Source organism: Lolium rigidum, chromosome 1, assembly GCF_022539505.1.
Source record: "Lolium rigidum isolate FL_2022 chromosome 1, APGP_CSIRO_Lrig_0.1, whole genome shotgun sequence".
Classification (NCBI taxonomy): Eukaryota; Viridiplantae; Streptophyta; class Magnoliopsida; order Poales; family Poaceae; genus Lolium; species Lolium rigidum.
In genome coordinates, this window is record NC_061508.1 from 359,341,711 (window position 1) to 359,413,799 (window position 72,089).

Here is a 72,089-nt window from a genome sequence, read left to right on the forward strand (position 1 = left end):
AAGCAATTTACTTTGGAATGGCGGAAAATACCATGTAGTAGGTAGGTATGGTGGACTGATACGTCTCCGACGTATCGATAATTTCTTATGTTCCATGCCACATTATTGATGTTATCTACATGTTTTATGCACACTTTATGTCATATTCGTGCATTTTCTGGAACTAACCTATTAACAAGATGCCGAAGTGCCGCTGTCTGTTTTCTCGCTGTTTTTGGTTTCAGAAATCCTAGTAAGGAAATATTCTCGAATTGGACGAAATCAAAGCCCAGGGGCCTATTTTCTCACGAAGCTTCCAGAAGTCCGAAGGAGAGACGAAGAGGGGCCACGGAGGGGCCACACTATAGGGCGGCGCGGCCCCCCCCCCTGGCCGCGCGGCCCTGTGGTGTGGGGCCCCCGTGCCGCCTCTTGACCTACCCTTTCGCCTATAAAAAGTCTCCGTGACGAAAACCCCAGGACCGAGAACCACGATACGGAAAACCTTCCAGAGACGCCGCCGCCGCCGATCCCATCTCGGGGGATCCAGGAGATCGCCTCCCGCACCCTGCCGGAGAGGGGAATCATCTCCCGGAGGACTCTACGCCGCCATGGTCGCCTCCGGTGTGATGTGTGAGTAGTCTACCCCTGGACTATGGGTCCATAGCAGTAGCTAGATGGTTGTCTTCTCCCCATTGTGCTATCATTGTCGGATCTTGTGAGCTGCCTAACATGATCAAGATCATCTATCTCGTAATTCTATATGTTGCGTTTGTTGGGATCCGATGAATAGAGAATACTTGTTATGTTGATTATCAAAGCTATGCTTATGTGTTGTTTATGATCTTGCATGCTCTCCGTTATTAGTAGATGCTCTGGCCAAGTTGATGCTAGTAACTCCAAGAGGGAGTATTTATGCTCGATAGTGGGTTCATGCCTCTCGTGAATCTGGAGGAGTGACAAGAACCACTAAGGTTATGGATGTGCTGTTGCCACTAGGGATAAAACATTAGTGCTATGTTCAAGGATGTAGTCACTAGTTACATTACGCGCAATACTTAATGCAATTGTCTCGTTGTTAGCAACTTAATACTCGGAGGGGTTCGGATGATAACCCTGAAGGTGGACTTTTTAGGCATAGATGCAGTTGGATGACGGTCTATGTACTTTGTCGTAATGCCCAATTAAATCTCACTATACTCATCATGATATGTATGTGCATGGTCATGCTCTCTTTATTTGTCAATTGCCCAACCGTAATTTGTTCACCCAACATGCCGTTCGTCTTATGGGAGAGACACCTCTAGTGAACTGTGGACCCCGGTCCAATTCTCTTTACTGAAATACAATCTACTGCAATACTGTTCTACTGTTTTCTCGCAAACAATCATCTTCCACACAATACGGTTAATCCTTTGTTACAGCAAGCCGGTGAGATTGACAACCTCACTGTTTCGTTGGGGCAAAGTACTTTGGTTGTGTTGTGCAGGTTCCACGTTGGCGCCGGAATCTCTCGGTGTTGCACCGCACTACATCCCGCCGCCATCAACCTTCAACGTGCTTCTTGGCTCCTCCTGGTTCGATAAACCTTGGTTTCTTTCCGAGGGAAAACTTGCTGCCGTGCGCATCATACCTTCCTCTTGGGGTTGCCCAACGAACGTGTGAAATACACGCCATCAAGCATATTTTCCGGCGCCGTTGCCGGGAGATCAAGACACGCTGCAAGGGGAGTCTCCACTTCTCAATCTCTTTACTTTGTTTTTGTCTTGCTTAGTTTTATTTACTACTTTGTTTGCTGCACTAAATCAAAACACAAAAAAAAATAGTTGCTAGTTTTACTTTATTTGCTATCTTGTTTGCTATATCAAAAACACAAAAAATTAGTTACTTGTTTTACTTTACTTAATATCATGCATGTTTTTATTTCACTAGTTAAGCATAATGGAAAACAACAAAAATATGAGAGATCTTTATGAACTTTATCTTGAATTAGGACATGATGTGTTTGAAGAGAGAATTAAAAAACCCATGGAACTTTATATGCATGCTAATGGGAATGTTATTACTATGAATGCTTTGAACACCATTGTTGCTAATGCTATGGAAAATTCTAAGCTTGGGGAAGCTGGCTTTGATGAGCATGACCTTTTTAGTCCCCCAAGCATTGAGGAGAAAATTTTCTTTTATGATTACAATATGCCTCCTATATATGATGATAGCCACTTTGTTGAATTTGCTCCCACTACAACTAATAAAATTGATTATGCTTATGTGGAGAGTAATAATTTTATGCATGAGACTCATGATAAGAATGCTTTATGTGATAGTTATATTGTTGAGTTTGCTCATGATGCTACTGAAAGTTATTATGAGAGAGGAAAATATGGTTGTAGAAATTTTCATGTTACTAAAACACCTCTCTATGTGCTGAAATTTTTGAAGCTACACTTGTTTTATCTTTCTATGCTTGCTGCATTATGCTTCATGAACTTGTTTATTTACAAGATTCCTCTTCATAGGAAGCATGTTAGACTTAAATGTGTTTTGAATTTGCCTCTTGAAGCTCTCTTTTGCTTCAAATACTATTTCTTGCGAGTGCGTCATCAAAACTGCTGAGCCCATCTTAATGGCTATAAAGAAAGAACTTCTTGGGAGATAACCCATGTGTTATTTTGCTACAGTACTTTGTTTTTATTTTGTGTCTTGGAAGTTGTTTACTACTGTAGCAACCTCTCCTTATCTTAGTTTTGTGTTTTGTTGTGCCAAGTTAAGCCGTTGATAGAAAAGTAAGTACTAGATTTGGATTACTGCACAGTTCCAGATTTCTTTGCTGTCACGAATCTGGGTCCACCTCCCTGTAGGTAACTCAGAAAATTAAGCCAATTTACGTGCATGATCCTCAGATATGTACGCAACTTTCATTCAATTTGAGCATTTTCATTTGAGCAAGTCTGGTGCCATTTTAAAATTCGTCAATACGAACTGTTCTGTTTTGACAGATTCTGCCTTTTATTTCGCATTGCCTCTTTCGCTAAGTTGGATGAATTTCTTTGATCCACTAATGTCCAGTAGCATTATGCAATGTCCAGAAGTGTTAAGAATGATTGTGTCACCTCTGAATATGTCAATTTATAATGTGCACTAACCCTCTAATGAGTTGTTTCGAGTTTGGTGTGGAGGAAGTTTTCAAGGATCAAGAGAGGAGTATGATGCAACATGATCAAGGAGAGTGAAAGCTCTAAGCTTGGGGATGCACCCGGTGGTTCACCCCTGCATATATCAAGAAGACTCAAGCGTCTAAGCTTGGGGATGCCCAAGGCATCCCCTTCTTCATCGACAACATTATCAGGTTCCTCCCCTGAAACTATATTTTTATTCCATCACATCTTATGTGCTTTTTCTTGGAGCGTCAGTTTGTTTTTTATTTTGTTTGAATAAAATGGATCCTAGCATTCACTTTATGGGAGAGAGACACGCTCCGCTGTAGCATATGGACAAGTATGTCCTTGGTTTCTACTCATAGTATTCATGGCGAAGTTTCTCCTTCGTTAAATTGTTATATGGTTGGAATTGGAAAATGATACATGTAGTAATTGCTATAAATGTCTTGGGTAATGTGATACTTGGCAATTGTTGTGCTCATGTTTAAGCTCTTGCATCATATGCTTTGCACCCATTAATGAAGAAATACATAGAGCATGCTAAAATTTGGTTTGCATATTTGGTTTCTCTAAGGTCTAGATAATTTCTAGTATTGAGTTTGAACAACAAGAAAGACGGTGTAGAGTCTTATAATGTTTTCAATATGTCTTTTATGTGAGTTTTGCTGCACCGGTTCATCCTTGTGTTTGTTTCAAATAAGCCTTGCTAGCCTAAACCTTGTATCGAGAGGGAATACTTCTCATGCATCCAAAATACTTGAGCCAACTACTATGCCATTTGTGTCCATGATGGCGTGTATTTCACACGTTCGTTGGGCAACCCCAAGAGGAAGGTATGATGAGCACAGCAGCAAGTTTTCCCTCAGAAAGAAACCAAGGTTTATCGAACCAGGAGGAGCCAAGAAGCACGTTGAAGGTTGATGGCGGCGGGATGTAGTGCGGCGCAACACCAGAGATTCCGGCGCCAACGTGGAACCTGCACAACACAACCAAAGTACTTTGGAGGGTTCATGCCTCTGTGAATCTGGAGGAGTGACAAGAACCACTAAGGTTATGGATGTGCTGTTGCCACTAGGGATAAAACATTAGTGCTATGTTCAAGGATGTAGTCACTAGTTACATTACGCACCATACTTAATGCAATTGTCTGTTGCTTTGCAACTTAATACTGGAGGGGGTTCGGATGATAACCTGAAGGTGGACTTTTTAGGCATAGATGCAGTTGGATGGCGGTCTATGTACTTTGTCGTAATGCCCAATTAAATCTCACTATACTCATCATGATATGTATGTGCATGGTCATGCTCTCTTTATTTGTCAATTGCCCAACTGTAATTTGTTCACCCAACATGCTGTTTATCTTATGGGAGAGACACCTCTAGTGAACTGTGGACCCCGGTCCAATTCTCTATACTGAAATACAATCTATCGCAACACTTGTTCTACTGTTTTCTCGCAAACAATCATCTTCCACACAATACGGTTAATCCTTTGTTACAGCAAGCCGGTGAGATTGACAACCTCACTCGTTTCGTTGGGGCAAAGTACTTTGGTTGTGTTGTGCGAGTTCCACGTTGGCGCCGGAATCTTGGTGTTGCGCCGCACTACATCCCGCCGCCATCAACCTTCAACGTGCTTCTTGGCTCCTCCTGGTTCGATAAACCTTGGTTTCTTTCTGAGGGAAAACTTGCTGCTGTGCGCATCATACCTTCCTCTTGGGGTTGCCCAACGAACGTGTGAAATACACGCCATCATGGACACAAATGGCATAGTGGTTGGCTCAAGTATTTTGGATGCATGAGAAGTATTCCCTCTCGATACAAGGTTTAGGCTAGCAAGGCTTATTTGAAACAAACACAAGGATGAACCGGTGCAGCAAAACTCACATAAAAGACATATTGTAAACATTATAAGACTCTACACCGTCTTCCTTGTTGTTCAAACTCAATACTAGAAATTATCTAGACCTTAGAGAAACCAAATATGCAAACCAAATTTTAGCATGCTCTATGTATTTCTTCATTAATGGGTGCAAAGCATATGATGCAAGAGCTTAAACATGAGCACAACAATTGCCAAGTATCACATTACCCAAAACATTATAGCAATTATTACATGTATCATTTTCCAATTCCAACCATATAATAATTTAACGAAGAAGAAACTTCGCCATGAATATTATGAGTAGAGCCTAAGGACATACTTGTCCATATGCTACAGCGGAGCGTGTCTCTCTCCCATAAAGTGAATGCTAGGATCCATTTTATTCAAACAAAACAAAAAACAAAAACAAACCGACGCTCCAAGCAAAGCACATAAGATGTGATGGAATAAAAATATAGTTTCAGGGGAGGAATCTGATAATGTTGTCGATGAAGAAGGGGATGCCTTGGGCATCCCCAAGCTTAGACGCTTGAGTCTTCTTAGAATATGCAGGGGTGAACCACCGGGGCATCCCCAAGCTTAGAGCTTTCACTCTCCTTGATCATGTTGCATCATACTCCTCTCTTGATCCTTGAAAACTTCCTCCACACCAAACTTAGAACAACTCATTAGAGGGTTAGCGACAATAAAAATTAACATATTCAGAGGTGATACAATAATTCTTAACACTTCTGGACATTGCATAAAGCTACTGGACATTAATGGATCAAAGAAATTCATCCAACATAGCAAAAGAGGCAATGCGAAATAAAAGGCAGAATCTGTCAAAACAGAACAGTTCGTATTGACGAATTTTATCGAGGCACCAGACTTGCTCAAATGAAAATGCTCAAATTGAATGAAAGTTGCGTACATATCTGAGGATCACTCACGTAAATTGGCATAAGTTTCTGAGTTACCTACAGAGAATTTTGCCCAGATTCGTGACAGCAAAGAAATCTGTTTCTGCGCAGTAATCCAAATCTAGTATGAACTTTTCTATCAACGACTTTACTTGGCACAACAAAACACTAAACTAAGATAAGGAGAGGTTGCTACAGTAGTAAACAACTTCCAAGACACAAAATAAAAACAAAGTACTGTAGGTAAAAACATGGGTTGTCTCCCATAAGCGCTTTTCTTTAACGCCTTTCAGCTAGGCGCAGAAAGTGTGTATCAAGTATTATCGAAGGGTGGTGCATTCTCGGCGGGGTGTGGAGTTTTCTCAACTATGCATACTATCTTTTCTATGTGAGTTTCAGAGGCTCCCTTTTCATTAGTCTTGGGCTTGCTACTCTCATCAAACAAATCTTCGGGAACAATCCAATCAAAATTCTTTTCTAGTGCCTCACACATTCCCAAGAGCTTGCAAGGTATTGATGTTTTAATATCCCCCTCATAATTAACTTCATTAGTGTACTTTTGTCTATCCTTTTCCATCTTCTCAAGGGTACTGGCAAAGTTGGTGTAAGAGCCTAGCATATTATATTTAGTGAAGACTTTTCTAGCTTCTCTCGCTATTCCCGCAAATTCTTTAAGAAGGGTTTCTAATACAAAATCTTTCTTTTCTCCTTCTTCCATATCACTGAGTGTAAGAAACATATGTTGAATCATAGGATTAAGATTAACAAATCTAGCTTCTAACGCGTGTACTAAAGAAGCAACAGCAATTTCATAAGTGGGAGCAAGTTCTACCAAGTGTCTATCTTCAAAATCTTCGACCGTACTAATATGAGTGAAAAATCTTCTATATTGTCTTTCCCAAGGTGTTGATCGCCAAAACCCACCGGCGGGCAGCAGCCTGTCAACACGGTAGAGCCGGGAAGAGCCTAGAGCTGCGGCTGGCTGAGACCCCCCCGAGCGACGGCCCGCAATGCTCTTCTGGTCACACGCGGCGATGCGAAGTGCAAGGGCGTGCCACCCGACCTATACCTGGTCAGGAAGGTGATGGGGATGCCTCGCTTAGTTCTCCGCGGGGCATACACGTAAACATTAAATACGAGCCTCGATCGGCTCCCGAGTTATCCCGTGAATCGGCTCAAAGAGCCGATTCACCCATGATTCGTACGGGGTGCACGAATACTTGGTGATCCTGCTTGATCAAGATGAAGCTAATTAGATCTACGACGATTTAGGGTTTTCACCGCATAATCGGATCATCCTACTCCAGGTTGGGCCTCGCGGCCACGCACGGTGCTCATAAGCCGATCCTAAACAAGGCCAAAGAACCAACAATGAAGTTGATCCGCGGAACATCCTGTTTAGGACTTGCGAACGCCACCCTACGTGCCACTGGATCCTCCCCCCCTTTGTAAGGCCTAACTATTGCAGATATTAAACTAATCCTTGCATAACAAGGAGCAATCGTAACGGATCAGATCTACTAGATGAAGAACAAGCAGGGTGCCGCCCCCACGCCTGAGATAGGCGTGAGGGCGGCTAGACATGCAAGGGTTGCACTACGTAAGCATGTTTATACGAAGAGCCATGCTAACCCTAACACATCTATGATAACTACGTTGCGCGCCATCAAAGACGCTTCAGGTACGCGCAACGCATGAACAACGTGGAGCTTGTGCTGCCTAGATCGCAAGATGCGATCTAGGCAGCATGTCGCTACCCGATTGAAACCCTCGAGTCGAAGGAGTTGGCGATGCGCCGAGATTGGTTTGTTTTGGGGTGAACGTTGTGTTGTTGTTTATTCCATAAACCCTAGATACATATTTATAGTCCAGACGGACTTTCTAACGTGGGAATATCCCACCGTGTGCGATGCAAACTCTAAATCTTGATCTAAGATATAACCTACTACAATTAAAGATACACGGGCAAACTAGCCCAAATTCTCCGTGCAAGGCCGCTTCAGTAGATCTTCCACGTGTAGTCTTCTAAGCCCATCTCTCTTACGGCCCACCTCTGGATTTGTCCAAAATCTGGTGATAACACATGCCCCCCTGGTTTTGGAAATAATTTTTCCAAAATCATTAAGCGTTCCTCCGTCGGGTCATGTCGTGGCAGAGCAGAGCTGTTGCAGTATCCGTTATCATTATGCCTTGTCAGCTATTCTGGAAAACTCGAAGTTCTGCATCATTTCCTTGGAAACTGTAATGGCGTTAAATTTCCGCCAAGCTCCCCATTATTCAACCGTGCCAATCGATCAACCCTCTTCATCCTCTGATCTGGCTATTGACCTTTCCTTCCAATCTATTCCTCCAAGTGAGCCAACGTTGGAGTCCGAGTGGGCTTTTAGCGAGGACGATGACGATGACGCAGAGGAAGAAAACTCCAGTCGAGGGCTAGAGCAGCGGTGGCGAGGCACTCTCTGGAAACAGCGCCGGTGACAGCTATGATGCCAACGACGAAGGCAGCGAAGACTAGGGACATAGCACCAGCAAAATGCGAACATATCGGCTCTTCTTCTGTTCCTCTTTGAACCATCGGCTCTTCATTGCAACAAACCCTCCTCTGTATGAAGAAGTATTCTCCAGTCCATTGTTTTGCCGATGGTCAAAGTCAGGCAGTCTCCAAAGAGAGCCGATGGCATTGCATCGGTCTCCATTATAAAAATACGAGGAAAGTCGACCTAGCCGCCCTTCCAAACGGTAACCTGCGACCTCCATCTGAAAAGGTGAACTCAGATCCCCAAATCGCCGCCTGAGCAGCTCCAACCCACAACCATCTACACAGATCTCGGCCACGCCGCCTCCGGCTCCTTCAACGCATCCCATGGCGGAATCATCCAACACCGATATCACAGCTTCCGGACTGAAGGTAATCTTCAACCCCCTCGCGCTGTTCGACTTGACATGAGATTAATGGCAAACACCTGAATTAATGTTTCGCTCCGCTACTAATTTAGGCTTCAGATATCCTTCTGCCACACCCTTCTCTTGCAAATTCGATGTGCCTTGGTCCTCGCTCTTCTGAGAGTCCTGCCCTGTTAATTTCGTGCGAAGCTAACAGAATCCCCTTTGTGAGCCAAAACCTAGATCTAACTTCCTGGGCCGACTGCCTACGAGCCTGGCCTAATCCTCCTGAAGGTTGGGTGGCATGGTACAACAGAGTATCAAAATCCCACTATGCCACTTGGGAAACCATAGGGATAGCCGATGCCCTGTCATTATCATTATCTCCTCTTGAGAAGAACGAGAACATCTTGAAAACCATCGGCTACTTCGGTCCGATGCACTCGAACTGCTTTATGTTTGGTCATGGCCCTATGACACCAACCTTACTGGATGTGGCCATGATCACGGGGCTGGACATTGCATCCCCCAGCCCTTCTGCATTCAAACTGCCAAAAGTCCCTTTCACCCTTTCCTCCAAAAAAGAGTGTACCAGCTGGGGTGCCTACCTTAATCGTTACATGAAAAACAAAGGCCCCGTGACAGAGAGGGAGCACACAGCCTTTCTGAATTTCTGGCGGAGCACTTCATATTCCGTGGCCCATCACTTGCTCCTACCAAGAATTACCTCTCCCTGGCTTATGAACTTGCTAAAGGCACCCAACTCGGCCTAGGCAAACTATTCCTTGGAGAGATTTATCGATCCCTTCAACTGATGTCTGTCAAACTGTTCCATCGAAAGACGATCCAAAGCCGGCGGCCCTCGGTGGTTCATTCGGTTGTGGGCACAACTATACTTCCAAAACCAAATACCGGACTTCCCACCACCGACCACCCGCACCTTTCCGGATGTGAATGGAAAGGAAATCCGATGCACCAGCTACGGCCAAGCCCTATATGGTCTCCCGGGCAGCAGGCTGATCCCCAAGGAAGCAGCAGGGTGGTTCAAGATTTTCTTCCAAGGTCTGGACAACCCCCTGTTTGATCCTTATACTGAATCGGCAAACTTTGAAAACCCCGTTTCTTTCCGATTGAACGACCTTGCCGGTGATGCCGGCTGACATAGGCATGCCAAATGGGCCTGCCGAAGATAGTACCCGGGGTTTACTGGAGGCCCAATACTCGAAGAATAAGAAGATTCGGGAGCCCAAGATTTACTAAGGAAAGATAGTTGTAATAGGAAATGTTGTTTGTAATCTGGCGGGATGAGTTAGAAACCGTCCCGGACTCTGTAAATTTGTATAGCACGAATCCCTCGGCTCCACCTCCTATATAAAGGGGGAGTCGAGGGACGAAGAATCAATCGAATCATTGTCGGCAAACCCTAGTTTTCATAGTCGTCGAGTACTTTTCGGCTGAAACCTTCGAGATCTACTTGCCCTCTACTTCTAACTAAACCCTAGCCTACAATCCATAGGCATTGACAAGTTAATCCCTTGTCAATTGGCGCCGTCTCGTGGGAATTAGAGGCGTAAGGAGCTGATCTCGATGGCACGCTCAAGATCTTCGACATCGTCAACCGCAAGCAACACAATGGATCGAGGTAAACAAATCGCTATCGGTCTTGTCGATTTTGTTCCTCACCCACCCTCCCGTTTGGATGCATATGCGTATCTGGCGGAGCCCATGGAGATGACGTTCGGAAGGTTTCACTTTCGCGTCGAGAAGGAAGGATCGTATCGTGTCGAAATTCCGATTTCGTCGGGATCATCAGTGGCCGATTCCGATCTTTCAAGCTATGCATCGTCAAACGAGTCAGGAGAAGAAGAAACCTCGGCGACACGCTACGTCAGTATCAGGGCAAGAGAGAAACTCGCCAAGATCTTCAACGACATATCGTTTGAGTCATCTCGCGGACTCGTATATAAGCGATGGCTCAAGCGATGTCGACAGATCATGACTTCATCGACAAATCTCTCACGATGGGCAAGGTCTTCATCAATCTCAACGATGATGTCACCAAACCCAACGTAGATCCGAGTACAAAGTATCATCGCATTTACGCCATTGAAGAACAAGAAGAGACATCCGAGGCTTTCGACGGTTTGGGAAATCCATACGTCGATCCCTCCAATCTGCGACAAGGCTTGGGCAACAAATACGTCGGGCCGCAGCCGCGAGATAGAGTTCAACTTTCACAAGCAGCGTGGGACGGAGCTGCGAGAGCTATGAACGGCACAGAACCAATGGCTACCACAGCCACACCAGAAGAATTGCAAGCATATCAATATAGGCTCGCACGAGCTGCCAGGGAATTGGAAAAACAGACGTACTGAGTTGAACGAGAGAAAGGAGGCAGCTTCGCATCCGAGCGGGAGAAGGGCAGATCTAAGTCGACAATCTAGAACTACGGGTGATAGCCATCGGGAGGCGCGGAACGGAGCAAGATCAAGGCTGCAACACATACCCGAGGCGTAAAGAGAACACTTGGTTCAAAACCTCGACATGTCCTTTATGTCGATAGATACAAGAGGAAACATCATCCCTAAGACACCAGAGGCTGGGTATATGGCGACACATGCTTTTATCCTTGCATCTAAACCACCTCCGGGTGACCCAAGGGAAACACTCGTACAATATGGCGGTAGCAGGAGTTGGAGCTATGGGGACAGCGTTTATATCAACGCCTCCCGAAGGAGTGGCAAGGCAAAATAGTCCGCGACCCGCAAGCGAGCAACGGCGGCAGCACTCGAAGGGCCAAGTGGAGCAAGAGACACAAGCAGCACAAGCAAGAGTCGACAGAGCGCGGCAAAGCAGAAGGGATCATCGGCAATCCCCAGAACTTAACGACGAAGATATGTGCGGCTTACCATGCTTCACGAGGAGAGTCCGAAAAACGCGAGTCCCCTCAGGATTCAAGTTACCCGATAATTTCAAGAAATTCGACGGCCTTCAAGATCCAGAGGATTGGCTAGTCGACTATCTGGAGACGGTGAAGCTGACAGGAGGAACTAGGGCAACAGCCATGCAAAGCATACAGGTGCACCTGAGTGGTGCCGCACGATCATGGATAAAGAAACTCGCTCCGGGATCCATCGACGAGCTGGGAAAGTTTCGAGGACGTGTTCGTCAAGAACTTCGGATCCACGTGCAAAAAACCCGCATCGTTAGAGGAGTTGAGAGCGTGTCGACAAAAGCCGGATGAGCCAATGAGAAAGTACATCCAGAGGTGGAATATCATCAAAAACTCGGCAGAAAACATATCCGACGAGAGAGCAATAGATGCGTTTGTCGCAGGAGTCGGGCGTGGAGACTTTGTCGAGGATTTGGGAAGGACCAATCCAAGGACGAGTATCCGCGTTGATGGAGATAGCAAATAAATGGGCAGATGGAGAAGACGCTGTCCACAACAAACGACACAGGTCGCCCGAGGAGGACCGTGGTCGAAACTATCAACCGAGGCGAAGATTTCCTCGGACGTACCAAAACTACGACGCTCCAGGACAAATTTCGGCAGGTTTTCGGACAAATACAGGAGGCAACAGAGATGATTACCAGAGAAGCAGTGAACAGCGAGGTGATAATAGGGATGATTCACGCAACAGGCAAAATAGTGGGCCGAGGTTTCCAAGACCTTTCGTGTCCCCCGAGGAAATGCTGAACGGACCGTGCCAGATGCACTTCTTCCTCGACAGCAACGGGAAAAGACAGTCAGGGCACCTGCAGAAAGACTGTCGAAATTTTCGGGCAATGTTCGGATACGCGTAAAATGCTCACGCTCGAGCAGGCACGAGAGAAACCCTCGGGAGCCTAGGAGCGAGGTTCATCTACCGCCACCTCCCGCGATTACAGAGGACAATCGACACCAGCTAAGAATAGCGGCAGCACTCGCACCACCACCCTATGTTGATCCTAACTCCAACGGAGCGGTGTTGATGATTCGAAGGGAAGGCCGTCCAATAGAGCTCAAAAAGTAATCTCACGACAGGTGTTTATGGCAGAGAAAATGCCTCCACCAACAGCTTGAGTACCTTAATTGGTCGGGACAAGATATCGGCTTCACAATAGCGGATCATCCGCGAGCAAGTTCCTCGACCAGGGCAGTCAGCACTTATTCTGCCAGCAGTTATCGCAGGATTTGATGTCTCTCGAGTGTTCATAGATGGCGGCAGCAGCTTGAACCTCATGTATGCAGATACATTGAGAAAGATGAACATATCCTTAGCAAACTTGAAACCAACAGACACAAGGTTCCACGGCATCACACCAGAGAAACCAAGTTATCCATTGGGAAAAATCAATCTCGATGTGCAATTTGGGACCCGAGAAAATTATAGAATCGAGAAGCTCGAATTTGAAGTCGTGGATTTTCCATCACAATACCACGCTCTGTTGGGACGACCAGCATATGCTAGATTTATGGCAGTACCACACTATACATACCTGTTGTGGAGGTTGCCCGGACCAAGAGGACCAATCACAGATCAAGGGAAGCTTTGCCTTAGCCGATAAGTGCGACAAGGATTTTCACGAGGTTGGCGTAAACTTTCGGGATGCAAGCCGAGTACTTGGCGTCAAAAAGCATGACTGATTACGACGTACTGCCAGACGTTGGAAGGCCAAATAAAGAATCAACTTTCAACACAGAGAAAAATTCTAAGGAGGTGCAGATTCACCCGACAGATCCAAAAAAGACGACATCTATCGCAAACGATATGGATATCGCATAGGAAAGTGCGCTCGTCAAGTTCCTCCGTGAGAACTGGAAAATCTTTGCATGGTGTCCAGCTGACATGCCAGGAGTACCCAGGGAACTTGCCGAGCATCATCTAAATTTGGATCCAACAGCGAAACCAATCAGACAACCTTTGCGGCGTTTTTCGGAACCAAACCGCAAAGCCATGCTTTCAGAAATAAATCGACTCGAAGAAGCTGGTTTTATCAGAGAAATATCTACAGAAGCCACATGGGTAGCTAACCCGAGTGATGGTGCCGAAGAAAAACACGACAGTCCTTCGCATGTGCGTCGACTTTACGTGTCTCAATAAACATTGTCCTAAGGATCACTTTCCCCTCCCAAGGATCGATCAAATTATCGACTCCACGGCAGGTTGCGAACGTCTTTCCTTCTTGGATGCATACTCTGGTTATAACCAGATCAGATTAAAAGAAGATGATGAAGCCAAGACAGCGTTTATTACACCTTACGGCGTGTTTTGCTACAAGACAATGCCCTTTGGTCTAAAAAATGCGGGAGCAACATATCGAAGGATGATGCAGAAGTGTTTAGCAACACAGATCGGGAAAAACGTGCAAGTATACATCGATGATGTCGTCATAACATCAAAAAAGGGGACAACGCTGATCGAGGATCTCAAAGAAACTTTTGACAACCTCGACAAATTCTGCCTCAAACTGAACCCGACGAAGTGTTCTTTTGGCGTCCCGACAGGAGAACTTCGGGGTTTCTAGTTTCGGCAAGAGGGATTGAAGCAAATCCCGACAAAATACAAGCCATAGTAACAATGAGAAAGCCAACAAAGTTGAAAGAAATACAACGAGCTAACCGGGCGAGTCGCGAGCTTTGAGCAGGTTCGTCGCCGGGTTAGGAGAAAAAGCGTTACCATTTTATGCGCTGATAAAACAAGGAGATAAATTCCGAGTGGAACGAAGAGGCCGACGAGCTTTCGAGGATCTGAAGCGAAAAATCTCGACACCACCAATCCTGGTGGCTCCAAAGGAAAAGGAACCTCTCCTGCTATATATTGCAGCCACGCCCCAAGTGGTTAGCACGGTATTAGTTGTCGAAAGAGAAGAAGAAGGGAAAATCCATGGAGTGCAGCGGCCAGTATACTTCGTGAGCGAAGTCTTGTCACCTTCAAAACAAAGGTACCCGCAGTACCAAAAACTAGCATATGGAGTATTCACGACAGCACGAAAATTGCGCCACTATTTTTCGGCACACCCGATCATAGTGGTCAATGAAGCTCCCTTATCAAATATACTGAATAACCCAGAAGCTACGGGTCGTGTCTCCCTTTGGGGAATAGAACTTTCCCCTCGGGACATCACGTATGAAAAAGAAAAGCAATAAAGTCGCAAATACGCCGGACTTCATCGCGGAATGGATGGAGTTGCAAAATACAGGACCTCCAGATTTATCGAGAACTTGGACCATGAACTTTGATGGGTCCAAGAGACTAGAAGGAGCTGGCGCAGGAGTAGTACTCATATCACCTGAAGGCGACAAATTGAAGTACATCCTCCGGATGACGTTCCTTAACGCATCTAACAATGAAGCAGAATATGAGGCTCTCATACACGGGATGAAGATGGCGAAAGCCTGCGGAGCAACTCGATTAAAAATCTTTGGCGACTCACAGTTGGTGGCTCAGCAAGTTATGAACCAATGTGATGCAATCAACGATAGCATGATGGCATACAAGGAGGTGTACAACGAGCTTGAGAAGTTATTCGATGGATGCGAAGTAAATCATATTAGCAGGTTGAGCAATGACGAAGCCGACGTTCTTGCAAACATCGGGTCACAGTGCCTCCCGATCCCGCCGGTGTATTCCGGGAAGAGATAACGAGAGAGATCCACTAAGCCAACAAAGTCAAAAAAGAAGGAGAAGAAACCCTCGGGGCTGCCAAGGAAAAGCAAGAGGACGAAGAAGAGGATCAGGACTTGGTCATGGTGATACGGATACCGTGGATGCAGCCGTACATATCATACATCATGAGGAAAGAAATACCCGATGATCCAGGTTGAAGCAAGGCGAGTAATTCGACGCTCCAAAGCTTTTACGGTGGTCAAGGGAGAATTGTATAAGCGAAGTATTTCGGGCGTTTTGCAAAGGTGCGTTACACCCGAAGAAGGAAGAATAATCCCGAAGGATGTACACGAAGGAATATGTGGCCACCACGCAAGTAGTCGAGCTATCGCAGCCAAGGTTTTTCGGGCAGGATTCTACTCGGTTGACAAGCAATCGAGGACGCCAAGGACATAGTAAGAACTTGCGACGCATGTCAAAGGTTCGCCGCAAAACCTCACTCTCCAAGCAGCAGAGCTAGCACCAATACCATTGTCTTGGCCCTTTGCTCAATGGGGACTTGATATGGTGGGTAAGTTACACAAATCCTGGCCGGGAGGAAAGGAGTACATGCTAGTAGCCGTCGATAAGTTTACAAAGTGGATAGAAGCGAAGCCGATAAATTCACCGGATGGAGCATCCGCAATAAAATTCGTAAAAGGCCTCGTCTTCGATTTGGAGTGCCCCACAGCATCGTCACAGACAACGGTAGCAACTTCACATCCCATGAATTCAAAGATTATTGCGAAGAGGTGGGTATTAAGCTGAACTTTGCGTCAGTTGCACATCCTCAAACCAATGGGCAAGTCGAGAAAGCCAATGGCATCATCTGCAATGGTATCAAGAAGCGCTTGTTAGGACCACTCGGAAAAAGCTCGACATACCCGGCCGGAAGAACTACCAAGCGTGTTGTGGAGCATCCGAACAACACCAAACACAGCAACGCAGGAAACTCCGTTTTTCCTGGTTCATGGAGCAGAGGCAGTACTACCAATCGAGATAGAGCACAACTCTCCACGTGTCTCTGAATATGATGAAGAAACGTCGAGAAGAGCGCTAGAAGATGACGTCGATGCACTTGATGAAGCTCGAGATGAAGTATTATCTCGGGTAACCAAATACCAACAGGACTTGAAGAATTACCACAGTCGACGTTTGCGGCCAAGATCTTTTCAGGTGGGAGACCTAGTTCTTCGGCTCACGCAAAAAAGTCATGAAAAACTCGAGTCACCATGGCTTGGCCCTTACATTGTCACGGAAGTAATTGGAGGAGGAGCATACAGAATAAAGGACAAGAAGACAGGGGTGGAGGAGCCAAACCCCCGGAACGTGGCGCAACTTAGGCGTTTTTACGCCTAGAGTCAAAATATAGTCTTTGTAAAGCTTCAATGTACTGAAACGCCCGCGAGTTTTCGGACGCACTCTTTTCCTTTTTCGGGGCACCGAGTGGGGCCGGAGAAGGTTTTTAATGAGGCGGGCTCGCGGTGCTGCAATATAATAAAGATAGTGACAATATAACTTTTCTTCTTTATCGACATGACCAAAGTCTTCGCTCCGACGAATTTCAATATAGTTCATCGACAAAAGGAAAAACTTGCCTTGGTATTCAAATACCTCGTGAGTCAACAAAAATACAAAATAGTGCTCAATAAAAAGCTTGGGGGCTCATATTCACCTTAAATATATAAATGCCTTGGTTCAAAACCTCGCAAGTATACAAATATAGTAAAGAGTCACCGAAACACTCGGGGGCTAAAAAATATAATGATTGCTTTACAATATAGTGATGGATTACAAAGAAGAAATATCTACAAGAAGAAACTAACTAGTCTTGATTCAATATGTCATCAAGAGTAACCCTGTTTTCCTCAGGAGCAGCACCAAGAAAATCGGCATAATGGCCATCGGCAAAAAAGTCGGCATCCATCCGAAGTAGGTCCTCAATCATTTCTTCGGCTATAGGCGTAACCTTCGTGTTAATCCTGTCAACACCAACTCTCCGCCGTTTTACTTTTTGGTGAACCTTCTCGACAACCTGGGTAAGGTCAAGCTTCGAGTGGCAGATTTGGAGCATGATAAGAGCAAATCTGGCGCCAGCTACTAGTTGAGCCTTGACAAAATCATGGATACTGCGAGCATCCTTGAACCTTTCCATCAATTCAGGAAGAGTTTTTGGTTGGACGTTCCGAGGAAACATGGAGTTGTAAACCATGGACAAGGTCTTGGTACAGAAGTCGAGGAAATCGCGAGTTTGAGAGGCGCGATCTTGAAATCTGACAATTTGGCGGGTCCTTTCCGGGGTAGCCCAAAACAAAGAACCATGGTCCAGGGAGAGATTAACAAGAAGGGTTGTCCTAGCATTCACCCTCTCTTCCTCGGCAGCAGCATCAGTAAAGGCACCTATCAAAACAAAGAAGTGGAAACCTTCAAGAAACAATAGTATGCAGATAAAGGATATCAGCGGATGAAACAGGCATACCCGACATATCTGCACTGGCTTCATTCATTAATTCGAGCATGAAATTTTCTCGAATAGTCGCCTTTTCAGCCTCGGAAGCAGCAATTTCCTTAGCAGCCACGGCCTCGCGAGCTTGTTGAAGAGCAATTTTTTCGGCTTCAGATGACTTACGAGATTGCTCCATCATCACAAGTGTTTGCTTCTTCGCATATCGAAGTTGTTGCCGAAGTTCATCCAGTTCTTGCGACAAGGTATCGTCGACAGGAGCGGTATCACCAAAAGCTCTCCTCGCGCGGGAAGAAGAAGGCGAAACATTGGAAGGAGCAGAAGATGGAGTATAGTTATCAAATATCAACTGAAAAATAAACAAGACAACATCAAACAACAAGCAAAGATAGAAGTTTTCATTAATCTCTTGGAATAATTACAAGGGCATTTCAGTGGAGCTAAGGAAGTACGTGTCGCCAAATGACTACTTTGGCGACAGAAGCAAAAGAAACAGAAAGAAAAACAGAGGCATGCAACTAGACCTCCGGCCTCGAGGAGCTAGGAGTCGAAGCTGGCTTGATCCCCAGATACGCCAAGATCTTCTTCGTGTTGGGCTTGGCCGCCTTGATCAGCGACCTCCATCTCGACTGCTCTATCTGACTGGTGTCGCCAACCTTCATCCAATCAAGCGTCTGTTGGCTGTCAGCAACCAGGGCAACAGTACTCTCGACAGCAACCTTCATATTCTCTCGACGCATCTTCAATCCCAGGTCTTCCGACGAATTGAAAAGCTTGGCAAGGGCAAGGAAAGTCGAAGGTTCCTCTTTCTTCGGGAAGAAGTAGGGGAACAACGCCGACAAACTTGCACTGGCATTGGCCACGCCTTCACGAATTTCGCGCCCATGGAATTCCGAAGAGAAAGTGCATCAAGGAGAGGGTCATTGACGGGATTCTCCAGATCAAAATCTTGGTTTGTTTGGGCTGCCACACGAGACAAACCATTAGTCAAAAACCAAGAAACAGGAAGTACAATAGAAGGGGTTGATGATATTACTCAGCGTACGTCGACTTTGCGACTTCAAACGCTTGATGATCTCTTGTTCACGCACAGTTTGTGCAGTTTTCTGCTCATCTAAGGCAGATTCGGCATCTTTGAGCCTTCTCTGCAGCTCCTCGATACTAGCAGCTTTCACCTTGGCTTCATCAACCTCGGCCTTGGCTTTGCTAGCAGCAAGTTCAGCTTTCTTGCGAGCCGCCTCACTTTGCTCGAGTTTTTGAGCAAGTGCGTCGACACGTTCGTTGGCCTCTGAAAGTTTTTCTGTCGAGATATGAAAAAGAAAGAAAAGAAAGATCAAAAAATAGCGACAAGCAACAGGAATAGAAAGTCAAAGAAAAATAGCAAGTATAAAAGTCGTTACCTTCGGCTCTGGCGGCATATTCACGGTACCCAACAAATTGGGACCCGATCCGAAGAAGCTCTTTGATCATTGGCTGTTCAAAGGTAAGTACATCAAAAGAAACATCGGCATGAAAAAGAGAAAAGGTGTGAAAAAACAAAATAAGGAAAATATAGATGTCGACAAACTTACATCATCTAAGAGCAGAGTCGACGAACTGCCCAACTGAGGGGTAGGATTAACAATCTTTTCAACCCGTGCCCTTTTTGGTGAAGGGGCACGGGGGCTCGAAGGAGGAGTAGATGTATCAACATTTTGTTGAGGAGGCGACGATTCCTCCACTTCAACTGGGTTTTTCGAAATAACTAAAGTATGTGACGTGCTCGTTCGAGCAGCCACATCTAAAGTTGGTGTTTCTTCATCATCACTGTGACAAAATAGTGGTAGCATAAAAAGCAAGGCAAAATAAAATTCTTCAAATAGAAAAGGAAAAGAGCAAGGAACCTACGAGCTGATGATACTCTCAAGGTATGGATCATAAGCTGCTTTTTGAGGTGAAGGAGCAGTTTCTTCGGGTTTCGAGGTCCCGGAATCTTCGGCATTGCTCTTTTTCCTTTTGCTCTTCGGAGAAACAGCAGGAGGAGGAGATTGCGCTGATGTTGTATCTTCAGAGGCAGCATCCTTCTCAGTAGATCCCGCAGATTTTCGAGAATCTGCGGGTTCATTCACAAAAGAGGGGGTCTCCTGGCTGACATCATCGACAACGGCTCTTTCTTCGACCTCTCCATCCTCAGGAAGAGGAGGAAGGGAAGCCATAGTAGGATGATTCTACAAGGAAATAGTGACAAAAGAGAATAAGTGAGATACCACTGCAATAAGATACGAGGAACAGTTCAGAACAAGATAGAACTTCGAGAAGAGAAATTACCTCGGGAAGAGGATTGGAAGCACTATATGGTTCCACTCGACAGGAGGAGGGAATAGGATCCTTCTTGCCTAGTCGAGAAATTCTTCGAACCAATTTTTCCAAGTCCTTTACAGAAAGATCACTAGAAATTCTGTTGGCGTCATTTTCACCAGAATACGTCCAAAGGGGATTTTTGCGAGCCTGAAGAGGCTGCACTCTAATCCTAAGGAAGTAGGCAGTAATTTGAACACCAGATAGCTCTTTGCCTCGAGTGTTTTGAAGATGACGGATACGAGCCATGAGCGCCTCTGTCGCCTTTTTCTCTTCTTCAGAAGCTTCGGCATCCCAGGAACGGCGACGCTGAATCCTGGCACTTCCGTCAAAAGGAACTATGTTGTGTTCAACGGAGTTGGCGCTTTCTTCGTGAATGTAGAGCCATCTCTTGCGCCATCCTTGGACAGAGTCAGGAAACTTGACGTCGAAATAATCGACATCAGTCCGAACACAGATAACAACGCCACCTATGTTATAAGTGACGTTGTGGGAGCCATTACGGCGGAGGCAGAAAATGCGCTTCCACAGAACCCAATTGGGAGGGATTCCGAGGAAGCATTCGCAAAGTGTGATAAAAATAGAAATGTGAAGGATGGAATTGGGAGTCAACTGGTGCAGTTGAATCCCATAAACGAAAAGAAGGCCGCGGAGGAAATCGTGGATTGGGGTTGAAAGGCCGCGGATCAGGTGATCAACAAAACTAACCCGATACTCCATTGGAGGCTTGGGGTAGCTTTCTTCGCTAGGAAAGCGGATGGCGTCCTCCTTCGTCATGAGGCCGAGCCTCTTCGGCGTGTTGATGTCTTGATTGGAGATTTTGGATCTCTCCCACTCAAGATCCTCGGCGGCCATCTTGGATTCCGGCGTGCTTGTGGCGAGTCGAGTCGCGTGCGCGGTGGCATCAACGGCAGTGGACAGAGCAATGTATGTGCGTACGGAAGATTGGAGAGAGTTGGGCGCAGGGGAAGTTTTGCGAAGAGGAACAGGTGAGCGGCGCAAGCGAGAGGATGAACGGAGGTTGAAGAAGGGTTTATATAAGAATCGGGTGAAGCAGTGTGCCGTTGGATGAAGAAATCGTGTGGTGAGAATGGATCTTCTAGACACAAGGGTAAAACAGTATTTTTACTGAGATAGGCGTTACCGTACGTGCACCAGGAAAAGCGGAGGACGTGTGTCCCCCACTTGCACGACGTGTCAACGTGGTCGAAGCAATGGACCCACAGGGCAGAGAACTCACGACTATTCGAGAAGGATGAAGTAAATTTGATTAAGGGAAGTATGTCGACAAGAAAAATAAAAGAAAAGTGGCGACAGAAAGAATTATTCAATACTTCGGGAGCCTTTGATCAAATACAAGTTTTTGCCCAAATGCTCGGGGCTACTTCGAAAAAAAGTAAATTTTCGAGTATGACAAATATAGAAATTGCGGGAGCCTACAACCAAGCACAAGTCCTTGGCCGTAGCCTCGGGGGCTACTCCCATCGGGAGCGCCGTTCGCGCACCCGAGAGATAAAAAAAGAGAGAAGAAGAAAGAGATCATATTGGGAAGTAATGAAAATATAGCGACAAGGTGGACTAAAATGTTGAGCCTACAACCAAGCACAAGTTCTTGGTTGTAGCCTCGGGGGCTACTCCCATCGGGAACGCTGTTCGCGTGCCCGATGAAATTAACAAAAATAGAAAAACAAGAGAGTATATTTCGAGTTATAATTAACTCTACATATACTCCCATCGGGAGAACAATATAAGTCATATATGACTCGATCAAATGTGCCATTCCAACAGCCGGAAAAGCACTCGACAATATATTCTCGAACGCCGAAGTTGCGATCAATTTCTCGAATGCCGCAAATTTGCGAAGGTAAGACCCCGAGATCCGTTACGCTGGGCGTGGCATCGCCAAAGACTGCGCTCTGCTACTTTTATCCGTATCAACGAGATACGAAGAAAAATCCTAACGGACGCGTTAGGTACCCGATAAATTCGATCGGGACTCGACGGAATGGTAAGACCTTAAGCGGCACTCGTCGAAGTTTACACCGATATCCCGAGATCATGTCCGGGGACGTGATTTTGAAGTAGGTTTTTGCGGATTGCCACTAGAGCAGTTAACTAGTACCTGATCCGTCAGATGAACTAGCCCCAACTACCATTATCCCTGTACAATATAGAATTTTATGTGAAGAAGTATAAAAAGTTAAAGCTTCCGAATAAAAATAAACAGTGGAGATTTTCCCTGACTCTACGATTCAAGCAAAATCTCGGGGGCTACTGACATAGGCATGCCAAATGGGCCTGCCGAAGATAGTACCCGGGGTTTACTGGAGGCCCAATACTCGAAGAATAAGAAGATTCGGGAGCCCAAGATTTACTAAGGAAAGATAGTTGTAATAGGAAATGTTGTTTGTAATCTGGCGGGATGAGTTAGAAACCGTCCCGGACTCTGTAAATTTGTATAGCACGAATCCCTCGGCTCCACCTCCTATATAAAGGGGGAGTCGAGGGACGAAGAATCAATCGAATCATTGTCGGCAAACCCTAGTTTTCATAGTCGTCGAGTACTTTTCGGCTGAAACCTTCGAGATCTACTTGCCCTCTACTTCTAACTAAACCCTAGCCTACAATCCATAGGCATTGACAAGTTAATCCCTTGTCACCGGCACACAGCATTTGTACTCCATCATGATTCGCCCTTGCTTCCTCCCTGTTGGCATGAGTACCTCGAACCGGATCACAAAGCCCGGTTATGAGTGCTACCAACCGGTAGTGGCAGCCCGACAGCTTGGACTCGGACAGGTGCCTCCACACTTCTTCTTACACCATCTGACGACAAGTAGAGCGGACCTGCACGACATCATCACTGCCCAAAGGTGTTATACCTTCTTTGATGCTTTGGCCATCCCAATCCCTCACGACCTCCGTTTCTCCTTTACCACCGATGGTTTTGAGACTTGGTGGTCTATGTGGAAGACCCACGTCTTCAGGAAGGCTCTAGGACCGCTGCTGAGAGAGCTTGACGCCGAATATGACATCCCTGCAGACCAGGTACCATTACTTAAGCACCTCTTGTAACCGCACATAGCGATCACCTGTGACTTGATTCATTCTCCTGGCAGCAACAAGATGGTCCGGCTCCCACACAAGCCGACGGTTCCCCTTTCGTATTCCTTCCTCCGGCACCAGTGGTCCTCTTCTGCCAGAGCTCGCCACCCCTGAAGAAAGTCATAATGCAGAGTCAGCCGATTTCACCGAAATCGGCTGCTAAGAGTAAAGCATCTTCGGGGCCGGTTGCCCCCAGAGCCTCGACTCGGGCGAGGACGGTAGTGAGGAAGGTGGCTGCCGAGGAAAACCACTGAAGCGTAAAGCTCCGGCCCAAGAAAGCTTGCATGTAAGTTGATTCGGACTCGTAGGCATTTGTCCACCTGCGAAAATTTGTCCTCAACACTGCTTGTATTCTTTCCTACGAGGCCTCCACCGAAGAAACCTCCGGCGGGGCCGAAGAAACCGGTCGGGGGGACTCAAGCTCGGGTAATTCCGAGAGGTCCACCACCCGAGCCGGACGGCTTCACCGGCGCCGGCTTCCAAGAAAAGGTCGATCCCTGAACCTCCTGCCCCCAAGCCCCGACCAGATCGGGGTCACGCACTGAGCGTCGGCTGTGTTAAAAGGGCTCGCAAGAACCCACGAACCTCTTCATCCAGCCTAGGAGGTCTCAAATGTAATCATCTTCTCGATCATACTTCACGTTTTCCGGTCGTTACATATAGATCGGCTAATCGCCTCCCCTTGCAGGCCGAAAAAACTTCTAGCGGAGACGTCGAGGAGATACGGATACCGTTCGCCACTCTGGACCTGGCCACCTCGGCGGTGGCGGCTGCCCAAATGGTTAACCCATCTCGGTCCACCGAAGAGCCGATCGTTCTCGCATCGGCTGTCCCCCCTTCCTTGGGAGAGGTATGTCTTTCTTCCTTGGCTCCATCAATTCCACCATTGCCTGATAAACTCACTTTGTTTGCCCTGCCAGGGTTATGATCTTTCGAGCTTGCTTTCGTTCGATCCAGAATCCATCGAACCAACTTCTTCCAAGGCAGGTGGGGAGCCGATCCCTAGTACAGTCCGTGGTCCACTCCAGCGCCTCAAAGATTTGCTTTCTGCCCCAACTGAGACTTTGATTGAAGATTCCGCGGAGGCCAAAGGCATTCTCGAGGATATCCGAGCTTCATCTCCCCATGACCCTGCAAGTGAAGCTCTGGCCCGCTGTTACCCTGCCGGTCTTTAAGTCAAGGGTGCAATCGGCTCGCCAAAGGATTGCTCTTCGCCACTCCCAACTTCCGCTGAGGGCCGATATTGCCGAAAAATGTCGACGGCTCAATGAGAAGAAGGCTGCTCTGGACGCCAAGACGGATACCTCTGCTACTCGTGCTGAACTCGAGACCCTGCGCAAGGAGCTGGAGGATCTTGAAGAGAGGGTAAGGGTGACCAAACAGCTCATCCAGGACAAGGAAGCCCTTGTTGCCCGTTCTCAAGACGAAGCAAAAGGCCTCACGGCCGGTCTGAAGACCGATCTGGCTGAAATCCGTACCCTGAGCAATCAGGCTGGTGACGGGTAAGGATGAGGATGACAAGGCCGAGATTGCTCGAGGCGGATCGCGTCCGTGTCGACGCCATTCTCGCCCTCGGTGTGTTTCTTCGATAGGGCCTTCGAGAGACAAATGATGTTTCATTGGACTGGATCTTTACGTACTTGCTACAATTTTTTTTTTTGCGGCCGATTTTCCATCGGCTCCCGACATTTTCTTGCCCATGCGTCTGTCTGATAACCGTATGCACCTTCCCCGAGCCGAATCTGACAGGTGACTGCAGATATCGGCTTTGTATTATGTCAATGCGCCGTACTCGTACCTCGGCTCCGTTGGGATTCGTGTAGCCGACGTGGCCGCCGATCGTTAGATCATTGAAACCAAACAGACCGTGTAGTGAGAATAATCTTGGCTGACTCGGCTGGATCGAAGCGCTCCATGAAGGTCTCGTAATATCCCTCGTGTAATGCTTGGAGCACTAGGCTCCGTCGGGAGGACGAGCACCGCGTTCGTACCGGCCGATGTTTCGTCATCGGCTTTCCTTTGCTCGATGTCCCACCGTGCGTGCCGAGAATGTGTTGATCGCCAAAACCCACCGGCGGGCAGCGGCCTGTCAACACGGTAGAGCCGGGAAGAGCCTAGAGCTGCGGCTGGCTGAGACCCCCCCGAGCGACGGCCCGCAATGCTCTTCCGGTCACACGCGGCGATGCGAAGTGCAAGGGCGTGCCACCTGACCTATACCTGGTCGGGGAAGGTGATGGGGATGCCTCGCTTAGTTCTCGCAGTGGCATACACGTAAACATTAAATACGAGCCTCGATCGTCTCTCGAGGTTATCTCGTGAATCGGCTCAAAGAGCCGATTCACCCATGATTCGTACGGGGTGCACGAATACTTGGTGATCCTGCTTGATCAAGATGAAGCTAATTAGATCTACGACGATTTAGGGTTTTCACCGCATAATCGGATCATCCTACTCCCGGTTGGGCCTCGCGGCCACGCACGGTGCTCATAAGCCGATCCTAAACAAGGCCAAAGAACCAACAATGAAGTTGATCCGCGGAACATCCTGTTTAGGACTTGCGAACGCCACCCTACGTGCCACTGGATCCTCCCCCCCTTTGTAAGGCCTAACTATTGCGGATATTAAACTAATCCTTGCATAACAAGGAGCAATCGTAACGGATCAGATCTACTAGATGAAGAACAAGCGGGGTGCCGCCCCCACGCTCGAGATAGGCGTGAGGGCGGCTAGACATGCAAGGGTTGCACTACGTAAGCATGTTTATACGAAGAGCCATGCTAACCCTAACACATCTATGATAACTACGTTGCGCGCCATCAAAGACGCTTCAGTACGCGCAACGCATGAACAACGTGGAGCTTGTGCTGCCTAGATCGCAAGATGCGATCTAGGCAGCATGTCGCTTACCTGATTGAAACCCTCGAGTCGAAGGAGTTGGCGATGCGCCGAGATTGGTTTGTTTTGGGGTGAACGTTGTGTTGTTGTTTATTCCATAAACCCTAGATACATATTTATAGTCCAGCGGACTTTCTAACGTGGGAATATCCCACCGTGTGCGATGCAAACTCTAAATCTTGATCTAAGATATAACCTACTACAATTAAAGATACACGGGCAAACTAGCCCAAATTCTCCGTGCAAGGCCGCTTCAGAGATCTTCCACGTGTAGTCTTCTAAGCCCATCTCTCTTACGGCCCACCTCTGGATTTGTCCAAAATCTGGTGATAACACAAGGATAGACCCTCGGCCTACCGGTACATCTTTAAGAACAAACTTAGGAGGAAACATGATGAAATAAGTAAAGTAATTGCAAGTAACTAATTTTTTTGTGTTTTTGATATAGCAAACAAGATAGCAAATAAAGTAAAACTAGCAACTAATTTTTTTGTATTTTGATTTAGTGCAGCAAACAAAGTAGTAAATAAAACTAAGCAAGACAAAAACAAAGTAAAGAGATTGAGAAGTGGAGACTCCCCTTGCAGCGTGTCTTGATCTCCCAGGCAACGGCGCCAGAAAAAAAGCTTGATGGCGTGTAACTCACACGTCGTTGGGAACCCCAAGAGGAAGGTATGATGCGCACAGCAGCAAGTTTTCCCTCAGAAAGAAACCAAGGTTTATCGAACCAGGAGGAGCCAAGAAGCACGTTGAAGGTTGATGGCGGCGGGATGTAGTGCGGCGCAACACCAGGGATTCCGGCGCCAACGTGGAACCTGCACAACACAACCAAAGTACTTTGCCCCAACGAAACGAGTGAGGTTGTCAATCTCACCGGCTTGCCGTAACAAAGGATTAACCGTATTGTGTGGAAGATGATTGTTTGCGAGAAAACGAGTAGAACAAGTGTTGCGATGAGATTGTATTTCAGTATAGAGAATTGGACCGGGGTCCACAGTTCACTAGAGGTGTCTCTCCCATAAGATAAACGAGCATGTTGGGTGAACAAATTACAGTTGGGCAATTGACAAATAAAGAGGGCATGACCATGCACATACATATTATGATGAGTATAGTGAGATTTAATTGGGCATTACGACAAAGTACATAGACCGCCATCCAATCGCATCTATGCCTAAAAAGTCCACCTTCAGGTTACCATCCGAACCCCCTCCAGTATTAAGTTGCAAAGCAACAGACCATTGCATTAAGTATGGTGCGTAATGTAATCAACAACTACATCCTTAGACATAGCATCAATGTTTTATCCCTAGTGGCAACACGACAACACAACCTTAGAACTTTTCGTCACTCGTCCCAGGTATCAATGCGAGGCATGAACCCACTATCGAGCATAAATACTCCCTCTTGGAGTTACAAGCATCTACTTGGCCAGAGCATCTACTAGTAACGGAGAGCATGCAAGATCATAAACAACACATAGACATAACTTTGATAATCAACATAACAAGTATTCTCTATTCATCGGATCCCAACAAACGCAACATATAGAATTACTGATAGATGATCTTGATCATGTTAGGCAGCTCACAAGATCCGACAATGAAGCACAATGGGGAGAAGACAACCATCTAGATACTGCTATGGACCCATAGTCCGAGGGTAGACTACTCACACATCACTCCGGAGGCGACCATGGCGGTGTAGAGTCCTCCGGGGAGATGAATCCCCTCTCCGGCAGGGTGCCGGAGGCGATCTCCTGGATCCCCCGAGATGGGATCGGCGGCGGCGGCGTCTCAGTAAGGTTTTCCGTATCGTGGCTCTCGGTACTGGGGGTTTCGCGACGGAGGCTTTAAGTAGGCGGAAGGGCAGGTCAGGAAGGGGCACGAGGGCCCCACACCACAGGGCCGCGTGGCCAAGGGGGGGGGCCGCGCCGCCCTAGGGTTTGGGCACCTCGTGGCCCCACTTCGTCTCCTCTTCGGAGTTCTGGAAGCTTCGTGGCAAAATAGGACCCTGGGCGTTGATTTCGTCCAATTCCGAGAATATTTCGTTACTAGGATTTCGAAACCAAAAACGAGCGAAAACGAGAGCTGGCACTTCGGCATCTTGTTAATAGGTTAGTTCCAGAAAATGCACGAATATGACATAAAGTGTGCATAAAACATGTAGATAACATCAATAATGTGGCATGGAACATAAGAAATTATCGATACGTTGGAGACATATCAGTTACCATCTTTTATGTTGCATATGTTCTTACCCCATGTTTTTCGTGAAAGCACAAAAAAATTATGTTTTAATGCACCAATAGAAAAGAAGGTTATATATACATGTCCACGAGAGGAGTATCACCACACTATACAACTCAACCTGAAACCTAGTGCTTGTTTGTTTGGGCTACAGCTGAACGAGAAGCAGCTAGAACTGGTAGGATCTAAGAAGCAGCTGGATCTGGACAACTGGTGAAATGTAAAAATGTTGTTTGGCATCTTGCTTCTAGGACGACTGGTGGATATGCAGCTGGCGGTGATTGTCTGAAATAACCTTATATGCTAAAGATGATGTACAAGTATTTTGATGAGTTACGATGATTATGATAATATGCTTATCACTTTGTGAAGCATTATTTTCTACTTGGTAATAGAATACTATAATAAATAAAATTAGACCATGATAAATACATTAGATTTTTCATAATAGACTTTCATGATCAATATTACCGGAGGTCCAACATTTGGCTATGATACACCGAGCTACAAAAGAAACAAGATTCATTTGGACACTAGCTACCGTAAGAGGTCATTGTAACCAAACTAGCTACACATCTCCGATCAAACCAGCTACACATCTCCGATCAAACCATCCACAATATTTTCGCGAATCACATGCATGTCTCCATGCTCAACACCCAACTGAACTCCAGGAAGTGGTACAGATGGTTCAGGTTGTACGTTTCCCGGCATGTAGTTTTCAGTTTGATCACACTTGTAGAACTCTTTGTCATGTAGATTACTCTCTCTTATCCAATTGTGAAGTGCCATGCATGCAACAATGATGCGAGTTTGCTTCAAAATTGGGTAACTTGTGATATGTAGTAAAATACGCCACTTGATCTTCAAGACACCAAAGGCTCGCTCAATGACATTTCGGAGCGATGAATGGGAATGATTAAAAACTTCTCCTTTTTCACTTGGTTTGCGGCCTTGTCGAAACTCCGGCAAATGGTACTTTTGTCCTTTATATGGGGCAAGATAGGCGGTCTGATTGGGATATCCGGAATCAACAAGGTAATATTTTCCTACAAGAAAAACATGTTAGTGCAAGGCAAAGGATTCAACATTGTATCATTTCCACACTTTGTTAGTTAAATCAAGATTTCTAACCAGGAGGTGGATGTAGGAATTCTTCTTCATACTTTCTCAAGGTATCTTTGAATAATCACCTAATACCTCAATTTGAATTACACAGCAATAAGATTACATGAATATTTCTCACCTTGCTCTTCTTTCAGCAGGTTAGGGAGCGGGCAGCGACGTGGAGGAGGCGGGCTGGTGGTGGCCGGCGACGTGGAGGAGGCGAACGAGTTGTGAGCGGCGGTCGGCGTGGAGGATTCGTCTGGGGGCGCGCGTCGCCGTGGCGCCGGCGGCTCGAGGCAGACGAGCGGCGAGGCGGGAGAGGCCTGCAGGGGTGCGGCGGGAGAGGCCTGGGTGCGGCGGGAGACGCCGACGGCGGGAGAGGCCGGCGGCGCGGCACGAACCCTAGCGGGAGGTTGTGCAAGTCGAGTAACGGGGTGGGATTTGGGGATTTTTCTAAAGGGGTTTCCTTATATATAGGTGGTGGCATTTTGCCCGTAAATACATAGACATCTGGTGGCATGAGTTAGTGGGAGGGTTCAGCAGCTACGGGAAGTTCCTTCGGAGGTTCTTGCAGGCTTGTAGTGCAAAATAGACAAAGCTTGGACCTAAAAGTTAGGTGTTTGTCTGGGCTTGTGCTTATAGGGGTCCAAAAGCAGTACAAGCTCAAGCCCCAGCCCAAACAAACATGCCCCTAGTCTAGAGGAGAAGCTGGTGAAGGCCTCCGGTTCCCGCGTTCACACATGATCGCGCCTCAGGTCTAAATGTGTTAAATAACGAAGTCAACGAGGGACGTGCATTGTCGAAGACGATCGTGTTCCGGTATTTCTAGATCCACCACGTCATAAGCATGATCAATGCCGATGTTCTTTCCCCATGTTGTTTCGCTTGATACACAGATGTTATGTTGTGACGATTTGTAGGCATCAGTGTATAATGCTTTCTTGTTGGAAAGATGTTTTCGCGTTTTTGTTTGCACCCTTTTGTATGCTACATACATTGGTTCTTTATATGTTGTGAATCACCTTTTTTTTTTAGAGAATGACCTTGGATTATTTTGGCAAGAAGAACTGATATTTAGTACATATGTTATGTTTTCTTGCACGGACATATATATTATATGACAACTAAGAAAAAAATGTTACCCCATACAACAATGTCGTGTTTTCAACAATTTAAAAATATGTAAGTGGTAACTTCATCAATCTTAAGATCTGTTAGATTAATTTTTTAGTCTCAGTCTCTCGAAGATGCTCACAGAGATAGTGTGTGTATGTACGTTCATAAAGGTGAGTGTATGTATGTATATGTAAGCGTCTACATAATTTTATTGCTTACGGTCGGCTATGAGATGGCCAGTTCTTGCCCCGAGCATCGACTCCAGCATTCCTTTAGTACTGTACTATTTTTCTTTCGGGTGTGCCTATGTCTCAGTCGACTGAGATTTTCTTAAGTCTCAGTCACCTCAGAAAAGTGCAACTGCAGTTCAAAAAAATGTACAACTCGGATCAGTTGCAGTTTTCTAGTAGAAAAGTGCAATTACACTTTTTTAACATAAAAGTGCAACTCAAGTTCATTTTTGTAGGTGACTGAGACTTAAGAAATTCTCAGTTGACTGAGACATAGCAAAACCGTTTTCTTTTTGCTGGTAGTGCTAGTTTTATTTGACATTTTTATACAGTATTATTTTAATTTTCAAAAAAAAAAAAACCCCGAGGCGTTTGACAAACCATATACGTATACGAGGCCGAAACACGCCTTTCTTGATCGGAGAAGATTCTGGAAGTAGAACAGAGAGCGCGCTCCTCTGCCCCCAAAACAAAAAAAGAGCGCGCTCCTCCTGCTGGGCCTCTCACCGGCGGTCAGCCTCCTCGCCGCCTTTGTTTTCTCCGGCGACCGCATTCCCGGCGATGACGGCGTCGATCTCGAGTCAGTGCTCCTTTACTCCCTCCCCGCCTCCTCCCCGCCCCTGTTTTCTCCGGCGACCGCATTCCCCGGCGATGACGGTGTCGACCTCGACTCAGCGCTCCTCTACTCCCGCCCCGCCTCTTCGACGCCCTTGTTTTCTCCGGCGACTGCATTCCCCGGCGATGACGGCGTCGACCTCGAGTAATGTTGGGACTGAATCTTTCAGCCCCTGCTTCTTCTACCTCTGAACTCTCACTATCTCTCTTGTTTCTCTCAACACAACACACCCGTACAGACACTAGCTAAGGAAGGAGACAAGGCTTTGCCAAAGACACTTCCTTGGTTTCCAACCGTGACTACATTTTCTCTTCTTTCTCATTACATCAATATGCAGATTACAGTGATCTATATATGGACTGACACACGCACGGCCGGGTGCCACACCGGCCACTAACTCCACGATGCACGCACACGCACACCACTAACAGCTAGCCTAATCTTCTCCTGAAATCTCTCTAGGCTCCAATTGACCCGGCCACACATACACATCCAGCTAGCTAATAGATCGACTCGCTCATGCACCATGATCACCGTACAGTCAGCAGCCTTTCAGTACTTGCATACAGCAGCTTCACGTCACCATCGGCATCTCGCCGAGCTTGCCGCATCACACGACGACTTAGCATCTCACCATGTATGCCTCACTGAAAGTCCATCGGCTTCATACGCGTCGCACGTAACACCTTGCCAGACTGCTACAAACTGCTAACGAGAACACACCTTCTATCTACATGCAAATGAACTAGACAAATGCAGATACATATCAAGATTAAAAGCTAACATTCTCCCCCTTAATCTTGATTCTTCAATCTTCACCAACTTCAAAAGAGAGCCGGCTCATCGACCAGCAGTGCCTTATCGTGGATGGCATCACGCCACTTCTGACCGGCAGCACGCCGATCCTCGTGACAACCTCGCGCCGTCGTGCATCTTCTCAGCGGTATCACACCGCAGTCTCCTCGCAACGGCATCACACCGTCGCCTTCTCGTGGCAGCATCTCGCCGCCTCTTCTCCTCGCGGCATCGCACCGCAGCCGGCTGCTAGCAGCACCACGCCACCAACAACCTTCGCCTCGCGCCGTCGACCACCACATCGCATGGAGTTCGTCGCCGCCACCGTTGTCGGCTTTAGCGGCATCCCACCGCCCATCGCCTTGTCGCCGGCTCGCCGCAGCATCACACCGCGGTCTTCTCTTGACGTGGATGACGCCTTCTCGACACCGATCACCACGCTATGCCCATCCAGCAGCATAGCGCCCGCACCAGCCTCATCGCTCAGCTGACCTCCATCTTCCATGGAGTGCGCCGCGCCACCGCCACAGATCTTTGTGGCTCTGATACCAATTGTTGGGACTGAATCTTTCAGCCCCTGCTTCTTCTACCTCTGAACTCTCACTATCTCTCTTGTTTCTCTCAACACAACACACCCGTACACACACTAGCTAAGGAAGGAGACAAGGCTTTGCCAAAGACACTTCCTTGGTTTCCAACCGTGACTTCATTTTCTCTTCTTTCTCATTACATCAATATGCAGATTACAGTGATCTATATATGGACTGACACACGCACGGCCGGGTGCCACACCGGCCACTAACTCCACGATGCACGCACACGCACACCACTAACAGCTAGCCTAATCTTCTCCTGAAATCTCTCTAGGCTCCAATTGACCCGGCCACACATACACATCCAGCTAGCTAATAGATCGACTCGCTCATGCACCATGATCACCGTACAGTCAGCAGCCTTTCAGTACTTGCATACAGCAGCTTCACGTCACCATCGGCATCTCGCCGAGCTTGCCGCATCACACGACGACTTAGCATCTCACCATGTATGCCTCACTAAAAGTCCATCGGCTTCATACGCGTCGCACGTAACACCTTGCCAGACTGCTACAAACTGCTAACGAGAACACACCTTCTATCTACATGCAAATGAACTAGACAAATGCAGATACATATCAAGATTAAAAGCTAACAAGTAAGTGCTCCTTTACTCCCGCCCCATCCCTTTGTTTTTCTGTTCTCTCCATTTGGCTCCGCCCCTCCGCTATCACGCAAGCTTAGATATCTTGTGGGGAAAACAATGAGGAGAGGTGCTGCGACCTCAACTCAGTTATCAGGCCCGTGTAGTTGTGATTCTACTGGTCGATTCGCTTGTTTCTTCTTGCAATTCCGAGTCGCAGGTCGTCTTCTTTTGTGTCGGGGAAGCTGCGGGTTCTTGCCCCTACCGAGTTCTTTCTCGGTGACATAACATTTGATGGGAATCGCTCATAATTTTGGCGAGATTCTTTTTATTGTTGCCAAAGAAAGCGGGGGGTTTTGTTGCTACACCCCTTAAGTCTTGGGTTAGAAAATCTTTAACGTGAGATGAATCTATTTTGGTAATTTTGCTGTTAGCATTCTTCTTTCTTGCGTAATATTGTCTTTGAGTTGAGTTCTAGGCACACCACTGTTCTTTCTATAATTTGGCAGTATCTGTACAAGGTTATGTTGCATTATTTGTGTTGAACTGTTGATTGGGTATTTACCCCTCCTGACTTTGTTCGAACTTATCTGCAATGGGTGGAGGCAATACAGCTCTGATGAAACCATGATTTTGGTACTGTCTTCCCCCGAGAGGATTTACTCCTGCCGTTGAGAGCACATGTGTTCTTGTTTAACTTGTTGGGCTCATACTGGATTAGGAGTTTGATGCTATGTTGTATACTTGGTATTGCTTTCTTGGTGATATTATGTCCATTAAAGAAGGAGAACGTTCACTGTAGATATTTGGTTAAAAAATGCCTATATGTCTCTGTCTCAGAAATCTGAATGGGTTATGTTAGCGATTTAGTAGCATTTAGGGTGACTGTTAAAGTTGGTGGTTACCTTCTGTGTTGGATTGCAGGATAAAGTTGCATTTCAGTTATGGCCTTCTCTGTATGAGTTCTTATCTTTGTCATTTGTCTTGATTCTGCAATTGCAGCACTGGATGCAGCAGAACGGCTGTATGTGAAACTCATGATAGCCATGCAATGCAGTGGATGTTAAATCTAAGTGAATAGTTAACATTGTGCACTTGATCATATTCGCAATTTTTGGTATATGGATATATGGGGTAGTAACCAAAAAAGAAACTAACCACATGACTATTATTGTTTCCATCCTGCTTGATAGCTCCTACCTAGTAAAAATATATCCGAGTTTCATTTGCTTCGACATTGTTTATTGCCTGGTTAACCTGCATACTAGTATAGAACAATTAACTACCATTAATAGTATCAATTTCTATCATGCGAGTGGGCTATGTCAATATCATGTTTCTTGGAACAACCTCATGTACACCTTATCCTATCAATAACATCCTGGAAACTCAAGGCACTAAGTTTTCCAAGTACTAGTTGTGTCTAGCAACATTAGTTGAATGTTTGTCAGCAGAATTCAGTATTATCTGTCAGTGTAATCCACAGCTTCATAATTCATGTTATATACTCTTAGGTTGGGATTTTGGATCAGACTAACTTGGTTGAGTTCACCTACTGAGTGCAGCATTGGTTTGAATTCATTCGTGGATAACTGTAGTCCTACCAAAGACACAATTGCAGTTCCAGCTCTGCAGAATAGACCAATGTGTTTATGTCTTCAGATTGTACTGATTTGTTATGATGGCATGGAATAGCTAGCATGCTGGTGGTTTGTGCAGAGAACAGTACGGGATAAACCTTTCCGAAATCACGCTGGCGTTTACTGAACTCTACAATCTTTGTTGTAGGTGAATATTGTTATCTCACAAGGACCTTTCAAGCTTATATCAATGCTGAAGTACAGGATGTCAATGATGATTGCTTACTGGAGGAGACATCACATCTTATCCTGTACAATTCTGAAATTAGGGATCATAAGAGAGAACTTGATGTTACCAATGCCACGGAACACTCTTCTTCAATTCATCCTAGGTTATGTGTGCATACAGAAGGGAAGTCTGAAAAGCTACATGATGATAATCCTGAGAAACATTTCGTATGTGCAAGGGCTTGTGAATGGAACTGCATTTTATCGTGCGATGATCCTGAAGACATACTGCATGATGTAAGAAGGGTGTGGGTAACTGAGATACCAAGTGTTGCCCAACCTCCTCATGGCCTCGAGTGGGAGTTCAAAACCAGGGGGGAAGGTTACACAAAGTTTGCACATGGGTATGTTTCTGTCCTTTTCGTGGATTTACAGCAATAAATGCATGTTACTTGTGAATTTTAATCATTGGGTTGTGCTCGTTTAGAAAATTATGCAACTGATTATCTTATCAGAATATTGCAAACTTTCAGGCCCCAGAAAACTGTAGCCTACCTAGTACCGCATCCCGAGGCTCCTCTAATCATACCTGCTTCAGCAAAGTCTTGGGAGAGAGAAATATATGGCCCAGTGCTGCTTCTTTCCAACTTTGCGCATCCTGGAATGTGCTGTTTCTTTCCGTACACCAGAAACTTTTACTCTAGAGATGCAATGGCAATAGATATAAATGATGTTCTGCACTCGAGTGGAGAGTGGTTTTTACTGAGAGAAGATAGAACAATCTGCCTTTGGGATGTTAACATGGAGCAGAAGTGGTTCATATCTGAGGTGGAAGAGATAGTTCATCAAGGCTACTTTACTGGACAACCACCTTTGCATGTTACAATAGTTTTGGGGCAGCAGCACCCACCAGAGAATGATGAGGAAGCTGTTACCAGTATTTGGCTTAAAACAGGCAGTGATGCTAATTGGCGCAAAGAATCTGTGAGCTGTAATAATGAGCTCAAAGGTTTAAATAGCCTCACCATGTATCAGGGGATGCTCTTCTGGATAAGTGATGCTGGCAGTCTGTGCTGTGTTAGAGAAACACCGAATGGGTTACAGTTTACGCCCTGTGAAGGTCCTCCCCAAACTCAAGGAATGAACTTTTCACTAGTACAATACTCAGCTGGACTGTTTCTCGTCAGAAGTGGAGGATTTTTACCTCCAGAAGCTGCTGTGGTGTATAAAGTCAGATCTGGTGGTGGCTCACTCGAGATGGTAAATGATGGCTTGCAAGGCAAAGATGTATTCACCATTCCAAGACAATGTGGATTTGTCCACTCATCACCTAACACTGAAAAGAAGCTTTTTACCGGCAATATGTTCCCAAATGTTGATTGTGCCATGTAAGTCTGTTGATTTACTTGATGTGAAATATGCTACTTGGAATATCTAACATCTTAACTTTTGCATTTTGACTGCAGGTACAGCTATGAGCAGAATTGCAACTATAATATCAAGCCATGTCAAAATATGCACCATCTAGCTTGTAGTGCTGTCTGGGCGGTGCTTCGAACCTCAAGAACCTGACATCATGTAAGTACAGATTTACCATGAACAAAAAAAATGTATTTTCTCGAATGATCTGGCAAGTTGCTGGCTTTCATGCATTAGCAGGTAGTGCACCATGTTCAATAATGTTAATTTACCATTAAGGGCTATTCGTCTACTAGTCTAGCTGGGTTCAAAATATTTTGAACTTGAAAAAACAATTGTACCAAACATCATTGTTCACAAAGTCTTGTAGTGGACAGCAAGCATGATATGCATTTCAAAAAAATCGAATCAGTATTTCCCTAGAAGCAAATTTGGCACATATTTCAAATGACATTAATTGTGTAGATAACATGAGCATGTGAGGTCTGAAGCCAAATCGATGTGTCACTGGATTGACATACTTTTTTTTTTCCTCTGCCGTAGTTTGTTTCTTCTTACTAAACTAAACTAGATTCTTGACTTTGAATGCCCAGTCTGAAATTCTTCTCTCGCACCAGATAAACTTTCAATGCAGATCTTGTTTTTCTCCCTTTATGGATATATATTTGCAATCAAGGCAATTATTCTATTGTTCAGATCAGTCATGATAATTTTTGAGAAACACCTAACACTCATTGTTCCACAGAGATAGAGATCATTGGGCAGCTTGTGTGCAACCTCTGAGAATGGCCTAGGAGTTTTGCAGTTCATCCATAGGGCACTCAAGTGCATGCTACACGGTCAACTGTAAACATAACTACTATCAACTGTAAAGTCACAAGTGTCTGAAGCCACAAGTGGAAAGCTGCTGAGTTGTTTATCCACAGGGCATCTAATGCACGCTACGTGGTCAACTGTAAACAGAGCAACTATCATCTGTAATTCTGTAAATAACTAACTGTTGCATGGGCCCCTGTGCCACAAGTTGAAGGTTGCTAGTCTACTGACTAACTCTTTCATACCAGATGTAAAGTCCCTGATATTCTTTCTTTCATACTGGATGATGTACCCCTTATGCACTGATGCAAAGAGATGATACAGCTCTTTGGCACTGATGTATAGTTGTTGTAACTCATTTATGCCGATTTTGTTTTCTAATCATCGAGTAAGAAAGCAAAAAAAAAAAAAATATTGTGTACTTGTACAGTCCACATAGTAGTTTTTGATTTTTTATGCCCTGGTCTGTTGGTTGAAAAAGACTAGCTTGCTTCCAAATAGATGGTGTCACCTGTTTTAAACTAGTTTTAAAACTTTCAAAAGCCGATTCTCTCAAACAAAGTGCCCAATAGAAATATGCTTTTACCTCTTTCTTTGTTTCAATGAGTTCTTCAAAACTAGATTGCACCTTGATATCCTTTGAAGGGAAATTGGGAGGACACCCTAGAGGAATACTGGCCATACTTTGGCTGCCACCACCCTATTGACAAGCCAGGGCGGCTACCCCGTGTCTTTAGGAGAAAACCATTTTATAGAGATTTCCCGAAACATTGCAACTATGATTGCTATTATTTGCTTATAAATGATGTCAAATTTACAAGAGAATTTCGTAACAAAAACAATAAAGAAGATTTGTCTCTAATCATCATTCCTTGAGCAGTACACAGCTGCTACAGCTTGAAAAAAGTGAGAGAAAACGAATATGCTCACTAAAGAGAACTACACGAATTCAACACCTAGAGTGATAAAAACATAGTAAAATCACCTTTGAGGTGTCCTCTGTACATCGGATTATTTTGTTGGAGTAGCAAATATACCAGGTTGAACCCAACGGCGCACTTCCGTTACAATCGACGTCGGTATAATTGTCTCGACAGTCCCAGCAACTAAATCGTATGCATATATATTTGTGATGGTCTTCAATGTGGCAGGCCCTGATGTGCCAGTAAAATACATGGTTGCATTCGTTCCATCTGAGCTCTCTGACACTAAGCCACTGCATCGTCTTGGATAGAATGTGTAGACTTTCCTCTCGCCTTCCTCCTTCACACGGATAGACTGACCCTTGCACAGAAACCAGCTGGTGTCATCCAGCTCCTGGCCATCAAGTGGCGACCATTCCAAAGCTTCCATGTCCAGCTTGAAGAACTTGAAAGCACTTCCCCCCGTCGCTCGAAGGCACGATACGATCACAACTTCCCCATTGGACGCAACAAGGTAATGGGAATCTTGTATGCTCCACTCTGGACAAGAGGCCGTTCTCCATGTCATCTCTGTGATGTCGAAGATCAGGATCTGCCCAAGGAATTCGGCGCAAACAACCCATGTCCCGATCAGAGCCACGTCCATGATCAACGTGTTGTCGATTGGTCTGCACATTGCTTCTGAAAGGTAAAGATTGCTGGTATGCTTGTGGACGCACCAGTACACGTCCCCAGGACACACGACATGGACAGTCGGAACAACACTCATGATTTGGACGCACGCAACAACCAGAGGAGTTCCACGAGGATCAACATAGAAAACAAAGTATCCTTTGTTGGGAGAGTGAAGCACCGGCAGGTCAATCCGCCTGCCGGTGCTAGGGTGGACCAGGAAGACAATCTGCTCTTGGAAGTAAAATGGCTTGTGTCGGACCATGAGAAGCCAGCCGGAGTTCTCGAATTTGACAAAGGCATCTGGAAATAGCGTGCTGCTTATTCCGCGGATATTTCCACTCGAAACATCAAACAGCAGCCGCTTCTTGCTGTTGCATTCCACAGCAAACAAGGCCAATGGCACGTTCACCTCTTCAGAGCTGCCATTCCTGTTGACAGCATTTGCTTCCATTGCTCAAGGATACCTGCTGGCAGAAGCAATGTGGCCTGGTTAGAATCACTGGAGCACATGATTTCTAATATGGTGGCAACGCTATACTAAAGAGTCGTACGGTTTAGCATACTCATTATTATGAACCAGCAAACCTCTAATTTTACTAACACCACTTTCTACGGAAAAATAGATCAAGTTTTACCAGGCACCAAACTAGGTGTACATGTAGTGCCCTCCCGTACTGTGGGTACATTGGTGACATCTATCTGCCACTTATAGTGGACTGAGAACCGAGTGCGTCGTTTTGGCACCAGGGCTACCTAGAGCCCTTTATTTTAAACATTTGGAGAAACTCGTTTTCAAAGTTTCAAAGAAATCTAAAAGTATATGTACATGTAGGAAAAGATGTATGTTTCAACTCTGCAAAACCTTAGTTTAAAATATGTTGTACTTTACGCTAGTACATAGGAAAAAATTGTAGATCTAGAAGATTTGTGAACAGTGCGATTGAAACCTTGTTAGATTTTGCCTTGTTTTTATAGCCCAGAATACAGATAGTTACGCATTGAAATTTTGAAGTGTACATCGTTGCCTGCATGTACATATATTTTGCAGAATTTTTTCAATCTTTTTAAAATGCAATTTTACAATCTTCAAAATAGAAGGGTCACAGGTATCTCGAGTTCCAAATGCATTTTTCGACTAAGAACCAGCTTAATTTGCCAGCACAAACCTACCAGAAACCAACGCTGAATAGCTAGTACAGTTTATCGTTTTAGCTTCAGTAAGTATTGACACGGCTACAACCCCAGATCTAGACCCAAAAAAAATGCTTTAGTTAACAAGGCTACTCTGACTGGCACCAACTGTTAAAAATAGTTAACTGATCAAGCAGTTACCTGTAGCAAGACACAGAGCAGTGCAGGAAGATCCTGATTTGGCGGCAAGGCAATGGAGTAATTAAGCAGCTCTGAATCTAATGATTCGGTGAAGCAGCAATGTCGATCACCGAAGGTGGATGCTGGCAACAACGACAATGTACTGTACCTGAAACCGGGCGGACGCGATCGGCAACGCCGGTGGAGAGCGAAGCTGCTACCGGACGTATGGATAGCGCCGGTTGTATAGATCGGCAAAGGACTCCGGTTGCGGCTTCCGATTCGGAATTGGAAACTTGGTCCCCTTTGAGAGGTGATCGGAGTAGCGGCCGGAGTCGAACCGGAGGCAGGGGAGGGAGTGGGGAATTTGGGGAGGGTGACGGGAGGCTCCTGGCCATCGGATCTAGCGGACGGCCCAGATCGACGCGCCGCGCCTCCAGCCAGTCTACTGCCCTTGTCCCAAACAAGCAGAGACTAGAGTAGATTGGGGAAAAAGAAAGGAAAGCATGGCCGCCTCCTCCGCCTCCGCTCCGGCGCGCCGCTAAACCCCCACTAACCCCACAACACAGCCAGACGCTCCCGCCGCCGCCGCAAAACCCTAAACCCCGCCGCCGCCGTCCGCCATGCGCCTCTTCCCGCCCCTCGCCCAGCGCGCCGCCGCCGCCGCATCCGCATCCACATCCACCTCGGACATCGTCGCGGAGCTGGGCCGCGTCCTCGCCACGCGCCGCTGGAACAAGGGCCGGGCCTACAAGCGCCTGGCGCCGCACATCACCCCGGCGCTCGTCGCCGACCTCTTCCACACCCCCGCCGCCGCCCCGGACCCCGCCGCCGCGGTCGCCTTCTTCGACTGGGTCGCGCGCCGCGAGGGCTTCCGCCACACGGCCGCGTCCCACGCCGCGCTCATCCACCTCCTCGCGCGCCGGCGGGCCTCCGCCGCACGCTACGACTACGAGCGGCTCGTCTTCGGCATGCTCGGCTGCGCCCGCACCGCGGAGGACGCGCGCGCGTCCGTGCGGGCCATCTGCCGAACGGGTGCCGCGCGCCACGCGCTGTCCCCGGCCTGCTACAACCTCGCGCTCAGGTCGCTCGCGCGCTTCGACATGACGGACGAGATGGAGCGCGTCTACGCGCAGCTCGTGCGCGACGGGCTGCTGCCGGACACCAGGACCTACAACGCCATGATCAAGGCGCACTGCAAGGAGGGCGACCTCGCCACCGCGCACAGGTATTTCAGGCTGCTGCTGGAGTGCGGGCTGGAGCCGGATACGTTCACGTGTAACGCGCTGATTCTCGGTTACTGCCGGACGGGTGACCTGAGGAGGGCCTGCTGGCTGCTGATGATGATGCCGCTGATGGGTTGCCGCAGAAATGAGTACTCCTACACCATTTTAATCCAGGGTCTCTGCGATTCGGGGTCTGTGAGGGAGGCACTTGCGCTGCTGTTGATGATGAGGCGGGACCGCTGCTCCCCGAATTCGCACACATACAAGTTCTTGATAGCCGGCCTGTGTAGGGAGGGCAGGGTTGCTGATGCCAGGATGCTGCTTGATGAAATGCCTCGGGGAGGCGCTGTTCCTAGTGTTATGACGTACAATGCGATGATTACAGGGTACTGCAAGGCAGGAAGGATGCAGGATGCGCTGGGGATCAAGGAGCTGATGGAACGAAATGGGTGCCGCCCGGATGATTGGACATACGGCATCTTGATACATGGCCTCTGTGATGGGAAGATAGATGAAGCTGAACGATTTCTGGACAGTGCTGTTGAAGGAGGTTTTACACCTACGGTTATCACGTTCACTAACTTGATCGATGGGTATTGCAAAGCTGAAAGGATAGATGATGCCCTCAGGGTGAAAAATAATATGATGCTGAGGAAATGCAAACTTGATATAAACGTGTATGGAAAGCTGATCAACACCCTCATTAAGAAGGATAGGTTAAAAGAGGCTAAAGTGCTGTTAACTGAAATTTTGACAACTGGTTTAGTTCCGAATGTGGTCACCTACACGTCTTTTATTGATGGCTATTGCAAGATCGGGAAAGTTGATTTGGCACTAGAGGTCTTGAAAATGATGGAAAGAGATGGTTGCCGGCCAAATGCCTGGACCTACAACTCTCTGATGTATGGGTTGATTCAGGATAAAAAACTTCACAAGGCAATGGCGCTCATAACTAAAATGCAGAAGGATGGAATAACTCCTAATGTTATCACCTATACCACTTTGGTTCAAGGCCAGTGCAAGGAACATGAATTTGACAATGCTTTCAGGTTATTTGAAATGATGGAGCAGAGTGGTTTGACACCTGATGAACAATCATACACTGTCTTAACTGGTGCACTATGCAAAGCTGGAAGGGCTGAAGAAGCTTATTCATTTCTTGTTAGAAAAGGAGTAGCCCTAACCAAGATGCTATATACTACTTTAATTGATGGTTTCAGCAAGTCAGGCAATAGCGACTTTGCTGCCACACTCATAGAGAGCATGATCGATGAGGGATGCACGCCAGATTCATACACATATAGTGTACTGTTGCATGCTTTATGCAAAAAAAAGAAGCTGCTGGAAGCTTTGCCGATACTGGATCAGATGACTCAAAGGGGAATAAAATGTACCATTGTTGCATATACAACTGTAATCAACGAATTGATCAGAGAGGGGATGCATGACCATGCTAAAAGGATGTACGATGAAATGGTATCATCAGGTCATAAGCCAAGTGCAACCACATATACTGTATTCATTAACTCATACTGCAAGGAAGGTCAATTGGAGGAGGCTGAGAAATTAATTGTGGAAATGGAGAGAGAAGGTGTTGCCCCTGATGTGGTGACCTACAACACATTCATTGATGGCTGTGGGCATATGGGATATATTGACCGCGCATTTCATACTATGAAGCGCATGATGGATGCATCATGTGAGCCAGAGTATTGGACTTATTGTATTCTGCTCAAGTATCTTCTAAGAGGGAATCTTAATGTCAGTTATGTAGATGTTTCCGGCTTGTGGAACTTAATAGAGTTGGATACTGTTTGGCAGTTTCTGGAAAAGATGTCACAACATGATCTAAAGCCCACAACAACAACATACAGTTCTCTCATTGCAGGATTCTGCAAAGCCAGCCGTATTAAAGAAGCATGTATTCTTCTTGATCATATGTGTGGAAAAGATATAACACCCAATGAAGAGATATATACATTGCTTATAAAGTGCTGTTGTGATACCAGGTCCTTTGAGAAGGCCTCGTCGTTTGTTAACAACATGATAGAATGTGGCTTTCAGCCTCATCTTGACTCATACCAGCTTCTTATACTGGGACTCTGTAACGAGGGAGAATTTGAGAAGGCTAATTTGTTGTTCAGCGACTTGCTTGAACTGGGCTATAATCATGATGAAGTTGCATGGAATATTCTAAATGATGGTTTGCTCAAATTTGGTTATGTTGATATATGTTCACAGATGCTGTCCACCATGGAAAATAAACACTGTTGCATTAGTTCTCAGACATATGCTATGGTGACCAATGGCATGCATGAGGTGTCTAGCAGTCTGGTTGGTGAAGTCAAAGGAGAAGCTACTTGAGTCAGTCTGACTGATGTGTTCATGCTAGTAGATTTGTAAATTCCATTGCCCTCTCTGGTGAGCACTTCATCTGGACCTATCTGGTCAATGGTAAGTGTCTACAAACTTAGTTGACGTAATTTTGTGTTCCATTAGTGCACTTATCTTTCCTGATTTTACAATTGACTCAATGAAACTTTTGCCTTTTGCTTACAAACCAATACGTTTTTAGATAGACCTGTCAAATATGATCCTTCCATCAAGGCATGAACTAACTAAAATGTAATCCTTTCTTCTTTTGGCCAGGAAGACAGGTGCAATTTTGATATTAGCGAGGCACCTGCAGGTTACATGGAGCCCTGCATTGAGCAACATCCAGTTAGGACGCCGTTTGATCAGCTAAATGCTAATAGATATTTTGCTCAAACTGGCCAGTTTGCCGAAACAGGATATTCATACCAATTCCTGTTTCTAGTCAAATTGAAGGCACTTCTCATCATCGCAGTTGGGAGGTACTGCATGGCTTCTGCAAACTATGTGCTACCTCGTGTTGCTATGCATTTGGTTATCTACAAAGCTAAGCAAGTTAGTCATGCTGCTCCTTTTTCTTATGTCGATCTTACAGGCACCATCCTTCCTTTTCATGCAGATAGTCACTGTCAGGCTCTCCACACCTAGGACTTACGGAGTTCCATGTCTTGCTTTGCCTTGGGGGCAATAAATTATAATTGTCATTCTTTCCCTCTGACAATATTAAACTGTCTACCTCTACAACACCTATTTATGTTGAGGTTCGTATAAGTCCATATAGTGTGGTGCGAAGTAACTCATCAACTGGAAGAACTGAACTAAAAAATTGTTGGATAGGTAGATACATGTACGGAGTAAAAAATTAATATGTATATAAACTTGTTTAACTACTACCTCTTTTCTTCAACGTATATTACCATGGGATGCTTGCAGTCAACCATTAGAAATGTTGACCATAATGTGTGTGAAAGTACATTTGATTCATGTTGTAGTATTCTTTTATGTTTTGCACACTTGTTTGTTCTCTATAAAACACATTATGTTCATTAAATTGCAGTCATAGTCTCCGTGTTGGAGACTGTAAAAAGTAACAGAGGGAGTAGGTTTTCTGTTATTTAGCCCATGCTTGATATGCCTTCAAATCGTGGTTTAGCCAAGAAAGGATGGTGGTTTGGGTTGAATTTTGCCACACTGGTACATCAGTTGTTGTCCATGGTGAGACTTTGACAACACGAAACATGATACCTTGAGCTTGAGGGGATATGTTGTAAAAATGAAAATAAATAAATACTCCCTCTGATCCAAGATAAGTGTCGGAGATTTTGTACAAAGTTGGTACAACTTTTGTACTAAGCTCCCGACACTTATTATGGATCAGAGGGAGTAGCAAAATTTGTATAGACAAGCAACTTGCTACCGGCCTTTGTTAATGTGACCGTGTACCAGCCTTGCAGCCTTGCTCCTATAAATTCTTGAAATTTGGTTCTTCTCATTTCAAGGACAAAGGCTTAAGTAAGCAGAATAAAAATATGATCTCATAGCATCATTAATTTAGATGCAATATTTACAGGTGTACATGATTCTTTTCCCTAAATGACAACCTTTGGAGTGATAATAATACCAGCATTCATGGCCCTGATTTGATTCATATCCACAGACCAGGAGAACCAACCAGTCAATGTTTAAGTAGCATGATGGCATTGGATTCACTATTGGGAAACAACAGCGGACTTATCCCAGCCTCTCTTAGTCCTACTATAATGGTCTGTACTATGTGAACTTCGAAGAAGAAAATGCAGAATTCGACTCTAATTCTGACTGTAGGAATCGTGCGAGATGATAATCTGATCTGATACCGTTGTGGCTTTGCTTACATATAACACTTTCTCTAACAATTATTATAGTACTTTAACTGATAAGAGTAAATTGCACCACAGGTTGCATATGTATCCATAAACTAGAAATCTGAATATATATGCACGAATTGTAAAGATTTCATTAAACATGGTAAATCAATCTGTTCCCACTCTCCTTTCTGTCCTTGTGGTGCCAGTATGTCCGCCATCAAGGTGCAATTGTGCCACCTGGCTCCAGGGCAATATCGGATAGGCCTTAAGCCTCATATCCTACCGTAATTGATAACACATGCATGGTGTGTAGCATCACCTTTTCTATAAGCCATATAGGTATAAGAGTTTACTTCAGGCTTTATTAGTCTAGTTATTAATGGAATGATGCTCAGGTGATCAGGTGCAAAAAACACCCTCAACTGAAGGGTTGGGTTCAGGTATTGCACTGAAAATTGGAATCTCTGTGTGACTGTAACCTACTTTAAGGCTGCCAAACAATTCTTAATTCAGCGAGACCAAGGCTTAAACTTAACTGAAGAGGCTCAACCTAAGGTATGCCTTCTACGGTTTGTCGTCACAGTAGTCCATATATTCTGTGGATGTCAAGTGCAGCATGTTTTCTCCGTCGAACATATCTCTGATTCTGGGCTTGCAAAATAGCTTTCTGACAAATCGTGTTGTGTTCCCCATTGAATTATCATTGCTTAAATTGGACTTCTCTCAAAAAACAATTATAATACTGTTCTGGTCTTATGGCTAATATGGAATCATTTTTAAGCAAGAGAGAAGTCCAATTTACCCCCCTAAACTCGTCTCAAAGTTCAGATTATAACCCTCAACTTTACTTTAGTTCAATCTTCAACCCTGAATTCTATAAACCGTTGGGAATTGGACCTTCTACCCTTTTTTGACATGTATTGAACCGGTTTTTCTCGCCAGTTAGCGGCTTTTCTGCCTATATACTGTGCCAACTCATCAACATACAACATACACGGTACAAGAAAAACCAGCTTAATACAATACAAGGGGTGATTTTGAGCCGTTTTTAGAATTCAGGGTTGAAAGTTGAACCAAAGTAAAGTTAAGGGTTGTAAGCTGAACTTTGAGACAAGTATAGGTCCGTCCCTTATACAGGCATATGGCTCCAGAATACTTATTTTTTTACTCCATGCATGGGACCATAACAAGAAGATTCGTGACCTTTACTTCTCAAATTATCAATCTTTTCTTGAAGGAAAAATCGCCGCTTGACTGGACAACATGAAAGAACTAGTTGATCCTTCTCTTGATATTGGATATGACCCAGAGAAGAAAACACACTGAGGCAGATCCATTCATGTGCATTTACACAGAACAAGCTCACAGCCAGGTATGAAACCGGTGACACAGTAAGTGTGTTAGACGTATCTACCATTTGAGATGCAAAATGAGCATTAAGTTGATGAGGTGATATGATTGCTGTTGGTTGCAGGTGCTCCGTTTCTTGAAGGTACAGATCACTCTTAAGGATCGGCGCTGTAAGGATCGAGTCCCTCTCTCTCTGAACCGTTGCTGTATTTCTGCGTCCGTTCATCCACGAGCGACCACCACTCGCCTGATCTACCGATTGCTATAAGGATCGAGTCCCTCTCTCTCTGAACCGTTGCTGTATTTCCGCATCCGTTCATCCACGAGAGACCACCACTTGCTTGATCTACCGATAGCTATGTCAGATCTTGTAATTCGCCGCCACGGCCGCGCAGAGCCAGCTCCGCAGGTGGGAGTGTTTCTTTTGCGCCATTGACGCCGCCAACCCTGTCCTCTCCCGCAATGAGTTCTGGCGCGCCAGAGGTGGCATTGTCCAACTGCTCTAAGTAATGTTATACGTGTGTCAACTTTTCTCCTTTTTTGGGTGCTGTGGACAAATATTGTAGTACGGCTTTGTGTGTCTGTGTGACAATGTTTTAACTGTCATGTTTCTGAAATATTTTGCTACTCTTGAAATTGAGGTACTTCAGTATTGATAGCACAGTAACAGCCTAACAGGTGTGTTGCAGTTTCCTCGTTGGGGTGCAGAAAGGCAGATCCTATCCTTCTCAGAGCTGAAGTGCTTTTTTAGACAGAAAATAGTACTCGCAAGAAATGCTCTGCTTGCAATTCCGTTACAACAGACAGATTTGCACACCTTTAAGCATGTTTGTACTTTCATTTACAGGTGTTCACTGCCACTAAGTCCATCATGGTAATATAGTATCGTAGGATACAATGTACAAACTGGAATCAGGAAGTCAGGAACGAAATGTACAGGGAAGTTGGAGTAAACAAATACACTATTCACCCCAAGATGATGAAACAATCTCACTAGCCAGCAACTCGGCAATCTGCATCCGACATGTTGATAGAGCAGGTATCCTTCTGCTTGGGCGACGCCGGCGTGTCGTCGACGGCAGCAGCAGAGGCAGGGATGTCAGCCGGAGATAGCGAACCACGGGCACTGGAGCGCCGCGGCCGCCGGCAAACGCTTGGCAGGGTCGCACGTAAGGAGCCCGTCCAAAACCTCGAACCCGTCCCGTGACAGGCGCTCCTCGGGGAACAGCTCGCGCAGCCGCGGGTTGCCGTGGGCGCCGCCGAGCACATCGAAGATCCTGAGGAGCTGGTCGGTCGCGTTCTGACCCCTGAACAGCGGCTCGCCGGCGAGCAGCTCCGCCATGACGCAGCCGAGGGACCAGGCGTCTACGAGCTCGTCGTAGTCCGGCTTGCCCAGGAGCACCTCCGGAGCCATGTACCAGAGCGTGCCGGCCTGGCCGCGGGACGGCCTCTCGTTCACGGACACGGCCAGCCCGAGGTCGCATATCTTCACCACCACGTCACCGCGGCCCTCGCCGACGCCGATGAGGATGTTCCCGGGCTTGATGTCCCGGTGGACGATGCGGCGCTCGTGCATCCTCCCGGCGCCGCTCAGCAGCTGCCGCATCACGCGGCGCGTCTCCTCCTCCGTGAACGGTTTACCGCGCCGCCGCAGGACGTGCGCGAGGCTCGGGCCGACGTGCTCCAGGACGAGGCTGCACTCGCCCGTGCGCGGGTTCCGCGCGATGCCGTGGAAGCCGACGACGGAGGGGTGGCCGCGGCAGGCCACGAGGTAGCACGCCTCCCGCAGCAGGTCACGATGGAGGACGTGGGAATGGTGGCTCGTCTTCTTGCAGCCGGCGTGCGCCGGCGAGCGGCGTAGGTGGGACTTGAGCGCGACGTCAATGCCGGTGGCGCGGTGGCGCGCTTTGACGACGACGCCGAAGCCTCCCTTCCCTAGAATGCGCGTCAGCTCGTAGTCGTCGGTGCTCCCGATGCGTCGTCTCTTGCAGGAGCCGGCGGCGTGGTCGTCGATCATGGCGCGGATGGCGTCTTCGGCAGCGGTAGCTCGCGTGGTGGCCATGGGATGTTTTTGCGAGCGAGGAGTGGTGGCCGCGCATATGTATGTACGAGAGGCGGCACCTGTCGAAACAGTTTTCGTGGCGCGCGCGCAACTCACTGATCATGCCAGTGTTGAGTCGGACTCGGACGGGAGGGAGAACGCGCTTCCGTAAATGGATCCATATAAGCTGTGGGAGTTCTGCTCTTCTGCAATTCCGCATACATCCACCGGCTTGAGAGTTGAGAGCCCTAGATCGCAAGCTCCTGAATTCGCCGCCATGGCCGCGCCCGCGCAGAGCCCGCTCCGCCGCTGGAAGCCCTTCTTCCGCGCCTTCGAGTCCGTCGACGCCGCCATCGAGGCCTTCGACCCTGTAGAGTTCTCCCGCCACGACCTCCGGAGCGCGAGGGGCGACATCGTCGAACGCCTGTGCGACGCCGCCGACGACGACCAAGCGGAGCGGCTCTGCCTCCTGCTCGACGACATGATGGCGGAATCCCTCGAGACGCTCCGGCTGATCCCGCTCATGCCCACGGTGCTTGCCAAAACCGACCTCGCCAAGTGCGTCCGCGCGCTGCACAAGAACCACGAGTCGGAGCGCGTCCGCGTCCTAGCCGGCGGCATCGTCGCCGCCTGGAGGGCTTCCGTCCAGGACGACGACGCCAAGGTCAGAGAGGTCACGCACAAGGTGGAGAACCTGCCGCAGCCCAAGACGATGGACCATCGGACGCAACCTGCCAAGATCCCGGAGACATCCGCCAAGAAGACGGTCAGAAATGCCATGCCCCCCAAGCTCCTGGACAACCTGCCGCAGCAGCTCAAGACGATGGACCATCCGACGCAACCTGCCAAGATCCCGGAGACACCCGCCAAGAAGAAGACGGCGGAGATCACAACAAACAGGGCGTCTGATCCCGTCGCCCCGGGCCTCATCTTCCGCGGCGACCGTGCCGGGCTCGTCTCCGATGAGAAGATGCTAGCTGCAAAACGCAAGTTCAACCAAGCGTACCGTGAGGCAGAGGACGCCAAGCGGCAACGCCTGCCAATCAAGGTGGTGGCGCCGGAGATGATCAAGCAAATGCAGAAGAGGAAGCATCCAATCCTGAGGGAGAGGAGCCAAGCGAGGTGCGGCAGCTCCATGGTCAAGAAGACCCTCACCGTCACCAGGCTGCCTTCACATCATAGGGTTTAGGGCTCTAGCCTTCTAGCTAGAAGAGTTTCGATTCCAAATGTCTCGGCGTAGGAAGTAGCAGAAATTATGTAATTGTAAACTAATTTGTGATGTCAATGAAATTCTTGATCTCTAGCGATACTGTACTAGTTGCATGGGTTTCGAATTTGCTGCGATGTACGTAAACCATTTAGCTACAAGAATTCTTCGAGATTGCCTACCGAAGAGATGCTTTGGTGCTTTGAACAGGCCGGGAAAAAGTGGAGACCTGTACGTAGGTCCTGTTTGGTATAAGTTACCAGGTTTGGGTGTAGCTCCCCTTAGGATGAGCTTGGCTGGTGTGAGTTATTCATACTAAATTAAATTTCTGGTGACTGCCAAGTGGAATTACTTACTGGTTTTATTCTTACTGCTATAATTTGTTGATTGTGAGCTTCAATGGATAATCACATTAGCTGATTAGTGCTTATGATGATTAGTATACTTTGACATGGTCTATTTCTAAACTTGAAATCTAGTTTAAATCCAAAGGGTTTTATAGCTTCCCATGGTTCCCCATTCTTGTTATAATTATTTTCATCTACTATTGTTGTCTATGACTTCTCGTTTTTCCTCTCCGCATCATGTTTATTCATCTATAGTTGGACTCTACGCTAAATTGTAGGGGCAACAGCTCATGTGCGATGTTTTTGTGTGGTGTTGGAAGGAAATTGATGTCTTTCGCAACAATACCTCGTGTGCGGCGTTTCGAACAGCCCAAAGACCCGATAGAGACGATAAAAAGGGGCTCTCGGTCGATGATTTTTAAGGAAGTGTGAAGCTGGGTTAAGAAAGTGAGTTAATTCAGGTGGGCCCACTTATTTGCCCACGGCATCGAGGCAGTGAAACTTCCTTGTGCCTGACTGTTCTCCACTGCCCCCTCTTCTTCTTCGGCGGCAACGACAGTAAGTTTGTTCTCGGTGGTGCAGCCCATTCGTTTTTTTTCAAGCGATCCACCTGGAATCGATTTTCATTGGCATTGATAATGAAAACAGAGTTTAGAGGATTTGTTATATGTACAACTAGCTTCAGGAAACTACAAGCAAAACACTGACCAAAAGCAAAAGCTACCAGGGAGTGGGGACACCGCAAGCTACTGCTAGTGTTCAGGCGAAGAGAAAACTAGGGGAGGTTTCTATTACAGCACCCGGTGGGATATATACAGGAACAACTAGAATGATAGTTTGTCACAGGCCAGGTCGCCAGGATCCGCCGCTTTTTTTCTTCCAAAATGATATTTCCATGTTTGCAAAGAACTTCATGCGTTCAGGTCATCTGCATCTTCAGAATCTTCATCAACTTCCATATCTCCCTCCTATCGTGCAGCCAGTCAAGGCACACCACTAGTGTTGAGAAGAGCATCTGATCCTTGTTGCAATTGCGAGGCGTCAACTGCATTGTGTAAACCTGCCCAATATTTCATAAAAGCCACAGATTGACAAATAAGATCAACGGGATTTTTAGGGATTTTTTTTCTCAAAGCAAGTTTTGTTACGAGATTTCCAAATAGCCCAACAGATCGCAGTCAAACTAGCAATTTGGACATTGCGGCTAGCTTGAGAGAATTGCGGCATCCACCAAAAGAACTGTGCAAACGACCCAGGGCGAGTCTGGGCACCAACAACAGTCCCCACAATGCTCCAAATATATTTGGCTGCAGGACAAGAGAAAAAAAGATGCAAAATAGATTCATGGGCAAAGCAAAATTTGCAAAAGGGGTCTCCAGTCCACTTTCTCTTCAGCAGGTTATCCACATATTATCCTTTGTAGCTATGGCATTGTGCCAGATCAACCACAACCACACTTTGATTTTCAATGGAATCTTGTTTTTCCATAAGTGTTTGAAAAATCTGTCAATCTCATTCCTACGCAACTGCTTGTACAAGCTCTTGACGTCTATTTTTTTGTCCCCCATTTTGGTTTGTCCACTGAATCAGCCAGAGTCCCCTGGTTAAGAATGTTGACTAAACCACACCATTGTTCCTGGAGATCAGTAGATAACCATCTCCTGAAGGACAATCTCCAGCCCAGATTTGCCGCTGCTACCACAGTAATGCTTTGTTTATTGCAAATTTCATAGATTTCAGGAAATTTATCCTTTAAGGGAGAATGACCACACCAAGCATCTCCCCAAAAGTTGTTTCTACAACCATTCCCAATAGCCATTCTTCTGCCACACAGATAGATGTCTCTAATACGTAATAATTCAGACCACATGGGTGAATCACCACTTCTATGCTTGGCAAAATATATTCCAGAATCTCCCAGATATTTCTTTCTCATAAAATCCTGCCAAGGTCCTTCATAATTTTCCAATTTCCACCACCACTTACGCATCACACTAATATTGAATTTATTCAAGTCCTTCACACCAAGGCCCATTCGTTATGTGGTGAGTGAGATTTCAAAACCCTAGTACCGCATCGTTGTCCTCTGTTTTGATTTAAATCTAACCCCATTCGCCTCAGCTAATTTGTGACCTAGATTTCCCGTGGGGGTGAGATGAACGAGGGGCAACGAGATGGAGCTGCCAGAGACAACTTCGAATCGGTAATGCATCTTTTTCAGAATTTGAGTGTGATTTAGTCCTACTTTTTCAAAAAAAAGGGAAAATTTCATTTAGTTGTCGTTCTATTATTGGCCAATTTTCGTCCCAGATTTCAAATTTTGGTTTGTCAATTTCTTCCGAGATTTTCCGATTTTTTTCCAAAAAAACCAAATTTCGTCCATTTCGCCCATGGACAGTAAATTTTGCAAAACGAAACCCGAAACTTTGCTACCCGCCGCCATTGATGAAACATGGGTGGTGTTGCACGGACCTTCCAAATCACTATCAAGTCCTTTCCATCTAATGTGAAACCAGTGATGTAGCATGCAGAACATGGAGAGAGGTACAATTGTAAGATGGGAGCTTCAATTTGGAGTGGTTGATCCACAATAGTTGCAGAACATGGAACGGAGGTGGAGAAACTTGGGCAGAGTGTCCTTTGGGTTCAGAGCAAGAAGTAGCAGTGTTTTAGTACTCGTATACGGATCCATATAGGAACAGGCATGCGGGGAGTGGTGTTTTGAAACATGGGAGCATATGCTCCCTATATTTTGAAATATATCTTACACACATTTGGAATTAAAAAAAAACTGAAACAAAAAAATTCGCACGTACATCTACACGTGCTACGTGCTCACAAAGTCGTTTCATAAAAAATCAACTTATCATGTGACGTGTGTGAAAAAAGATAAAATTCAGTGCTAAAAATAATGCTTTTCATAAGATAAATTATCTCTTTTTTACATAGACCACAAAAAATATTTTTTTTTCGTGACACTTGACGAACGTACATATATCATGGAGATGTACATGTAAGATTTTTTTGTCAAAAAATTTCGACACTTTGATATATTATTTTTCGGTAGAAGGAGCATAGGCACCGAATTGAATTTCCGCGGGCATGCGTCATTCTTTTGTAATTAAGTACTCCCTCTATCCAAATTACTTGTCTAGGATTTATTTAGATACACATGTATCTAAATGAGTTTTAGTTTATAGATATATACGAATCTTGACACATTTGAGTTATCTGATTCAGGTTAGAAGGAGTACAACGTTATTCCAAAAAAATGCATGCACTTTTAAGATCACCGTCCTTAATTTATCATGGTATTATATCATTGTACGGATGCAAAAGAAAGAAAAAAAGCATATAGGCTCGGCTTTATATATCCATATTAGTTGATGCTAAAATGGATATATCTACAACTAAAATATATCTAGATACATCTATATTACACGAAGTAATATGAGTCGGAGGGAGTATAAAGTCACAGGGCAACCATAAGATCTGGATACAACGGGTTGTAAGCCCACACACACTTCATACATGGTAATGGAACTCGTCAAAGGCTGGAATCGGATGCAATTTACAAACTGGAGTTGGGACCAAAATGTGCGATGAAGTTCAATCCAACAGACACTACGGGAGGCACGCCGTGCACCGACGGCCCCGCACCGTCGGCACAGGTTAATCCACCGTCGGCACCGTCTCTGCCGACGGTGACCGTCGGCGTCTGCGCGTCGGCATAGTTCGCGTCGGGGGCGGCGCACTCACCGTCGGCACAGGATGGCACCGTCGGCACACGCGTGTACCGACGGCTGGATGGTGGCCGTCGGCCGTTACCACCGTCGGCGCAGCCCATCTCGCCGTGATGCGCTGGCCGTTAATTGCCACGCTGTGCCGACGGTGTCACCGTCGGCACCTTTTCTTATTTTTTTCCAGATTTGGCGCCAAATACGTCGCTGTTCGATCTGGAAAAAAAACGCGCGAACTGGGCCGGCTGTGCCGATGGTGTCACCGTCGGCACAGACCCTGCCATTTGGCGCAGCTATGGGCATGTGAGCCGGTCCAGTTTTTTTCAGATTTTTGCCATTTTGGCTCAATTTGCTCAGAAAATCGTACAAAATGCACATATTATAACATTGAATATTCAGTAACATATATAGCACCATAGAGCACAAAGATATCACCGTATAGCACCAAATCTCACAAATATAGCATCAAATCTCACAAATAGCACAAATATAGCATACAAGACCATGGTACATACACGGGATCCACTACAAAGATGGAGCGTGTCATCATGTGCTAGTACAATGTAGAAACTATGGTGGTGCACCACCCGGACCCGAGTACTGATCTAGCTCCGAGTGGGTGAAGCGAGGCCGCACTACTTCGACGGTGCTCGGGGAGGTAGAACCACGACGAGAGCCACCGGAAGCGAGAACCATGCCGAGGTTCGGCAGAAGCACCAGGAGAACAGCGACCGGGGTGCATCGGCGTACCATCAAGAGCGTCGTTCCCGGATTCTCCCAATCCCTACATGTTGGAGGGAGTTAGCAACTTAGCCATGTAACACCAAGTTAGCAACTTAGTCAAGTTAGCAACTTACCGGGGTCAACTGATGGTGACGCTTGTACGTGCAATAGAACTCCTCCTTGGACGGGAACACTGGCGTCGGCCCCGGATGAGGTGGCTCTGGGAGTGGTTCCTCTCGCACTCCAGTCATCATGAACCGAGTGAAACTCTACAAGAAACGGGAGAGATAGCTCAGATTCAAACATGGGGACTTACGATGTTTTGCAACCATAGAGATTGAAACTTACCGCCATCTGGTTGCTCGTCCACTGGACATAGGCATCTTTCACAAGGTCATGCTCCTTAATCTTCTCGAGATACTGTTGCCTGCCAAAACCCACCGGCGAGCAGCGACGAGCAACACGAAGAGCTGGGAGGCTCCCAAGACTGCTGGTGGGCCATGGTCCCTCGGTCAACGGCCCGCAATGCTCTGGCACACGTCCTAACGGTCGCAAGGGCGTGCCACCTAACCTATACCTGGTCAGGAAGGTGTTGGATCGCTTCGATTAGTTCCTGCATGGTAGACACGTAAACATTAAATGAGCCTCGATCGGCTCTCAGGTTACCCTGCTCATCGGCTCAAAGAGCCGATTGACCCATGGTTCATGTTAGATCTTGCAATAACATGGGTATCCTGCTTCATTAATATTAAGCTAAATCGATCTACGACAATTTAGGGTTCTCACCGTATAACCGGAACATCCTACACGTAGTTGAGCCTAGCAGATACAAAAGATGATGGAAAACTAACCCTAAAAGAGGCCTAAAAACCAACATAGAGTCGATTCCCGGAACATCCCTTCTAGGATCGGTAAGCCATACCTAGCGCACTACCGGATCGTTCAACCCGTTTGCAAGGCCTAACCATACGGATATCAAACTAATCCTTGCGGAACAAGGAGCAACTATAACGAGATCAAATCTACTAAATAAAGATGAAGCAAGATGCCGCCCTTACACCTAAGATAGGTGTAAGGACGGCTAGACATCGAGGGCAGCATAGCTAAGCAAGCATATAAGAAAAGCATCGATGCAAGCCCCAAAACATCCACGATAAGTAGTGTTGCTCGCCATCAACAAGGCTTCGGTACGAGCAACACCGGATAACAAATAAACCTATCTTGCCTAGATCGCAAGATGCGATCTAGGCAGCATGATGCTTACCGGAAGAAACCCTCGAAACAAGGGGTGGCGATGCGCCTAGATTGTGTTTGTTGTGAACGTGGTCGTCCTCCTTTCTCAATAACCCTAGGTACATATTTATAGTCCGTAGACTTTCTATCTTTGGAATACACCTAACCGTGTACGAGCTAAACTCTATCTCTTAATTCTAAACTAAGATGCAATCTACTATAATATACAGATACACGGGCAATCTAGCCCAAACTATCGTACAAGGCCGATTTAGAGATACTTCATGCGCACATCCTCCAAGCCCATCTCAATTACGGCCCATCTCCGGCTCTGGCTAAATTCTGGTGATAACACATGCCCCCCTGGTTTTGGTAATGATAATTTCAAAACCATTCTGTTTTTTCTTCATCGGGTCACGCGTTGCAGAGCAGAACCGTCACAGTATCCTTTCATCATGATGCCTTGCCTTCTCAACTTCTCTGCACTGCACGATTTGACAGTTTTTGGCACCGCATCCTCGAAACTGCCACAGCTTTGAACCATCTTTCATTATATCCCCTTTATTTAAACTCGTCCAGGCAGTTCGCTTCTTCATTCCCCTGTTCCGCACTAGCCATCGGCAAAAAACCCATCTCGGCCGCCATGGATTCCTCTTCCTCCTCTGTCTCCTCAGGCCTTTCTTTCCAATCCTCCTCCTCCAGTGAGCTAGAGCCGGAGGTCAACCTGATGGCGATATACGAGGCCTTCGCCCCCCAGTACTGGGACGCGAGGGATTGGGACTCCTCCATCGAGTCGGAGGACGACGTGCCCCTAACCGACGGGGAGGATGACCTCCAGTTCCTTGTCGACGGGGAGCTGGAGGCGGAGAGCGACGATGACCTCTTCTCATGGGAGGCGGAAATCTCCTCCGACGAGGAGGACGAGGAAGCGGAGGAGGACTCCACCTCCGAGGAGTACCCGCCGGCAAAACGCTTCCGCGCCGGGTCGGACGACGACGACGACGACGACGACGAGGAAGATGAAGCCCCTGCCGGCGGCTTCGATAGCAGCGATGAGGACGTCGTCGGCAGCAGCGGCGAGGACGGCGACGACGAGGGCAGCAACGGCCCTTAGATTAGGGATTAGTAGTAGTGCATTATCCTTTTGAGAGCAATCGGCTCTTCCTTGTAAAATCCCTCTTTGAATCAATGAAAAATGTTCTTCCAATTTGATTTTCCCATTGTCCAATTTCAAATCTTCCGATTGTCAAAGTAAGTCAACGCACCAAGAACCGATAGCAGCGTATCGGTCTTTCACCATCAAACGCCCATAAGGCTAACCCGATAACCAAATTAGACAGGTTCAAGCAGACATTCCCAAAATTCAGATGATAACTTGATACCTGCTCATAATATTTTGTAGCTCTAGAGTCGATGGCTGCGCATCGGCTGTTTTATTCTCAAGTCGATGTCTGTGCATCGGCTGTACCTAGCATCCTGTTGCTTTGCACATATATTTATTTTTATCGGCCGATTTCATACATCGGCCCCCATATTCCACTGTTCATCATCCCCATACTTGGGAAGAGAAATTTATTTATTTATTTTACTGGCCGATTTCGTGCATCGGCCTTCATATTTTACTGCCCATCATCCCACATACTTGGGAAATACTTCTTGAGATGCTGGCCATTGACGGCCACTGGGAACTTCACACCATCCAACTGCTCGAGCATGTATGCATTCTCCTTTAAAACTTGGTCGACTTTGTACGGTCCGTGCCAATTTGGAGACCATTTACCATACGCTTTATCCTTAGTCCCCAACGGCAACACAGCTTCCCATACCAGATCACCAGCGTGGAACTCCTTCGGTCTCACCTTCTTATTATATGCGTGAGCTACCTTGGCTTTGTTCTCCTTGATTTTCTCAAGCGACCATAATCTGAGTTCCGTTACATCCTCAATGTTGTCACTCATCAGGGCTGCATATTCTTCAGTTGTTAAATCATTCTGAAACGTAGTCCGTCTCGAGCCAGCCGTGATTTCCCAGGGTAATACGGCTTCTTGTCCATAGACCAGATGGTATGGCGAGGTTTTTATCGCTCCATGGCATGACATGCGATACGCCCACAAAGCTTCTGACAAAACCTCGTGCCAACGTCTAGGGTACTCGTCAATTTTCCTCTTAATCAGCTTGATAAGGCTCTTGTTGGACGCTTCGACTTGCCCATTTGCTTGAGCATAGTATGGAGACGATCGGATCAGCTTGATTCCCATGTCCTCGCAGAACTTTCTAAACTCCTTAGAAACGAAAACCGAACCTACATCGGTCGTGATAGTCTGGGGAATCCCGAATCTATGAATGATATGCTCCTTCACGAAACTGATGACATCTTTGGATGCTACTGACTTCATAGGGACGGCCTCCACCCATTTAGTGAAATAATCTGTAATGGCCAGAACCCACTCATGGCCTTTGCTCGATGGAGGATTAATTTTGCCGATCATATCCATGCCCCAACCTCGAAATGGCCAAGGCTTGATGATGGGATTCATCGCTGATGCAGGTACCATCTGAATGCTCCCAAACTTCTGACATGCTTGACACCCTTTATAATACTTAAAACAATCTTCAAGCATGGTGGGCCAATAAAATCCCGATCGCCTAATCAGCCATTTCATCTTATGAGCCGATTGATGCGTTCCACAGGCACCTTCATGTACCTCATGTAAGAGCCGATTGGACTCGGCTGGTCCCAAACATTTGAGAAGTAACCCTTCCAACGTCCTGTAGAACATGTCATCCCCAATTAGGACGTACTTCATGGCCTTGTATCTTATCCGTTTAGGTGCCCCCGAGCCGAATCTTTCAAGTAATTGAAAATATCGGCTCTCCGAGTCATCCGGTTCCATGAGCTGCACTCGGACATCGGTTCCATCTGCTACATCCTTGTATCCTGATGCCATCCGTGCGAGATCGTTCGCCTCGGTATTACTGCGACCTTGGGATCCAATTGAAATTTATATACCGAGCTTGTGCCATCAGCTCACGGCATTGCATCCATAATGGGAAGAGCGACTCGCTCTCACATTTGTATTCCTCCGTGAGTTGGGAAATCACCAATTTGGAGTCTCCAAAAATTTCCACTTTGCCGCCTGACTTCAAATAGCAACTCCATTCCCTTGCATATTGCTTCATACTCAGCGACATTGTTGGTGCAAGGGGTAGGTAACCTGATGGAGAAGGAATATGTTGCCCCCCGAGGCGACACGAGTAGAATGCCGATGCCGCAACCATCCTCACAGACCGATCCATCGAAGAACATGGCCCATGCACGCACAGTCAGTGCTGCTATATCAGTGTTTATTCGTTCAGCAATAAGATCGGCCAATGCCTGTCCCTTGACTGCTTTCGCAGGTTGATACCGGATATCAAATTCCGATAATGCAAACATCCATTTACCGAGTCGGCCTTTCAACACAGGATCCGACAACATATGCTTGATGACATCCGATTTGCATATGACGATAATTTCTGCTGACAGCAAGATGTGCTGAATCTTGGTGCAGGTGAAAAACAGACAGAGGCACAACTTCTCGATCTCAGGGTACCTCATTTCTGCATCCAACATCCTTCTGCTGAGGTAGAAAACTACTCTCTCCAGACCATCATAAACTTGCACCACCACTGAGGCGATGGAGGTGTCAGCTCTCGACAAGTAAATGTAGAATGGCCTCGTCTTGCTGTGGCGGAACCAACACGGGTGGCTTCGTTAGATACTCCTTAATCTCGTCAAATGCTTGCTTGTTGCTCGCCCCCGACGAAACTCCTCATCAGATTTAATTTTCACCAAGCCCATGAATGGCTCGATTCGCCACGACAGATTGGAGATGAATCGTCCGACGAAGTTGATTTTGCCGATGAGACACTCGGAGTTCTTTCTTCGTGGTAGGTGGCTTCATCGTTCGCCACTGCCTCTTGGCTTTTCGGGCCGATCTCAATTCCGCGTTCATGAACCAAGAAACCCAAGAATTGACCGGCCGTTACACCAAAAGCACACTTCTTTGGATTCATTCTTAGTCCGAACTTTCTAGTTCGGTCCAGGACGTGTCGCAAATCCTCCAAGTGTCCTTCCACTGCAACAGACTTGACCACCACGTCATCAATGTAAATCTCCACCAATTTGCCGATCAAATCATGAAAGATGTAATTCATGGCTCTTTGGTACGTCGCGCCGGCATTTTTCAGCCCAAATGTCATGACTACATACTCAAACAAGCCCACCGAGCTCGGTACTCGAATGCGAGTCTTGTGTATATCTTCGGAGCCATGAAAATTTGGTTATAGCCGGCATTGCCATCCATGAAACTTAGGACCTTATGACCAGACAGCTGCATTAATCAACGTCTCATGCTACGGCATTGGGTACTCATCCTTTGGAGTGGCTCTATTGAGATCCCGAAAATCTATGGCGACGCGCCATCGGCCGTCCTTTTTCTCTACAGGTACGACGTTAGAAATTCACTCAGCATACCCGCATGGCTCGATGAATCCGGCGTTCAGCATTTTCTCGATCTCTTTCTTGACTTCTACCAGAATTTCGGCCTTCATCTGTCGTGCTCGGCTCGCTGGAACGGCCGAAATCCTTTCTTCGAGAGGAGCCGATGCTCAATGATGCTCTGTCTAACCACGGCATCTCTGTGTAATCCCATGCAAAACAATCTGGGTATTCTTTCAACAAAGCTATCATCAGGCTCCTCAGATGCGATCTAATTTTTTGCTGATAAATGTTGGTCGTGGCTTATCCCCAGGACCAATGTCAATCTCTTCTAGCTCATCAGCTGATGTAAACCCATACCCTAGCTTTCCGTCGCCTGCTAGATCGATGCTGAACACAGGCAAAACATATGGTGAGGATAATATGGGCCGATTGCTGGAATCGGCCTCCTTTTCCATTGCATTACTCAATGAGGGTTTACAACTTAATTGTGCTCTACGACAACTACGTGACATGCTTGTGGTGAGATCATTGCTTTTTATTTTTTGGGGCCGATCGCAGGGATCGTCCTTGCCACGTACGTCTACTGACTCTGGTCTTACTACTTTGTCAGGCCGGTGGATAAGACCAGCCTCACCCCGTTTTTTGATGCTTCGATGCGCTCACAACCGTCCAAACTGATTCCAGAGATCGGCTCTTGATCGTCTGCATCCCAAATATTCATGCCAGCTAGTGAGATCTCGATCGAGTCATCTGCATGAACAACCTCCACTTCATCTCCATCCCACTGTATCAGGCATTGGTGCATCGTGGATGGAATGCAGCAGTTGGCGTGAATCCAATCCCTCCCTAGCAGGACAACGTAGGTGCTTTTGCTGTCGACGATGAAGAACGACGTATGGATGGTTTTCCGGCCTATGGTTAGATCCACGTTCAGAACGCCTTGCGCTTCTGATGCTTGGCCGTTGAAATCACTTAGCGTGACGTTGGTCTTGATCAGATCTTCGTTAGAGCGTCCCAAACGCCGTAGCATGGAGTATGGCATTATATTGACTGCCGCTCCCGTGTCAACCAACATCTTGTTGACAGGCTGCCCATTGATATAACCTCTTAGGTACAGGGCCTTCAAGTGCATGTAGCTCCTCTCTCGTGGCTTCTCAAAGACAACTGGCCGTGGACCGCAGTCGAACTGTGCTACTGGCACTTCTTCAGTTCCTGGAGCACAAAACTCTGACGGGAGTATGAACACCATGTTTGTATCGGCCGATGTCTTTGCATCGGCTTTTGTCTGCTTAGGGCGCCATTCCTTCTTATGTGGACGCGTCTCCGTTTCCAACGTTTGCTGAATCTTTACGGCCAGATCGGGCCGTGCTTTCCTCAACGTGTACAGGTACTGCGCCTCGGCTTCCTCCAAGTTACGTAGCCGCTGAACCCTACGCTTCTGGGAATGACTGAGCCCATCAGGGCACCACCTTGGCCGGTGGTACCTATCTTCTTCTTCATCTTCTGACTCCTCGAAGTCTTCATCTCGAGATGACTCAGCTCGTCCGCTCTGAGGTGGGAGAGGCCCTAGACGCTTGAACACTGAAACCTCACTTGTGCCCTTCCTCTGCTGTCTACATTCTGGCGGTTGTCGATTGTGGGCAATCGGCTCATCCTGAGTCCCAGCAGTGCTTAAAGAAAGGACAATCCCAGTGTCTGTCCATGTCTTCCTGCTCTCTTGATCTCCCTTTAGCGCGGCGTTCATATTCTTCGTCGTCCCTATCATATCGACGATGTTTTCTGTTGTCTGCACCAGACCGACGATATCCTTCATCATCCACGTCGTACCGCCGACGTCGGTCATACTGATATTCATATTTGTTAAGGAGATGCGCGGAGAGTGGTCGTTGGTACCGCACGCTTCTCACTTCTTCCTCGGTGAGGTACCGTCTGTTATCATATTGGGGCCGGTCGCGTGGATCGGCCTCCTTCTTATCCTTGCCACGGGAGTGACCGCTCTCCTCTTTATCTTTACCATGACGGTCTACAGGCCCTGCCATGTTGATATCGAAAGAGAAACCCGGCTGACGCTTCGTGGAATGGTTGAGCTCTACCATGTTGACGCCAGGAAACGGTTGCATGTCCACTTTCATGGCAAACTGACCGAAGATCAATCGGCCTTGTTCTATCGCCATTTGAATCTGTCGACGCAACTCTTTGCAGTCGTTGGTGACGTGGGTGAACGTGTGATGCCATTTGCAGTACGGTCTCCCGTTCAACTCTTGCACCGTAGGGAATTTATGGCCTTCGGGTAACTTCAGCTGTTTTTCCTTCAGCAGCAAATCGAAAATCTGCTCAGTTTTGCTTAAATCAAAGTCAAACCCTTTTGCAGGCCCTGGTTGTTTCACCCATTTGCAGGACACGGGGCCTCCCCCCCCGAGTCCATTCAGCCACGGCGACTTCACGATCTTCGCAAAATCTTCAACTTCATCTGCCTCGACCAGGCCTATCGGGCGCTTGAACTTGTCTTGGTACAATTCTGGGTGGCGCTGTTCATATAATGTTAACTTCTGAACCATGTGTGCCAGTGAATTGTATTCCACTTGGAAAGTCAAATCCTTGAGTGGCGCTGCGAGGCCCGCCACTGCCAGCTCGACTGCTTCTTTCTCAGTTAAACGAACCGAATAACATCGGTTCTTGACGGTCTCGAAACGGCTGAATGTACTCAAACACCGTCTCTCCCCGCCTTTGCCGCACTCGCGTCGGATCGGCAATGCCGGCTTCGGTAGCTTCGAGTGGTATTGTACATGAAGCTGCTCTTCCGGTTGCTTCCATGTCCGAGCCGAATACGGTGGCAACGAGGTGTACCACCCAAAAGCTGGGCCCGTGAGAGATTGCGCAAAGAACCTTACACGTAGCGGGTCCGATCGTTGAAACCATGCCCAAGCTGTGCCAAATATCGGCTCACATGCTCAATTGAGCTAGACCCTTCTGATCCACTGAACTTTGTGAAGTCAGGGAGCTGATACTTGGGTGGCAGCGGGATCAGGTCATATTCGTTGGGATACGGCTTGGAATAGCCGATTGTTCTCTTCTTTGGCAGGATACCGAACTGATCTCTCAGGATTGCACTGATTTGATCCATGGTATGAGCTGCAGGGGCTGAGCTTTCATGACTCGTTTTGGTGGCATATTTAGCTAGCCACGCTTGTTTCTCGGCGTACGCTCCAGAACTCCCTCCTCGCTCCGGCAATCCCTCCTCGCTGTAATCCGGTTCGTGTGCGCCCAGTTGTTGCAGTCCGGCACGTATGTGCACACGTATCCATGCGGGATCTCTTTGGGCGGCTCATACAAGAATTGGTAATCGCCAGGATCACCTCCAACCTTGTAGACGACGTATGCCGGTGAACCTTGTTGCTGTGGAGCTGCAAGCGTGAATGGCAGTTGCGGCCTGGTGTGGAACGGTATTTCTCCCTGGTGAGTCCCTAGGGTAGGTCCTGACGGAGAAAACTGATGCTTCATGATTTCCTAAACCACACGAAGCGCAACACGCTCGAAAGCGTTCACCAGGCTCTCAGAATGACGATGTAGAGAATGAGCCACCATATAATTGGTTTCTGGCGCGGGGCTGCAGTGCGCTCCTCCGAAGGAAGAGACAGATCTACTCCATCGAGCACGCCTTCGGGTGTGAATCCTTTGGACCTAATGCCATGTGAACTGGTTTTTTCGAAAGAGCCGATGAGATCGGCTTCGAAGAGAGCCTTAAGCTCATCATACTTCTTCTTGTGCTCTTCAGGCAGATCTTCGTACTTGACTGGTTCGTCCGACATCTCAGCTGCAGATGTTGACGTGGTTGCTGCAGATGGTCCCACCGGGCGTGCCAGAATGTGTTGCCTGCCAAAACCCACCGGCGAGCAGCGACGAGCAACACGAAGAGCCGGGAGGCTCCCAAGACTGTTGGTGGGCCCTGGTCCCTCGGTCAACGGCCCGCAATGCTCTGGCACACGTCCTGACGGTCGCAAGGGCGTGCCACCTGACCTATACCTGGTCAGGAAGGTGTTGGATCGCTTCGATTAGTTCCTGCATGGTAGACACGTAAACATTAAATGAGCCTCGATCGGCTCTCGGGTTACCATTGCTCATCGGCTCAAAGAGCCGATTGACCCATGGTTCATGTTAGATCTTGCAATAACATGGGTATCCTGCTTCATTAATATTAAGCTAAATCGATCTACGACAGTTTAGGGTTCTCACCGTATAACCGGAACATCCTACACGTAGTTGAGCATAGCAGATATGAAAGATGATGGAAAACTAACCCTAAAAGAGGCCTAAAAACCAACATAGAGTCGATTCCCGGAACATCCCTTCTAGGATCGGTAAGCCATACCTAGCGCACTACCGAATCGTTCAACCCGTTTGCAAGGCCTAACCATACGGATATCAAACTAATCCTTGCAGAACAAGGAGCAACTATAACGAGATCAAATCTACTAAATAAAGATGAAGCAAGATGCCGCCCTTACACCTAAGATAGGTGTAAGGACGGCTAGACATCGAGGGGCGAGCATAGCTAAGCAAGCATATAAGAAAAGCATCGATGCAAGCCCCAAAACATCCACGATAAGTAGTGTTGCTCGCCATCAACAAGGCTTCAGTACGAGCAACACCAGATAACGAATAAACCTATACTGCCTAGATCGCAAGATGCGATCTAGGTAGCATGATGCTTACCCGGAAGAAACCCTCGAAACAAGGGGTGGCGATGCGCCTAGATTGTGTTTGTTGTGAACGTGGTCGTCCTCCTTTCTCAATAACCCTAGGTACATATTTATAGTCCGTAGACTTTCTATCTTTGGAATACACCTAACCGTGTACGAGCTAAACTCTATCTCTTAATTCTAAACTAAGATGCAATCTACTATAATATACAGATACACGGGCAATCTAGCCCAAACTGTCGTACAAGGCCGATTTAGAGATACTTCATGCGCACATCCTCCAAGCCCATCTCAATTACGGCCCATCTCCGGCTCTGGCTAAATTCTGGTGATAACAGATACTCCTTGTAAGCTACTGCATAGGCCTCCTCGAGCTGAGTCTACAATTTCAGAAATAATGTGTCTCATCAACATAGCCATTCAGGAACAAGAGTCAAAACAGAGGATGAAAATGTGGATGACTTACATCTACCTCTGCCCGAGAACGGCATGTAGTCCGCGAGGAGGTAGCGTAGGCTGCCGGAGGGAGGGTAGCCTTGATCTGCGTGAAGTTCCTCCGAGGCTTGAAACCCCCGAGCAAGGCGGGCGGGACGTCCATGCGGCTGGCCGGACCCCGCCGGCATCATCGCCACCTCGTCGACCGGCTCGGTCATAGGGTCCTCCACCTCTGGATGGAGCTTGGCGTACGCCTCGCAGTATTTTTCCTTGCTCTCTTTGGCCTTGCCGTAGTACCTCTCAGGCGCGGGCCGAGGCTCGTTCGGACCGGGCGTCACCAGCTTCATGTGCGTCCACGCTTCCATCTCACCAAGTTCCCTCCCGAGCTTCTTCCCCTGCATCACAAAACAAATGTTATGCATATCATCGAAAATCAAAAAAATGCAGCATGTTCCATTTTTATATGTACGAGACGGTCCCGATAGCGATCGGTGCTGCTGCTCCCCGCACTGTGTGTTCCCTGATGCCCACGGTTGACCTTGTTTCGGTCGCTTACGGCCTTGAAATCGGGGTTTTCGCCGACCCAATTCTTGACCAACTCCATGAAGGCGGCCCTCTTATTATTATCAGCCCAATGTGGTACAACCTGCAAAATCAAAACTCATTTGAAGAACAAACAATATAATTGCAAGTTAGCCACAGGTACATAGAATCGCATTGACAATTACTTACCGACATGAAGTCCTCTATCGTCATAGCCGGGGCGAGTCCCTGCACAATCTCGGGCTTTGTGTACCTTACGCCCTGCTCAGCATAGAAGTGGCCGATGCACGTGATCCTCTGGTTGTACCACTGCTGCCGTGTCAACTTCCGACACATGTTACGGAGGATCACGTCCGCCCTCTCCTTATGCTCAGTCGCCACCCTATAATTGCGCTGCAATCAAGCATAACAGAAAGTGTGAGAGGCATGAGTTATCACGGTGGGGTTATCAACTACATATGAACGAAACCCAAAGAGTATGCATTACGTACCCAAAACTTCTTGATCACGGCGTCGGCGGCGGAAGTAAAGCCAGGGTAAGGCGCTATCTCAAAGTCTTCCCAACTGTAGGCTAGCTTGGACTCGCCCCCAAGGACCGGAGTGTAGATCCCCGGCCAGTACTTCCTAATAGCAGCTCCAATCAGACTCCCTGGCACGCGGACATTCTTCCCCGTATATGTGAAATTTCCGCACAATTATCAAACATTAGAAAATGCTAAGTGTCATAACGAAAATGAAATCACCTTACTACTTACTCTATCTTTCCTGGGACAAGGAGCCACTTGTCATCCTCCGTAGCAGGTTCCTTACTCTCATCGGGAACCTGCGCTTCCCCATGAATCCGCAACTTCTTCGGAGCCATCTCCGTCGAAGCCTCCTCGTCCCTAGACTCCTCCTCTGTCTCCTCCTCCTCCCTAGTCTCCTCCTCCTCCTCCTCGTCCATAGACTGTGAAGCCACTGAGCCAGAAGCAGAGGGAATGTCAGGTAGAAGGAGCTGTGCATCCCCCCCCCCTCGTCCTCCGTCCCTCCTCGCCCTCGTCCTCCCCCTCGTCCTCCAGCTCATCCACCCCCTCATCCATCCCCTCGTCCTCCCCGTCCTCCGTCTGCGTCTTCGTAACGCCGGATGGGAACAATGGGTCTTCCACTCCGTCTGGAAGCACCCGGCCCTGGCTTCCGCTGATGCATCTGATCAAGCAAGGAGCTCGATGATGCCTTCCGTCCGCTCATATTGGGCAATTACCTGCATAAGAAAAGAGAAAATAATTAATAAGCATGTTGAAAATGAGTAAACACTAAGCATAATGACAATGTGGGTACTAAGCATAATGACAAATGTAGGTATTAAGCATAATGATAATGTAGGTACTAAGCATAATGAAAAATGTATGTATTAAGCATAATGATAATGTAGGTACTAAGCATAATGACAAATGTATGTATTAAGCATAATGATAATGTAGGTACTAAGCATAAAAGACCCTCACCATTCATCACCACTCTCATCTCTAGGCATTGGGTTCTCAGCCTCACTATCAATATCAATATCATATGAGTATTCATGGTTGGCATTGGGTTCCGGTTGAGTCTCGACAATGTTGTCTTTGTTCGCATGGCGCTTGGTGAGCATAGCTATGTCCTTCAGGTCCACCACGGTCTCACCACGCATTTGTACATCGTTGTGGAGATCCTGAAGACCTATGTCTATTTGAAGGTCCCCGAACTGCTCTTCCTCTTGATAGAAAATTCCCTCATATGTTACCGGGTCAATGTTGTTGTAATCGTCCTCGGAGGGGATGGGTAGCTTACCATGTGGCGATACCTGGAACACGACTTCCCAGCCCATGAGTTCCTCATTCTGACATGGGTAGGACAAATAATAAACTTGCTTGGTTTGGTGAGCCACAATATAGACGTCGGATCCGCTGTAGGTGGTTGAAGGCCTAACTTCAACTAAACCAATGGAGGGGTGCTTCTCATTCCACCGTGTGGGTCAAACCAGTGGCATTTGAACACAAAGAGCTTGAGTTCTATGTTTGCGTTGTTGAACGTCAACTCGTATACCTTTTGTAACCTTCCATAGTAATCAAGATCATCGGCTCCGCGGGTGTAGACCCCGAGTATTTATTGTTTTTGCATTAGGCCGGTTCTTCGGTGAAACTCCGTATGGAAGCGATACCCATTTACATCATACTTCTCATGCGTATGGACTCTACGGTTAAAACCACGGGAAACGCATCTCAACTCGTCTGTCATCTCAACGTTGGGATCAGCTCCCTACAAGTTCAGTTCAGATTATTCTGTGCATTAGTTACGTGTAATAAGACAAGTCACGGATTGCAAAGTAAGAGGAACATTTGAGAAATTACTTTTTCATGGAATCAGTTCACGAAGCTTTTATTTAAGGGCGGGGCATCCTCTTTCAGAAGAGTGTACCACTGCGTGGGAGTGGGACCATTTCTTCCTGACCACATTTCATCATGGAATTGGCTGAAAGGAGAAAATACGTATTAGACCAAAACCAAGTTACTGGTTGCAAAGTAATTGGTTCATCATTTTACCTCATGAAATCGACGACTTCCTCCATGTTCATAAGCACGTAAAGCATTATGCAATCCTTCTCTTCTGGCGAAATGTTCTCCACTTTTGAGGCACCGGACTTGCCACCGGGATATTTGAAGAGCAAGAGCTTTGGGTCACGCTTGGGCTCGTCGGAATTGTACCGAGCGACCGGGTTATGCTTAGTGGGCACATCATTGGCATAGTACATTGTCGTGGCGTCCGCCATCTCATGGAGGAGAGTTGCCTCAGCTATGCATGCTTCAATCTTATTTTTGTTTCCACATTTGTACCGAATATACTTGAACTCCCTCTCAATACAAAACTGCCAACGATACTTGCACCGGTCCCCCAAGAGTGCCTCGTTGGCGAGATGCACGATGAGATGTAACATCGGAGTGAAGAAGCCTGGGGAATATCATCTCTAACTTGCATAGCATGTCCGGCACTTGCTCCTGCAGCTTCTCAATCACCTCGGTACATATACGCTAGCACGGACCATGCGGAAAAAATGGCTCACCTCCGCAAGCACTCGCCGGACATGATCGGGGAGATACCCTCGAAGCATCACCGGCATCGGCCGCTCAATCCATATATGATAGTCGTGACTCTTGAGCCCGTTTATTTTCCCTGTAGCAAGATTGACTCCCTTACTCATATTCGAACAATAACCATCGGGGAACATCACGTCATATTTGAGCCACGTAAATGCCTCCTTCTTGTCGGCGCTATCAAGACGAGTACTTGGCATGCGGCTTTAACCAACCTTTTCGATTGCCCTCGGGAGGCTGCATGTGTAGAGCCACCATGTCACATATCTCCTCAATATCGACTCTAGCTGAAACATTATCCCTTGACTTGCACTGGTATGTTGCAGCGGGTGTTAAGGAATGCCTCCCCGCAATTCTTTTCGGTGTGCATCATATCGATATTATGGGGAAGTTCAAGGTCCTTGTAATACTCGAGCTATATTATGCCTGCTTTGTGAGTCCAGTTGTGCGTTATACCATATCCCTCAAATTGGTGGCCGGGTTCCTTACTAGGCTGGAGAGCACGTAGCTCAGCATCAACAGTTGCACCATCGAACTTTGGTATTTCTTTATGTTCAAGCACAACTACGCCTTTCGTGAAGTTCTTCTTGTCAGATTTGAACCGATGCCACGGTCCGAGGAACTTGCGGTGTTTGTCAAAGGCAACATATTTGTGTCCAGCTTTTAGGTGCCTGAATTCTAGTTCGTGCCTGCACATTGGGCATGGAAACTTACCAGCTGTACTATGCCCACAGAATAGGGCGTACCCGGGTAGGTCATGCATCGAATAGTGGAACCAAACTTTCATGATGAAGTTTCTCTTTGATGCTCGGTCGTATGTCAATGTACCGTGATGCCACGAGTGGTGCAAATCATCCACAAGTGGTTGCATTAAGACACTCAATTTCTTCCCTGGATATTCGAGCCCTGGAAGGATCATCGACAAGAATATGTTCTTCCTTTGCATTACGACTCCGGGAGGGAGATTGAGCGGAATAACAAACACGGGCCAGCAGCTGTACGCGGCAGTCGACATACCATATGGGTTGAATCCATCGGTTGCTATCGCAATTCTAACATTCCGAGCCTCACTTGCCTCATTTGGGTGCTTTTCATCGAAGTGCTTCCATGATTGACCATCAGATGGATGTACCATGGGTACCCGTTTGAACTCGTCCTCCAATCTTATCCCGGTCTTATGCCATGTCATCTGTTTGGCAGTCTCCTCGAACATGTAAAGCCGATGGATTCTTTTGATGAATGGGAGATAACGAAGAATCTTTATGGCTACTTTTGTCTGCCTCTTCTGACCATTGCCTACATCTACCTCATGATACCTAGAGTGACCACACTTGGCACGAGTACTTGTCATCCGCATAGTCTTTCCAAAACAAAAGGCAAAGTTTTGGACAGACATCATATATTACATAATCCATTTTCAATGCTTTCAAGATTTTCTTCGTTTCGTACATGGTCTTGGGCAAGCAATGACCTTCGGGCAACATGTTACCTCTCGTGTTCGAGTCTTTTCAAAGGATGCTCGAGTACTCTCAAACATGCACTTGTCGGCTAGCAACTGCGTGATGCCATCAAGTTGAGACATTTTTGCACCCGGGTATAGAGGCCTCCTAGCTGAGGCCATCATATCAATGAAGGCCCTTGATGACCCACAAGTATAGGGGGTGTATCGTAGTACTTTCGATAAATAAGAGTGTCGAACCCAACGAGGAGCAGAAGGTGTTGACAAGCAGTTTCGATGAAGGATTCATCGTAAATGCTCACGAGACAAGTATTCGGGGGTTTTGATATAGCGAGATGAATAAAGTACGAGTAAGTAAAATGCGAGAGAAATAATTGCAGCTAGTGGCCCAATCCTTTTTAGCACAAAGGACAAGCCGGTTTGTTTACTTATAATGACCAAACGTTCTTGAGGACACACGGGAATTTAGTCTAGTGCTTTCGCTTCATACAGCTAATTAATCTTCATTGTTTTGATAAGTGTTGTGTGGGTGAACCTATGCTAATGCACCGCCCTTCCTAGGACTAATACATACTTGTGATTATACCCCTTGCAAGCATCCGCAAATACAAGAAAGTAATTAAGATAAATCTAACCACAACCTTAAACTACGAGATCCTGCTATCCCTCCCTGCATCGATATACCAACGGGGGTTTAGGTTTTGTCACTCCGGCAACCCCGCAATTGGCAAACGAGTACAAGATGTATTCCCCTAGGCCCATAAAGGTGAAGTATCATGTAGTCGACGTTCACAT

General features: G+C 46.8%; 3 protein-coding genes across 6 annotated transcripts; 1 reads left to right on the plus strand and 2 right to left on the minus strand.

The window, feature by feature from the left end:
- Window positions 1–38,434: 38,434 nt before the first annotated feature.
- Window positions 38,435–40,694, minus strand: LOC124684710. Of its 2 annotated transcripts, none has more exons than XM_047218970.1 (2): window positions 40,650–40,694; window positions 38,435–39,636 (listed from the first exon to the last, which is right to left on the minus strand). In XM_047218970.1, exon 2 carries the CDS (start codon window positions 39,618–39,620, stop codon window positions 38,583–38,585), a length of 1,038 nt encoding a protein of 345 aa, XP_047074926.1. In that variant the 5' UTR covers window positions 39,621–39,636; window positions 40,650–40,694; the 3' UTR covers window positions 38,435–38,582. The 2 variants fall into 2 exon arrangements, with proteins under 2 accessions (XP_047074926.1, XP_047074927.1); XM_047218971.1 differs by lacking the exon at window positions 40,650–40,694 and adding an exon at window positions 40,502–40,644 and having other exon boundaries at window positions 38,435–39,633.
- A 939-nt stretch (window positions 40,695–41,633) lies between these two features.
- On the plus strand, window positions 41,634–47,902 carry LOC124702739 (pentatricopeptide repeat-containing protein At5g65560-like). Of its 3 annotated transcripts, XM_047234898.1 has the most exons (5): window positions 41,634–44,160; window positions 44,356–44,561; window positions 44,699–44,840; window positions 47,064–47,298; window positions 47,401–47,902. In XM_047234898.1, exon 1 carries the CDS (start codon window positions 41,662–41,664, stop codon window positions 44,068–44,070), a length of 2,409 nt encoding a protein of 802 aa, XP_047090854.1. In that variant the 5' UTR covers window positions 41,634–41,661; the 3' UTR covers window positions 44,071–44,160; window positions 44,356–44,561; window positions 44,699–44,840; window positions 47,064–47,298; window positions 47,401–47,902. The 3 variants fall into 3 exon arrangements, with proteins under 3 accessions (XP_047090854.1, XP_047090857.1, XP_047090861.1); XM_047234901.1 differs by lacking the exons at window positions 47,064–47,298; window positions 47,401–47,902 and adding an exon at window positions 46,322–46,450 and having other exon boundaries at window positions 44,699–45,294; XM_047234905.1 differs by lacking the exons at window positions 47,064–47,298; window positions 47,401–47,902 and adding an exon at window positions 46,322–46,450.
- A 473-nt stretch (window positions 47,903–48,375) lies between these two features.
- Window positions 48,376–49,338, minus strand: LOC124665864 (putative cyclin-dependent kinase F-2). The gene has a single exon (XM_047203230.1). The coding sequence runs from the start codon at window positions 49,336–49,338 to the stop codon at window positions 48,376–48,378; it is 963 nt and encodes a 320-aa protein (XP_047059186.1).
- Window positions 49,339–72,089: the final 22,751 nt, after the last annotated feature.

Excerpts from the sequence above, each read along its gene's own strand:
- LOC124684710 (XM_047218970.1), bottom strand. The coding sequence starts at position 39,620 with ATGGAAGCAAATGCTGTCAACAGGAATGGCAGCTCTGAAGAGGTGAAC.
- LOC124702739 (XM_047234898.1), top strand. The coding sequence starts at position 41,662 with ATGATCAAGGCGCACTGCAAGGAGGGCGACCTCGCCACCGCGCACAGG.
- LOC124665864 (XM_047203230.1), bottom strand. The coding sequence starts at position 49,338 with ATGGCCACCACGCGAGCTACCGCTGCCGAAGACGCCATCCGCGCCATG.